This window comes from Oryx dammah, unplaced genomic scaffold, assembly GCF_014754425.2.
Source record: "Oryx dammah isolate SB20612 unplaced genomic scaffold, SCBI_Odam_1.1 HiC_scaffold_27, whole genome shotgun sequence".
In the NCBI taxonomy this organism is placed as follows: Eukaryota; Metazoa; Chordata; class Mammalia; order Artiodactyla; family Bovidae; genus Oryx; species Oryx dammah.
The window spans coordinates 16,178,699-16,250,058 of record NW_024070211.1 but is presented as its reverse complement, the minus strand read 5'-3'; the positions used below and the strand labels follow the sequence as shown (position 1 = coordinate 16,250,058).

At 48.5% G+C, this 71,360-nt stretch overlaps 1 protein-coding gene and 1 pseudogene across 1 annotated transcript; one reads left to right on the top strand and one right to left on the bottom strand.

Moving 5' to 3' along the window:
- The first annotated feature begins 28,650 nt into the window (after positions 1-28,650).
- LOC120854763 lies at positions 28,651-29,072 on the top strand (annotated as a pseudogene).
- A 13,892-nt stretch (positions 29,073-42,964) lies between these two features.
- Positions 42,965-47,177, bottom strand: NPPC (natriuretic peptide C). The gene is made up of 3 exons (XM_040228119.1): positions 47,088-47,177; positions 46,354-46,664; positions 42,965-43,158 (listed from the first exon to the last, which is right to left on the bottom strand). The coding sequence occupies exons 1-2, from the start codon at positions 47,175-47,177 to the stop codon at positions 46,374-46,376; spliced, it is 381 nt and encodes a 126-aa protein (XP_040084053.1). The 3' UTR covers positions 42,965-43,158; positions 46,354-46,373.
- Between the last annotated feature and the right edge of the window lie 24,183 nt (positions 47,178-71,360).

Here is a 71,360-nt window from a genome sequence, read left to right as displayed (position 1 = left end):
TGAGAGTCCTCCTGGTAGTCACTTGGAGTCTCCGGGATGGGTGCCTAAGGAAATCCAAATAGGTAGCTGTCAGTGTGTGGGCAGCCCGGTCAGATCCAGGAACAAAGTCCATGGCCCCCAGCCCGAGGATTCCAACAGGGACCAGCTTGGAACTGGAGGGTGTTGGGAGTCTCCACCTAGACGCTGACACTGGTTTCTCCCTTTGGACCAGTACAAAGTCCAAAGCTGTTCCCTGGGCATTTTCTTCATCTGTTGAGAGGGGGCAGTGGGTATGAAATCCAGGATTTTGAGGCAGCAGTTTTCCTAGAAACCATTAAAAACCTACCATTTTAATACTTTTCCCACACGAAGGGCTTCCCAGGTGGTGCTAGTGGTAAAAACCCTGCCTGCCCATGCAGAAGACATAAGAGACAAGGGTTTGCTCCCTGGGTTGGGAAGATCCCCTGGAGAAGGGCATGGCAACCTACTCGAGTGTTCTTCCTGGAGAATCCTGTGGACAGAGGAGCCTGGTGGGCTACAGTCCATAGGGTTGCAAAGAGTCGGACACAACTGAAATGACTTAACACACACCCAGACAAAAAATTTTTTCTGCAAGAATCTGCCTCTTCATATGAGATCACTAGGGCTTCCCCAGTGGCTCAGTAGTAAAGAATCCACCTGCAGTACAGGAGCTGCAGGACATGCAGCTTCAACCCCTGGGTTGGGAAGATCCCCTGAGTTGGGAGGAGGGCATGGCGACCCACCCCAGTATTCTTGCCTGGAGAATCCCCATGGACAGAGGAGCCTGGTGGGCTACAGTCCATGGGGCCGCAGAGTTGGACACGACTGAAGTGACTCAGCACACACACATCTGATCACTAAATGAAGAGCGTTTCAAAGCAGAAACCTATGTGGGGTTTGAAATTGAGATGTAGCATGATTTCTGAACTTGTCCATTGTTTGCTGAGGACAGTCACTTGTACTGAGACATCAGGGTCCACATGGAGGCCCCTTCCTTGCCCCTCTCTTGACCACGTTCTGCCGTCATCAGCCCTTTTACCTGCAGGAGAGAGAAAAGTGAGGGCAGCTGACTTGAAGGTCCTCCCTCCACTCTGTTCACTCTCAGAATAAGCGAGCGTGAAATTTTGTTGTTGTTCCTGCCAGACTTTCTGCTTTTGGAGCTCTACCCAGGACTTCTTCACCGCTTCTTTTCCCTCCCTGACAGGACTCCCTCTGCAGGTCAGGCAGCTTCTTGAGACTGTTAACAGTGCACAGTGATGAAAGTCACTGCCTCTGGGGAATGCAGAGCTCCAGGTTCAGTATGTGCAGATTGGATGTGAAGTGTTGAGGCAGCCCAAGCACGGGTTGGAAAAGAATTTCCAGACACAGAGCATTTCAGAATGGAGGGAGTTTATTAAGAACAAAGAGCAGAGATAATGTGGGCATTGCGAGCGCAGTGGGCCAACCTCCTGACAAACCAGGGAGAGTTGACAGTTTTTGTGGGTTAGTAGTCAATTTTTATAGCCTCAAAATGAAGAAAATTCCTGCTGGAGGTTGGTGTTAGGTGGTTGGTTGGGTGCTATAGGGTGTTTACTGGAGTGGGCATCTTTGCCAAATGGGGAGTCAGGAAGCTTGTTAGTGATGATCAGGAGGTTTCGGCAAAGGGCCTCAGTCAGCCTCTGAGGTGTCCTTGATTCTGGGCTCTGCCTCTGTGGCCTTGGTGCAAGGTCTCGCACCTGCGGCCTTGGGGCAGGACTCAACACGAAGGAGAGGCACCTCGAATGCTGTAACACAGCCAGAAGACACCACTGCTTCACTCCTTCAGAATCTGATTTGTGTGACAGGAGAGACTAGGAGCTGGCAGTCGGGCTTGATTTATGTTTCAGGAGCAAAACCGAAGTTACCCTTTCGTGGTTTGCAGCTGTGTGTGTTAGTCGCTCAGTTGTGTTTGCCCCTTTGGGACCCCACGGACTTAGCCCCCCAGGCTCCTCTGTCCATGGGATTTTCCAGGTAAGAATACTGGAGTGGGTGGCCATTTCCTTCTCCAGGGGATCTTCCCAACCCAGGGATTGCAGGCGAGTTCTTTACCATTAACGCCACCTGGGAAGCCCCTTGCAGCTGTAGATCATGAAACCATAGGCTAGTTTAAGGAGCACATACTGGGCATGGAGGGTACAGGCCAATAGGCTCTGTTAGACACTGCTGGTATCAACTGGTAAAACCTTCTTCCCTCAAGTGGGGAAGTCCTTTGGCATGAACGTTGGTGTTTTAACTTTCTGACCCACTAATTTCCAGGCATTCTAAGACAATAATTCTATATATAGTGAAAGCTCAGTGTCCAACTATATCTAGTAAAACATTATTATAATAGAAAAAAGCAGAAACAGCCTCATTATACATATGCATGGAGTTAGGTAAATATTTCATTTACTTGTGCTTTACTTTGGTTTTTCCAGCTGCAAGGAAGAGACTCATATGGGGTTTGTTGCAAGGCGGCCAGGGGCCTGGGACAGGCTCTCATCCTTCCTCCGGGGCTTCCTGCGGTCTGCTCCACTTTCCTTGTGCGTCTGCCCTAACCCTCCAGCTGCTCTTGACAGCCTTCATGTGCACCTAAGATCCATCACCCCTTTCCCACTTGCTTACGAATTCTCCTCCCTCCCTCTGCCCCAGCCTCCCAGATCTCCTGTCTATTTTCTCTCCTCTCTTTTGCTCTGAGGTGGAGGCACACTGAACATTCCTTAGAATACCATCGAAGACAAAATCAAAACTGCTTTTGCATCTTGTAAAACGTTCCGTGAAATACAAATTGTCAGCTTTATACACAGTGAGAGGCCATGAATCTGTACATCTGTACATCAGCTAAACTTATCAGATTGGTCACTCAGAGAAATTGGTATGAGAATTCTAACAGTGCTAAATATTGGCAAAACAGAAGATAACTCAAAAGAATTCAAGAGAAATCAGTGTAAACTGAAATTTTCTATATTAATTGTTTTAAATTTGGAATATCTTAATATAAAAAGGAGTACGTCAAGGCTGTATATTGTCACCCTGCTGATTTAACTTATATGCAGAGTACATCATGAGAAACACTGGACTGGAAGAAATACAAGCTGGAATCAAGATTTCCAGGAGAAATATCAATAACCTCAGATATGCAGATGACACCACCCTTATGGCAGAAAGTGAAGAGGAACTAAAAAGCCTCTTGATGAAAGTGAAAGAGGAGCGTGAAAAAGTTGGCTTAAAGCTCAACATTCAGAAAACGAAGATCATGGCATCTGGTCCCATCACTTCATGGCAAATAGATGGGGAAACAGTGGAAATAGTATCAGACTTTATTTTTTTGGGCTCCAAAATCACTGCAGATGGTGATTGCAGCCATGAAATTAAAAGACGCTTACTCCTTGGAAGAAAAGTTATGAGCAACCTAGATAGCATATTCAAAAGCAGAGACATTACTTTGAGCACCGAAGAATTGATGCTTTTGAACTGTGGTATTGGAGAAGACTCTTGAGAGTCCCTTGGACTGCAAGGAGATCCAACCAGTCCATTCTGAAGGAGATCAGCCCTGGGATTTCTTTGGAAGGAATGATGCTAAAGCTGAAACTCAGTACTTTGGCCACCTCATGTGAAGAGTTGACTCATTGGAAAAGACTTTGATGGTGGGAGGGATTGGGGGCAGGAGAAGAAGGGGACGACAGAGGATGTGATGGCTGGATGGCATCACTGACTCGATGGACGCGAATCTGAGTGAACTCCGGGAGTTGGTGATGGACAGGGAGGCCTGGCGTGCTGCGATTCATGGGATCGCAAAGAGTTAGACACGACTGAGTGACTGAACTGAATTGAACTGAACTGAATATAAAGAGTGAAGTCAAAAGGCTAAATTGGGATAGTTTTCGACAATTTGAATGTTTCTTAAAATGATGGTAAGATATTAAAAAAGAATATTAAACATTTAAAAAGCATATTCCCTAAAACAGTGCTTTGAAAATCAATGTACAATCTAATTTGGCGAAGTGATCACTTGGGAACCAACTGATAAAAAAGAATTGTGAGACCCACAAAACTGAGAGTCAGGGGACCCTGGAAGGTCATGGGTGGTTTCTCTGTTTCCTTGTTTCTGTCTCTCTCTTGTCCCTCTGTCTCCACCTGCATCTCTCTTTCTGTCTCTGTCCCTCTCTCTCTCTCTGTCCCTCTGTGTTTTTCTCTGTCTCTCTCTTCTGGGGACAGCCAAGTCCCTGCTTTCCCTTACACAGCTGCTTTCAGCTCCCCACTCCTCAGCTGGCAGGTGGTCCAGCCTGCCCGCTGCCCCTCACTCCCCACCCCCCACTGCTCAGCGCCCCTTTACTCAAGGATTCCGTTCAGTCAATGTGTCTGATTTAAAATTCTCTGAGAGAGACTGCCTGGCTGTCAGGTCCGATGTCTATCTAACTGGGCATGGCCATGCCTTCCAGGGCAGCGAGGCTTCTGTGAAAAGGGAGTGAAGCAGGAGAGAGGGGATCGCCAGCCCAGCCCTCCCCTGCCCAGCTCCTGCCCCTTGCTCTCACGGGTCCAGTTTTGGAGATGCCCTCACCCTGCAGGACCGTGCAGCAATGATCCCACCCCCCATGGGTGCCTTCCTTCCCACTGGCTCTGGCTTGGGTCCTTACAGCACCTTGATGTGCTAGCACAAGTTCCTAGTCCGTGGTCGGCCTCCCCAGCTAACATCAGCTCCTCAGGGCAGGGTTTTGTCTTGTTTAGCACGCCATCCCTGGTTCCTACAGTCATACCCGAAGCTCAGTGAATATTTGCTGAACAACTAAAACAAACTCACACCCTCCTCAGTGGGAAAAACCCAAAGTCTCCTTTGAAAGCTCAGGCACAGCGAGACCTCAAGTGACAGCTAGTCCTCTGTCCCCATTTTTCCCTCCCACCCCTGCCATTAGGCCCCCTCACGCAGCCCAGGAGGAGAGGTAGGGAAAGGCAAGTCTCTTGGTCTCTTTATTTTTCCAGATGAGCTTCAGAATCATTTGGGCATGGTTCCCAAAAGCTTCCACTGAGATTGTGATGGACATTTTAAAAATATATACATCAATTTGAAAAAAAAAATGACATCGTTACAATGTTGAGTCTTACCACGAGTCTCTGTATTTCCTTGTCTTCTTTTATGACCCTCAGTTTTCATATAGTTCCTGCATATTTACTGTTAAAGTCATTTTCAGGGTACTTTACTCTCACAGTTGCTATCGTGGAGGTATCTGCCCCCCTTCCACCCGACTCTTATTTTCTAATTGTTCATATGGAGGAAAGGAATTGATTTGTGAATGTTTACTTTGTATCCATTCACTTCAACTAAAGTTTTATCAATCCTAAGAATTTTTCATTTGATTATCTTAGGAATAAAATCATATTATCAACAAATGACAATTTTATCTCCTTCCTTCCCTTCCTCTAGTTCAACCTCTTTTTCAGCTGTTTTTTATTGCGTTTGGCAGAGCAGATCCTTTCTTAAATAAACCTTTCATTAGGGAAGACATTTAGGACTCTACAGAATATTTAAAGAATAAAAGAATGCAAGTGACATATCTCGATTTCTGGGAAACTGCCAATGCAGTACTTAGGGGAGATTTATTGTTCCCAGGGCTTATATTAGGAAGGGAAAAAAAAAGAGCGAAACAATAAATCAAGTCGATACCTGATGAACTTTGTTCCCTTTAAGTTAGAAACCAAGAGAAAGGAGAAAAAGGAAGTAATAAATTTAGGCAAAATGGAGGAAGAAGAGAGAGAATTGATAAATTTAATCAATAGCACATGGGAAGAAATGGCCCTTCAGCCGAGTGGGGCAAAGAGGGATAGGATGGAGGAAGAGACTTGGGTCCCACCAGGCAGCCTGTGGAGAAGGCAGTGGCACCCCACTCCAGTACTCTTGCCTGGAAAATCCCATGGAGCCAGGTGGGCTGCAGTCCATGGGGTCACTAAAAGTTGGACACGACTGAGTGACTTCACTTTCACTTTTCACTTTCATGCACTGGAGAAGGAAATGGCAGCCCACTCTAGTTTTCTTGCCTGGAGAATTCCAGGGACGGGGTAGCCTGGTGGGCTGCCGTCTCTAGGGTTGTACAGAGTCGGACACGACTGAAGTGACTTAGCAGCAGCAGTAGCAGCAGGCAGCCTGGCTGTTCCTTCTACTCAGATGCTGGGGGGCGGTGGGGGCGGCGGGGAGGTAGGTGGGCTTGAGCCAGGGGGTTCGGTTGACCTTGTGGCCACCCACTGGCCATGAACTCTTGACTGGAGTTATTGCCCCAGCCAGCCTGGAAGTTCGTGGGGCGGGGTAGAGAATGCTCACAGTTAGGACAGCACCTGGTGGACCCAGTATCCAGGAAGAGCAAGGTGCAGAGCTTGTGGTGAGCAGTGTGTGTGCCCTGTGTAACCCCCTCTAGCCTCACGCTGCTTGTTGTGTCTTCCATTCCCTCTGTCTCACTTGGTTTTAGTAACAGTTTAAAAAATTTCACCCTGATGGAGAAAAGGTTTTTCCTGCTCCCCAACCAGAGCAGGTGGGGGTTAGAAACCCTGTGCTGGCTATAGTTGGGGCACAAGTCGGCCAGTGTGGGCTCGCTCAGAGAGGGGAGACTGGTTATGCTGGGCTCACAGGTTCTTTGGGGATTGGTTCTTTTGAGGATTTAACATTGTTTATCTGAAGGGGCCATTTCCCTTACAGTCAGCCTTAAAAAAATTAATAAGTCATTAGCCAAACTCTAAATAGGAGCAAATGCAAATTAATATACTCTGGAAAAAGGAAGGAACTAATACAAAACATGTTTTACAAACAAAATGAGGGGATCAGATTCTCAGCAGCCTGCTTGCATGTTTTTGTAGCAAAATGGAAATTAATCTCTTCCCAGGGGCTCATCATCCATTCCCTCGGCTCAGTGTAATATGCAGGATTTTTTTTTTTAATAGAGAAGAAAAAGCTCCCAGCTGTTTTTTTTTTTTTTTTTTTAAGAAGCCAAGACAGAAGGACATCTTGGAGCTGGGTCTGTGGGGAGTCACTGGGTGGCCCCTTTGTTTTATAATGGAAGGAGAGTGATCTCTCATTTTCCAGGTTGGGGTCAGTGAAGAACAGGCTTAGCAGGTACTGGCTTCCCCTGTGTGCAGAGATCTGGCACAAGCAAACCAAGGGCCTCCTGAGACCCCAGCCCCTTCTCCCTGAGATTTTGAAGTTAGGGAGGCCTGTAGAGCCATCTAACAGACTCTGGCCAAAGTTGCTTGACTGACAGGGCTATGCAGTTCCTGGCACAGTGTGGGCTGAGCCTGGAAGTCCAGCCACCCTGCTGGTGTGGAGGTTTGTGAAGATGGCCTAAGGAAACTGAGGCTTTGGAGCCCCAAAGAGGGGTACCCTTGGGTCAGAACCTGCAGGGGCATCACTGCAGTGGCCCTCGGCATCCTGCAGACTTTGGGACCAGTTTTCAGCAGTGACGCTGGGTGATGGCATCAGTGGCAAAGACAGCATCTGGCTGCCCTCATCTGGTGTATGCTAGAGAGGCCTCAGGTGGAAGCACTGAGTGTCCTGCTGATAGAAGCCTGTAGACGTGCGACTGGAAATTCAGAGAGACGTGAGACTCCTTTTCATGTGCTGAGCTGGTGAGTGAAGTCCTACTGTTCCTCTCAGCACACGTAGTTGCTCAGTCGTGTCTGACTCTGGGACCCCATGCCCTGTAGCTCTCCAGGCTCCTCTGTCCATGGGGATTCTCCAGGCAAGAACACTAGAGTGGGTTGCCATGCCCTCCTCCAGGGGATCTTCCCAACCTAGGGATCAAACCCAGGTCTCCCACCTTGCAGGCGGATTCTTTACTCTCTGAGCCATGAGGGAAGCCCATATACTTAGCACCATAGACTAATTTTCAGTATTTTGCAAAATCGAATTAGTTTGAGCAGCTTTTAGGAAGGAAGCAGATGTTTACCACAAACACATCTAAGTTTCAAAGTTTAGAATAGAACCACATTTTCTCTAATGGTCAAATATATCTTCCAGCTGGCTTTCCTTCCAGCTTTTACTTTACTTTAAAATAGTGCTAGTGGCTGTGACAAACAGACATCAAAATACCTAGGGCTGAAACATCTAGGAAGTCCAGGTGGGTATTGTGCTTGGCTCACTGGCTCTCTTCCAAGCACTGATGCCTGCACCCAGGATTCTGATCTCTGCAGCATGTCGCTTCTGGGGTCATCATGCTTGTCCTGAACTGACCAAGGGGTGAGGAGTATGGAGACCCACACACGGGAGCTTTCCACAGGCCAGGCCTGGGAGCAAGACATGTCATTTCTGCCCACAGCCTACAGACTGGAACTCAGCCACAGGCCCGCACCTCAGCATGAGGAGGCTGGGCAGTGACAACCAGAGATGCCTAGGAGGGAGGGAACACTGTTTGGTGAACAGATCGCAGTTTGTGCCCCAGATGGCACACTGATTATCACAAAACATCTAGAGCACCCCTCATAGAATCTGGACTGGAAATGCCAAGTTCAGTGTAAACCTGGCGGAGTCCTTGGAACAGGTATGTTGGATGAATAAGTGAGCCATTGCTCTGTAGAGGAATGAGCTGATGACTGTGACCCTGGAGCCAACTCACTTGTGGTGTTGAAGCTGGCTTGAGCGCCTTTTCAGTTGGTGGTTCTGACAGCTTGGGTCAAGGAGCAGAATGACCTTCTTTTTTTTTGACCTCACCATGTGGCTTGTGGGATCTTTGTTCCCTGACAAGGGATTGAACCCACACCCCCTGCATTGGAGGCAAAGTCTTTACCTCTGGACTATTAGGGAAGTCCCCAGAATGACATGTTCTTTAAGACTCACATCTGAACCATTGTTCTGGGCATGCTTCATAGCCCTTTGAGTGCCATCTGTCCAGGGGACACTGGTGCAGCTCTGGCCCTTTGAGGCATCCGAAGTATTGGAGGCTCTGCTGAAGGGAGACATCTGTGCTTGCCTGGAACAGATGGGGTGGCTGTCACACACCCCAGGACCTCCTGTGTGGTAACCTCCAGGGGTTCCTAGAGCATGCCTGTGGGGAGCTTTGCAAAGGGGAGCATTCTTGGGAGTAGATGGGGGTTATTCCCCCAGAACACAGATGTAGGGAAAGAGTAAATTAGCCAAGATGACGGTGGTCAGGTTCTCTCGCCCCACGTTTTGTAAATACAAGATTATGTAACAGCTGAGATTACTTATATTACTGTGCATGCATCATGGTGGACCTGCTTGACCATAAGCCACTTTGTTCTATATAAGCATCACCTGAGAAGACCTTGTGGCTGCGTTACAGCTGTGTCCACCGGGTTGTGCACGAGAGGAGAGAATACAGCATTTCTGCTGCTAAGGCCGCCACACCAGCCAGGAGAGAATAAACATGTCTTCAGTTCCTATGGCTCCTCGAGTTTTCTTCCAACTTCCCTGCTCATCCCCTGTCTACCCTGGGTTCAGTGAATGGTGTGCACAGTGAGAAATAGCAAGACAGTTGGCATAGGTTGGCAGGATTCCCAGCAGGTAGAGAAGCCTGAGGCACCAATGGATGGAGGAAGCCAGGGGCTACCACATAGCATGTGGTACCAGTGGCTGTGGCCCTCTCGGCATGGGCCCAGTGGAAGACTGGGAGGTAGTGGACGGGTCACTGGAGAACACTGAAAAGGTGTTATGGGCAGTGAGTTCCCATTTGCCGGACAAAGTGGCATGGACTGCTGCCGGCACTGTGGGGCAGATTTTCCAGACTTCTCTGAAAGTGAATATGGACAGCGCCCTATGTGAAACCATGCAGGCGTGCAGTGTGCAGAGATGCTTGGAAGAACTAGAGCAATGTACGCTGACATTAGAGCAAGAACCCTGTGGCCCTGAAGAACCCAGCATCTCTGAGAGGCGGTAAGGGACAGTGATGATAAGCATTATGAAACTAAGGAACGTTTTGAGACTGCGGGTCCCCACTGGTTAGCGAGGACTGTTCTGCGGCAGGATGGGGCCAAGAAGGCATGGAAGCCCCAGGAGGCCTTGGACACTGAGGAGGCCAGAGGGGATTAGCATCGACTCTGCAGCCAGGATGAAGTCCAGGAAGGCTGACAAGGAGCAAGGAGCAATCCCACTGGAGAGAGAGAAGAAAGGAAAAAGGGAAGGGAAACCACAGGGGAGAGTTTAGAGCTGGATCAGGGCCTGCCGAGCCCATCCCTGCAGAGCCCTGAGGAGGCCACTGCGTCTGCAGACAGAAACGTCACTCAGGACGGCAAGTGAAGTTCAGAAAATACAGTGCGGACCTGGACTTCAGGGTGGTGGACAACCATGGGGGAAACTACTGCGATGCTTGGAGCCAGCTGGAGGTCCACCCTCTCAGCCTCTACACCGGCTGGGCAGGCAGAGGAGCCTCCAGCAGATGGTGGGCGTTTTACAGACATCACACGAGATACCATTTTAAATGATGCCCCGTCCACCTGTTTTTGGTTCCCTAACTGCTACCTCGATAGTGGCAAGCTTGGGGAGAAGTCGAGGGATGGCAGCAGGCAAAGGAGATGAGGAGCGAGATACACCCCGAAGGGGGCCGAGCTGGTAAAGGCCCAATCCGGGTATCACAAATGTGGACCGATTTTCTGGCAGCGGGAGTTGACAGGAATAAAAATGATAGACAGCCCAATGCTCTGCTCCTGGAGCTATGGAGGCAACTGAGGCGGGAGCAGCAGTTTACCAAGTTTGGGAAGCACCCACAGCAAGAGAAACAGGCGGTTCAGTTAGAAGGTTACATGGCACCCAAGGATGTTCCTTTTCTGCTTTGGACAGGCCTGAGACCAAGGCGCCCACCCAAAGAGCCCAAGCCAGGGACTGGAGGCCCCATGTACAACTTGCAATTCACTGGTCACTAGCCAATGTGCAGAGAGTAACAGCCCCGGTTGACGCCAGTGCTGAACACGGCCTTGTTTATGGCAAGCCGAAGCAGTTTCCTGGCCCTAGAGCCTGCATTGCTCGCTGTGGCAGCCAGATGATGTGCATTTAGTAGGCAGTGTGCTGTAAAGGCTGTGTATGGTGTGTTACTAACATCTGTTTTCTCTTGCAGATTTAGGACAGTGTGAAAGCATTTGGAATCACGTGGTGGGCTGTGAACACCACAAAAATCCCCTCCTTGATGGGGTGAGCCTTGTGCCTGTTGGGGGTTTTTCCGTCCTTGGCGGGGGAAAGGAAACGAAAGGTGGAGTTGCCCTTCTGGGGGCTTTCCTGCAATCTCACAAGGACACATGGTGGACTGGCCTTGCCCATGGAAGATAAAGGCACTCCAGTCCTGGTGGGTGGCTCTTCTAGGCCCATGAGGGCAAGGACTGCAACAGGAGTTCCAGGTAATACCTGGCATTGGGTTTGGCTTTGTGTTGGGGGTGTAACTGTTTGTTGTTGTAGCATCTACTGCTGTTGCAGATGGTGGGTTCAAAGGTCAGTGTTACTCGCCAAGAGAATATTGCAGAAGACGGACTGTGCGTAGGTTGTGAGGCGAGAGACCCTGAAGGGGTAGAAAGGAGGGAAAGAGCAAATTAGCCAAGATGGCAGTGGTCAGGCTCTCTTGCCCTGCGTTTTGTAAATACAAGGTCATGTAACAGCTGAGCTCACTTATACTACTGCTCATGCATGTCATAATGGACTTGCTTGACCACCGGCCACTTTTGATCTATATAAACACCACCTGAGAAGCCCTTGGGGCTGTGTTTCAGCTGTATCAACCACGAGAGGTGAGAATACAGCGTGTCTAATGCAATAGCTGCTGTGCCAGCCTGCAGAGAATAAACGTGTCTGCAGTTGCTACGGCACTTTCTTCCAGCTTCCCCACTTGCACCTTGCCTACCCTGGGTCCAGCGAACCGTGTGCACAGTGAGGAACAGTGAGACAACAGGTAACTGCCCCAGGGTCTAGGGAAATGGGCCATGCAAAATCCAGAGCACATTGGTCTTTCAGGTGGCTCAGTGGTCCCTTTGATGCGTCTAGCACCTGGGGAAGATGCTTCGGGGGCATTAAATTTTCTCCTGACAAATGCACCTGCCCTCTCAGTCCCTAGGTCAACAAGGCTCTTGCTTATCTCAGTAAGATCTTTGCATGTTCCTCCCAGTGGATACTGGTTGACTTCTGTGTGGTATGTGTGCTGGGCTCCCGCTCTGGGCCAGGCGCTGTGGGGCACTACTCAGTGGACACTGTTTCCTGGGACCATGCAGCCTGCAGTGGGCAAGGTTCTGCTGTAGACTCTTGGTTCCAGGAGCAAAAGGCTTGCTCTGGCTGTCTCAGGCTGCGGGTGCTCCTTGAGCGATCTGGAAATTTCCAGGTGCTGTCTTCTGCGGTATCTTTTAAATAGCTATTTTGTACTATTTTACTGAAGGTGTTGGATGTGGAAAGGCACAAACTGCTTCACTGTGAATATTTTTATAGTCTTAAGAAGGCTTTCTGTCTCCATCACAAGGAATTTCCCTGAATCCCTCTTAACTGTCTGTAGCCTCCAGAGCGCCAGAGAGGTGCCCCCAACCTAAGCTGATTCTACTTTGCTCCCTTAAAACTCAGCCTTCTCATTATGCTGACCAGTTTAATCCCTCCACACTGGGTCCTGGGCCTCCCTAGGCACCCCAAACCCAATAATATTCTCTGCTAAACAGAGAGCTCCCCTAGTCCATGTTTTGGAAGCACCGAAGAAGTGCCAGAGGCATTACCCTTCCCACTTTTTTTTTAACCTCCCCCACAAGCAGGTTGCCTCTATCACCTCCTCCTCCACCCCAGGCAAAGGTGTTTTCTCTGTATAACAGGACAGAGAAGTGTCCTGCCACTCTCCAAGCACAGGGACCCTGGGGTACCCCTGCTTGAAGATGAGCAGCTGTAGATTTAAGGCAAGTCCAGGACCAGATATTCTGTCATCTGTTCAAAAGAGGAGCTTCACAACGTGGATTGACCTGAGAGTGTCATACCGAGTGAAGTCAGACAGAGGAGAACTATCCTGACATCCCTTAGAGGTGGAATCTAAAAAGAAATGATACAAATAAACTTACTTACAAAACAGAAACAGACTCACAGACTTCAAGAAAGAGCTTAGGGTTGCTGGGGGGAACCACAGGGGCATAGGATACTTAGGGACTTTGGGAAGGTTATGTACACACTGCTATATTTAAAATGGATAACCAACAAGGACCTACTCCTTAGCACAGGGAACTCTGTTCAATGTCATGTGGCAGCCTGGATGAGAGGGAAGCTCAGGGGAGAATGGATACCTGTGTATGTATGGCTGAGTCCCTTTGCTGTTCACCTGAAACTACCACAACATTGTTAATCAGCTATACCTTAGTACAAAATAAAAGTTGTGTTTTTTTTTCTTTTTTATAAAAGAGCTGCAGCTGGCCAGGCTTTCTGGCTGCTCACCGGTGCCTGGTCCCCAGCCCACCCCTTGACCAACTGAACGACTTGCTCCTTGTTTTTCCCAGATAAGATTTCTGAAACGAAATCTGATTGATTCTCCTTTCATGCCAGGCACTCATGGGTCAGAAGCCCTTCTGGCCAATCAGCTGTGGTCAGTGTAACACAGCCCATGGGCTCCCTTACTAGGAACTGCTTCTTTCAGAAAGGACCCAGGGGTAGAGTGTGTTCCCTTTAGAACAGGGTTCCCTGCTGCTCCCAGGACTGACTCTGTAGTACAGCCCCCTACACATACAGTTAAAAGTGTCAGAGGCAAGCTGCAAATCTGGGCGTGCTCATGCAAAAGCCACTTAACCATCAGTCCCTTGGTCTACATTGGGCTTTCAGATGTAGATATGGGAGATACAGGAAGAATAGCCAGAAAGGTAGAAATAAGAAGGTGGTATTTTTTTGATTCCCTCCTTTAGTTTTGGGTTGGCCAAAATGTTCGTTTGAGTTTTTCCATACTTTAACGAACCTTTTGGTCAACCCAATAGATACATTTACAACCCTCCTATCAAGGACAGTTATCAAACAAACCAAAACATCTCACACTGCAGGATAGTTTAAAAAAAGCCAATAAATCATCCCCTGAAGTTTGGAAAAATGATGTGAATTGCATATTGAAAAGTCAAGGGAATGGGGTGAAGTCATCTTAAGATGGTGAAAAAGTGAAGTCACTCAGTCATGTCAGACTCTTTGCGATCCCATGGACTGTAACCTACCAAGCTCCTCTGTCCATGGGATTTTCCAGGCAATAGTACTGGAGTGGATTGCCATTTCCTTCTCCAGGGGATCTTCCTGACCCAGGGATTGAACCCGGGTCTCCCGCATTGGAGATAGACGCTTTACCATCTGACCACCAGGGAAGTCAAGATGGTGGAAGGCCCCTCAGATTAGAGCCAACACATGGACGTCACCAGACGGCCAACACCGAAGTCAGACTGATTATATTCTCTGCAGCCAAAGATGGAGAAGCTCTATACAGTCAACAAAAACAAGACCGGGAGCTGACTGTGGCTCAGAACATGAGCTCCTTATTGCCAAATTCAGACTTAAATTGAAGAAAGTAGGGAAAACCACTAGACCATTCAGGTATGCCCTAAATCAAATCCCTTATGATTATACAGTGGAAGTGAGAAATAAATTTAAGGGCCTAGATCTGATAGATAGAGTGCCTGATGAACTATGGAATGAGGTTTGTGACATTGTACAGAAGACAGGGATCAAGACCATCCCCATGGAAAAGAAATGCAAAAAAGCAAAATGGCTGTCTGAGGAGGCCTTACAAATAGCTGTGAAAAGGAGAGAAATAAAAAGCAAAGGAGAAAAGGAAAGATATAAGCATCTGAATGCAGAGTTCCAAAGAATAGCAAGAAGAGATAAGAAAGCCTTCTTCAGCAATCAATGCAAAGAAATAGAGGAAAACAACAGAATGGGAAAGACTAGAGATCTCTTCAAGAAAATTAGAGATACCAAGGGAACATTTCATGCAAAGATGGGCTCGATAAAGGACAGAAATGGTGTGGACCTAACAGAAGCAGAAGATATTAAGAAGAGGTGGCAAGAATACACAGAAGAACTGTACAAAAAAGATCTTCACGACCCGGATAATTGCGATGGTGTGATCACTCATCTAGAGCCAGACATTCTGGAATGTGAAGTCAAGTGGACCTTAGAAAGCATCACTACGAACAAAGCTAGTGGAGGTGATGGAATTCCAGTTGAGCTATTTCAAATCCTAAAAGATGATGCTGTGAAAGTGCTGCACTCAATATGCCAGCAAATTTGGAAAACTCAGCAGTGGCCACAGGACTGGAAAAGGTCAGTTTTCATTCCAATCCCAAAGAAAGGCAATGCCAAAGAATCCTCAAACTACCGCACAATTGCACTCGTCTCACATGCTAGTAAAGTAATGCTCAAAATTCTCCAAGCCAGGCTTCAGCAATACGTGAACAGTGAACTTCCTGATGTTCAAGCTGATTTTAGAAAAGACAGAGGAACCAGAGATCAAATTGCCAACATCCACTGGATCATGGAAAAAGCAAGAGAGTTCCAGAAAAACATCTATTTCTGCTTTATTGACTATGCCAAAGCCTTTGACTGTGTGGATCACAATAAACTGTGGAATATTCTGAAAGAGATGGGAATACCAGACCACCTGACCTGCCTCTTGAGAAATCTGTATGCAGGTCAGGAAGCAACAGTTAGAACTGGACATGGAACACAGACTGGTTCCAAATAGGAAAAGAAGTACGTCAAGGCTGTATATTGTCACCCTGCTTATTTAACTTCTATGCAGAGTACATCATGAGAAACGCTGGGCTGGAAGAAGCACAAGCTGGAATCAAGATTGCCAGGAGAAATATCAATAACGTCAGATATGCAGATGACACCACCCTAATGGCAGAAAGTGAAGAGGAACTAAAAAGCCTCTTGATGAAAGTGAAAGAGGAGAACGAAAAAGTTGGCTTAAAGCTCAATATTCAGAAAACGAACATCATGGCATCTAGTCCCATCACTTCATGGGAAATAGATGGGGAAACAGTGGAAATAGTCTCAGACTTTATTTTTTTGGGCTCCAAAATCACTGCAGATGGTGATTGCAGCCATGAAATTAAAAGACACTTACTCCTTGGAAGAAAAGTTATGACCAACCTAGATAGCATATTCAAAAGCAGAGATATTACTTTGCTGACTAAGGTCCGTCTAGTCAAGGCTATGGTTTTTCCTGTGGTCATGTATGGATGTGAGAGTTGGACTGTGAAGAAGGCTGAGCGCCAAAGAATTGATGCTTTTGAAGTGTGGTGTTGGAGAAGACTCTTGAGAGTCCCTTGGACTGCAAGGAGATCCAACCAGTCCATTCTGAAGGAGATCAGCCCTGGGATTTCTTTGGAAGGAATGATGCTAAAGCTGAAACTCCAATACTTTGGCCACCTCATGCGAAGAGTTGACTCACTGGAAAAGACTTTGATGCTGGGAGGGATCAGGGGCAGGAGGAGAAGGGGACGACCGAGGATGTGATGGCTGGATGGCATCACTGACTCGATGGACGTGAATCTGAGTGAACTCCGGGAGTTGGTGATGGACAGGGAGGCCTGGCGTGCTGCGATTCATGGGGTCGCAAAGAGTCGGACACGACTGAGCGACTTAACTGAAGGGAACTGTACTGTGCTCAGCTCCACACCTGGCTCCACACATGGGTCTGTCCGCATGAGAGATGAGTCAGGAGCAGAATACAAACCAGCTCGGGAACCCACAGGAAGTGAGAGTCCCTCACCAGGTAGGAGTTGAAGTGGGAATGAAATGATATTAGCAGCTCTTTCAACTCTCCGCAATTCAACACTTCAGAGAAATCCTCAAACGTTTTTGTTTTTAAGCTTTCCATCCTTATATTTTCTGAATTTTAAAAACTGCATTCTCCCAATCTCTGTCTCCTCCTTTGGTCTCACGGTTACTTCCTGTCCCAGGCACCTGCAAAATAGTCCCTGTCTCCTTGATTCAGACTTCTTGAGTACTTGTCCTGAGTTCCAGTGGCAACCTCTTTGAAGAAACATTAAATGATATTCATGGAAATATTAAGTGATTTCAACCAAGACTATCTGGGTTTGAATTCCCATTCAAATTCTCCTCAGCCTAGTGATGCTTTGCTTTTCTCATCTATAAAACAGAGCTAAGTGTAAGAATCTCCTTAACACCCAGCTTTATTCTTCCTTCCTGACACTTTGCAAATCCACTTCCCTCTTTCCATTCCCTGACTGCATTCCTGCACATTCGTCTCATAGGTCTCCCACCTCTGGTCTCTATGCCTCCCGGAGCCATCAGGCTGGTGGCGGATGGAACTCTCTGAGTACTGAAGGCTCATGATGGCCAGAGCTGGGGGAGATCTTGGGAACCCACCCAGACAACCATCGTATGTGGAGGAGGAGGAGAATGGAGGTTGTTGATGAAATGACTTGCAAGCTGGGGTTAGAATCCAGGACCCCAGACCTCTCCCAGCACTCTATTATACCACACAGCCACTCATGAACCAGGAGGTAAAGTTGAAGAAGGTAGGTTGGTGATAGCAGTAAACAAACCTTTGTTTCCAGCCTCTGACCCACGCCCTTTCTGGCGGGATGCTGAGTCACCCCCATTGGAGGAGGCACAGTGTGAGTCTCTGCTCTGTGGCTCTTGGGTTTGGCCATGTGATTTTCTTTGACCATTAAAATATGGGCAGAGGTCAGTTCAAAGAGCGTCTGTGTTGCCACCCACCCCTCTTGCACTTTCTGATGTTTATCATGGAAAGAACAAACTCCAGGTGGCCACGGGTCCCAGAAGGAGAGACATGGAGAACTAAACACCGTCAAGAGCCTGAGGTAGAGCTGCTACAGCTGGCTGCTGCTCTCAGCCACTGAGATTTTTGAGTATGTTTGTTACCCAGCAGGACTCAGCAGGAACCTGCCTGGTAACAATGTTCTCAACCTCAAAGGCTGAGTAGTGTCAATAGCAGAGTTCTGGCTGCAGGCGTTGCCAGGGTCTGTGGAGTGAAATCCACTGTCCTTGGTGAAGGCTCCTCTCGCCTGAAATGCAACCAATTTTTCAATCTGATCTCTTCTTTTCTCTGCCAATACCTAAGCCACCTGAACATTCCTCCCCAAGCCCAGCCTCTCTACTCTACCTAATTCAGCCCCAGACCTCATGCAGACAACCAACCCAGTCCCATTCATCCCTCCTTCCCCTAAACACAGGTCGTCAGACAGCAGGTCGCTCAGCCATGCAGCCAAATTTTCACACTCTCAGCCCGGTGCCAGCCCTTGCCCCTCCATCCTTCTGTGTTAGAAGCAGGGTCTGGCACAGCCCTGCCTGCCTCTCACCCAGATTCCCCTGTTGCATTGTCCTGGCTGCCTTGCGTCACCCCTCTGCCACTCTGTGCCCTGGTCCATCCTCATGTTAGCAGGACCCAGGTGACTCCTCGAATGGAGGAGAGGATGTTGGAAGCTAAGGGGAAAAGCCCTCAAAGTGGTGAACAAGACAAAGCCCATGGGGGCTTTGACCAGGCTGAACCTGGCCAGGCCTTTCCTGCCACCTGAACCTGAAAGCCTGCTGGTGGGGACCCGGGGAAGCCCAACTTTGACACTGGGTGGTGACTTAGAACTCACAAAGACCCTCCTCTTCCTGGCAGGTGAGCATCAAGACTTCAGTTCATTCAGAGGAGAGTGAGTGGGAGGGAGGACCTGCCTGATCATGGCGAAGGAAAAGAGCCCAGTGTTTCACTGGAAATATTTTACTGAGTAAACTTTTTCCTAACTGGCCACAGTGCTCTAGAGGTGGATCGCTCAGATCACAGAGGAAATCCTCTCGAGGTCAGGGGAGCTCCTGATGCCCTGACTCAGAGTGTTGAAACCACCACCGGAAAAGCTGACCCCGTGAGATCCCTGTCTGCAGTACAGTCTAGAGAACCTGCAGGCCTCCACTGCCCAAGGCTGGGGAATGTACCTGAAGAGAGTTTTATTGCAGGAACCAAAATTTAACCAGTGGAAGGTCTTTTTAAACAATATACTTAAATTGTGCCTCCTTTAGCAGGCATTAAAATGGAAGATGGGACAGTGTTCTTGGCTGCGTTGGTCCCAGAGTCCAGGCTCCTCTTCAGGACTCCTCAGCATGTGGTAGAGGGGATTTATTAATGTGCACATGTGTTTCAGGCCTGACAGTCTGGGGGCCCACATGCCTACACAGCAAACAGCTGCCAACCTGCTGAATGGCACGTGGAGAAGCCTTTCTGAAATTATGTCATTGTCTCCTGACCTTCTACCAGATGCCCGGAGTGGGGCAGGGAAGTTAGAAAAGAGGAGTTTTTAAATGCTCAACAGATTTACCAAATCTCTGGGTAAAATACTTTGTAGAGTTATAAAAGTTAAAATAGTGTGAAATGATTTAAAAAAAAAGAGCCAGTTCCAACAGATCAGTTTTTTTTTTCACAATAGACTTTAGTTTGCACATGATGTCAATACAAAATAAAGGGGAAAAGAGGATCACTCTTTGAAAATAACAAATGATGAAACTTACTGGCCAGTTTTACAGAGGAAAAGTCCTCAGAATTAGAAATGAATGTGGAGACCCAGTCCCTGAGGCAGCTTTGATACCAAAACCTGAAAAAACAAACTTTTACCAAGATGGCAAAAAGTTATCAAAGAGGAATTGAATAAATGGAAGTGCTGCACTCAATATGTCAACAAATTTGGAAAACTCAGCAGTGGCCACAGGACTGGAAAAGGTCAGTTTTCATTCCAATCCCTTAGAAAGGTAATGCCAAAGAATGCTCAAACTACCGCACAATTGCACTCATCTCACATGCTAGTAAAGTAATGCTCAAAATTCTCCAAGCCAGGCTTCAGCAATACATGAACCGTGAACTTCCTGATGTTCAAGCTGATTTTAGAAAAGGCAGAGGAACCAGAGATCAAATTGCCAACATCCGCTGGATCATGGAAAAAGCAAGAGAGTTCCAGAAAAACATCTATTTCTGCTTTATTGACTATGCCAAAGCCTTTGATTGTGTGGATAACAATAAACTGTGGAAAATTCTGAAAGAGATGGGAATACCAGACCACCTGACCTGCCTCTTGAGAAATCTGTATGCAGGTCAGGAAGCAACAGTTAGAACTGGACATGGAAAAACAGACTGGTTCCAAATAGGAAAAGGAGTATGTCAAGGCTGTATACTGTCACCCTGCTTATTTAACTTCTATGCAGAGTACATCATGAGAAACGCTGGACTGGAAGAAACACAAGCTGGAATCAAGATTGCCGGGAGAAATATCAATAACGTCAGATATGCAGATGACACCACCCTAATGGCAGAAAGTGAAGAGGAACTAAAAAGCCTCTTGATGAAAGTGAAAGAGGAGAGTGAAAAAGTTGGCTTAAAGCTCAACATTCAGAAAACGAAGATCATGGCATCTGGTCCCATCACTTCATGGGAAATAGATGGGGAAACAGTGAAAACAGTGTCAGACTTTATTTTTTTGGGCTCCAAAATCACTGCAGATGGTGATTGCAGCCATGAAATTAAAAGACGCTTACTCCTTGGAAGAAAAGTTATGACCAACCTAGATAGCATATTCAAAAGCAGAGATATTGCTTTGCCGACTAAGGTCCGTCTAGTCAAGGCTATGGTTTTTCCAGTGGTCATGTATGGATGTGAGAGTTGGACTGTGAAGAAGGCTGAGCACCGAAGAATTGATGCTTTTAAACTGTGGTGTTGGAGAAGACTCTTGAGAGTCCTTTGGACTGCAAGGAGATCCAACCAGTCCATTCTGAAGGAGATCAACCCTGGGATTTCCTTGGAAGGAATGATGCTAAAGCTGAAACTCCAGTACTTTGGCCACCTCATGCGAAGAGTTGACTCACTGGAAAAGACTTTGATGCTGGGAGGGATTGAGGGCAGGAGGAGAAGGAGACGACAGAGGATGAGATGGCTGGATGGCATCACTGACTTGATGGATGTGAATCTGAGTGAACTCCGGGAGTTGGTGATGGACAGGGAGGCCTGGCCTGCTGCGATTCATGGGGTCACAAAGAGTCAGACATGACTGAGCAACTGAACTGAACTGACTGATCCTTTTTCAGGATGGAAAGTCTTTGTGGCTGTTAGTTCTACCCCAAATAAATAAATACATTTAACACAATTCCTATGAGAAAAATTTAACTTTATATAGGTATTGTAAAATTCATCCGGAAGGATAATTATCAGTTTAGTTCAGTCGCTCAGTCGTGTCCAACTCTTTTCAACCCCATGGACTGCAGCACTCCAGGCCTCCCTGTCCATCACCAACTCCCGGAATTTACTCAAACTCATGTCCATTGAGTCGGTGATGCCATCCAAACATCTCATTCTCTGTGGTCTCCTTCTCCTCCTGCCTTCATTGTTTCCCAGCATCAGGAAACATTGTCCAGTGAGTTCCAGGGTCTTTTCCAGTCAGTTCTTCGAATCAGGTGACCAAAGTATTAGAGTTTCAGCTTCAACATCAGTCCCTCCAATGAATATTCAGGACTAAGAATAAAAAAGCATTTTTTTGGAAACAGCAATGAAGTAAGGAGAAGGCTTACCTTGTCATGTATTTTTAATTGAGATAATTTACATATGCTCTAATGAACACATTATAAGTGCACAATTGAATGAATTTTGACAAATGTATACACCAACCCAGTCAGAATATAGAACATTTCTGTTTCCCCAGAAGGCTCCTGTGTGCCCCTTTAGATTAACCTTCGTCCAATACCCCTGGTCCCAACACTAGACTTGACTCAGGTGATCACTGATCTGACATTATAGGTGAGTTTAGTTTCACTTGCTCTGGAATATCATCTGACTAGGAACTTACAGAGTGTTCTCTTTTTCATCTAGTTTCTTTCCCTCAGTGTGATTGATGTCTGTGAGATTCATAGACTATCAGATATAAAAATTTATTGAGCCTATAGAAATCAAAGAACTGACTCATTTGAAAAGACCCTGATGCTGGGAAAGATTGAAGGCAGGAACAAAAGGGAATGACAGAAGATGAGGTGGTTGGATGGCATCACTGATTCAATGGACATGAGTGTGAGTAAACTCCAGGAGTTGGTGATGGACAGGGAGGCCTAGTGCGCTGCAGTCCATGGGGTCACAAAGAGTCAGACACGACTGAGCAACTGAACTGAACTGAATAGAAATCAAAACAGTGTCAGGTTAGCATAGGAATAAACAGGTTGATCCACAGAATAGAAGAGAATCCAGATCTGACTCTAAGTTACAGTGGGAATTCAGTAGATAAAAAGATGGCAATTCAGATTAGTCTGGAAAGTATAGGTGAGTCAATAAATGGCCTTGGCTCATCACTGGGGGAAATGAAATTAGATTCCCTCCTTTCATCTTGGGCTTTCCAGGTGGCTCAGAGGTTAAAGCATGTGCCTGCAATGCGGGAGACCTGGGTTTGATCCCTGGATTGGGAAGATCCCCTGGAGAAGGAAATGGCAACCCACTCCAGTATTCTTGCCTGGAGAATCCCATGGATGGAGGAGCCTGGTGGGCTACAGTCCACGGGGTCGCAAAGAGCCGGACACAACTGAGCGACTTCACTTCCCTTTTCATCTTAGGCTTTCCAGGTGGCTCTAGTGGTAAAGAACCTGCCTGCCAAAGCAGGAGACGTAAGAGATGCAGGTTCGATCTCTGGGTCGGGAAGATCCCCTGGAGGAGGGAATGGCAACCCACTCGAGTATCCTTGCCTGTAGAATCCCATGGACAGAGGAGCCTCCATAGAGTTGCAGAGTCAGACATGACTGAAGCAACTTAGCATACATGCTCTGTTCATCTTATGCTGAAATAAATGACAGATGGATTAAATATTTAAATAAAAACAAATCTGTCAAAGAAAAAATATATAAGTAAAATACTTTATAGCCTTGAAGTTGGAGACGTTTCTTTAAGCATTGATCTAAAGCCTATAAATATATATGTGAGACTGGTAAAGATTCATTGTAAGATTTATCTGGCAAATTAAATCATCTGGGGAATATAATTGCAACATATATGACAGATAAGGAGTAAATATGCTAAACAGCTTAAGAGCTACTGAAATCAATTAGGAGGCAAATACCCAAGAGGAAAATAGGCAAAGGATAAGAACAGGTCCTTCACTGAGGAAGAAATCCAAATGACCAATAAACAAGCAGTGAGGTTCAAAGAAACACAAATGATAGCAATTGTTTAGTACCTGATTATTATTTTTTAATTATCTGATTGACTTCGAAAATATTTCAAACATTTCGCCCCTGGTCCAGTGTCAGGACTTTACCTTCCAGTGCAGGGGGTGAGGGTTCCATTCCTTATTGGGGAGCTAGGATCCCACAGGCTTCATGGCCAAAAAAACAAAACATAAAGCAGAATCAATATTGTAACAAATTCAATAAAGACTTAAAATGGTCCATATCAAAAAAATCTTAGAAAAATAAAAGACATCTGTTTTTGGTATGCAGATTGAGACATCCATACATATTCTTCAGAAGCCTTAGTTCTGAGTGATGTTTTATGAAATGCCCTTGTGTGTGACCCTACTTGATCTTTAGCAGCTCCATACAGTAGGAAGGTGAGGTCTGATGTTATTTTGTAAACAAAGAGCCCTAGGTTCAGTGAAGTTACTTTCCTGATGTCACAGAGATAGTAAGTGGTCAGGGGTTCATTTGTAGTTCTCTGAATGTTTATTATATCATGGCTTCTTCCTGGATATCTCAGTTGGTAAAGAATCCTCCTGTAATGCTGGAGATCCCAATTCAGTTCCTGGGTTGGAGAAGGGATAGGCTACCCACTCTAATATTCTTGGGCTTCCCTTGTGGCTCAGCTGGTAAAGAATCTGCCTGCAATGTGGGAGACCTGGGTTTGATCCCTGGGTTGGGAAGATCCCCTGGAGACTGGAAAGGCTACTCACTCCAGAATTCCATGGACTGTACAGTCCACTGGGTCGCAAAGAGTCGGATGTGACTGAGCGACTTTCACCTTCAGTTTCTTAGAGCCAAGCTGGCTAAATCTTTCTTCAGTGAATTTCCATCAGTTCATAAATTTCAGAATTATTAATGCTAATATACTATGCTCTCATTTCAAGGAAAATAAATTTGATGCCATAAGAATTTCCAAGCTTGTTTCTTCAATGTATGGCAAAACCAATACAGAATTGTAAAGTAAAATAAAAAATAAATAAATACATTAAAAAAACCAATTTTATTTATTTATTTATGGCTGTGCTGGGTCTTTGTTGCTGCGTGGGTTTTCTCTGGTTGTAGTGCCTGGGCTTCATATTGCTCTGGCTTCTCCTGTAGCAGAGCACAGGCTCTAGGCACTCGGGTTTCCATAGCTGCACCATGTGGGCTCTGTAGTTGTGGCTGTCTGGCTCTAGATCACAGGTTCAGTAGTTGTAGTGTTCAGGCTTAGTTGTTCCTTGGCATATGGGATCTTGCCAGATCAGGGATCAAACCCTTGTCTCCTGCATTGGCAGGCAGATTTTTTTACTCCTGAACCACTAGGGAAGCTCCAATCTTGTTTCTTAATAAACATTGCATCCATTTACCATAAGACACAACGGGCAGATTAAACATCTTAAGAAGAATGTGAGGATGACTGTCTTGTATTACTTCTTTAGTATGGCAAAGAAGCTATGAGTTATAGTGCCAAAGGTATTTTAAATTTGTGAAATTGATTAATTGGATAATCCACTCCTTCAGCAAATACATATTGTACACCTGCTCTGTGACAGGGCTCTTTTCCCGACATTTGGGGAAACAGAGATGAGTAAGATAGGCAAAAATCCCTGCCTGTGTGGAGCTGAGGTTCTACATTTATTTTTCAAGTATTACAAAGCAATGTTTGTGCTAGTTTATAAAATACATGACGACTGCAATGTCTTAAATAATCTAAGTAGTATAAAAAGCAGATAATCTAATAAACACGAATTGTAGTGTAAAGTATAAAAAATGTTCACCATTTTTGCCTGAAAATTAAACTCAGAATTATAAGGATGTCAGTGTTCCTTGTTAGGAGTTACGTTTGCATTTTGTTCCTCTTCTCCTTGAGAAGGTATCAGAAAGCCTTCTCGGATTCATCAAGGGCAGCCCTCCCCCACATTAGGAGAGCAGGAAAGGACACGTGGGTCCCTGGACTGAGTCTGTAGGAGAAGAGGGGTCAGGCGAGAGGACTCCAGTCCTGGAGAAGGGACACGACAATGGCCTATGCAAAGGGTAGGGAGCCAGACCCTCTTGTTTCAAAGGTTTAAAAGAAAAAACTCTGACTAACCTCTTGGAGAATCCCTGAGAGACAGAGGACCTTAGTTGTAGAGCTTCTGGGAAACTGGCTTTGGAAAAACTCTGGGCATCCTGAACCAGCTCACCCTGGGGGTGTGGTCAAGTATGTGCTCCAGACTGAGGTCCGCCTGGTGGTGCTCTGCTAGCTGGAGGTGATGCCAGCCAAAGCTCCAGACCCCTATGTGCCCAGTGCCACAGGCAGCCTGAGCCTCTGTATGCCTGGTTGTTGCTGCAGGACATGGTGCCCTGCAGGTTCCTGGAGCAGTGGTGGTCAACCCCCGTCACATCCCAGAGCTTGACAGTCTCAGGGGCCACATGGAGGGGAACAAATGTTAGGGGTGCAGGGACCCGGACATCTGTCCATGGGGCAGAAACACAGAAGGGAGCCAGGAGGACGCTGGTTACTTGGTGATTCAAAACACTGACTATTTTGACATGGACACATTGGCTCAAGAAAGCTAAACAGCTGTATGATGCATCTAGAATGTTGCAGTCCTTTCCCAACTGGTGTACATGTGCCTGTGAGCTCGGCTGGTGTGCATGTCAGCTGGCGGTGTCCTTTGCCCCTTGGACTTGATAGAAACTCAGCTTGGGTCCCATTACACATGCTGAAGACCTTCCCAGGAGACTGGCTAGATTCCTGCAGAACCTGGTGGGGCCTGCTTTCCCCAGGTCACTGCGAAGAGACCCTGCATTGCAAGCAAAGTTCATGGCTGGGGCTCAGGCCTTCATCCCTCATCCCCTCAAAAGCTGAGCCATGGGAGGAGGATTTATGTCTCAGCAAAACATCTTCAAAGGTTTTGCATCAGTGTCCTTCCTCATCGCGCCCCATCCCCTCCCCGCCCCGAAACCACCACAAACGGAACAACTCAGGCAGCTCAGCCTCCCAGACGCCTGTCACCTTCTATGTTCTAAAATCTCACCTTTCTCTCAAAATATCAAAGTGTTTTTCTCTACAAAGACAGCGCCTCTCCCGTGGGGGTCTCTGCTGCCAGCTGTTAAACTGAGAACAAGTTCATTCCCTTTCACTTGACATTGAACCTCTGAATCAGGAAGCACGACTGGACAAGGATGAGCTGTTTGATATCAACTGTTAATTTAAAAACCAGCTATAGTTATGAAAATATTTTATGTAAGCCTCTGGCGATATACTTGGAGTTTGTTAATGATGGATATTTCAAAGGTTAAAAGGTGCATGCCAGGGACTTCCTAGGTGGTCCAATGGTTAAGACTCTGAACTTCCAGTGCAGGGGGCGTCGGTTCGATCCCTGGTCCGGGAACTAAGATCCCACATGCAATGCAGTGTGGCCAAAAAGCAAACAAAAGGTGGAGGCTGTGTCCAGAGGTGGTAACGTAACCTTTAACATTCTATGATGAATTGTACACTTTAAATGGCAAATTGTACGATAGCTCAATAAAACTGTTACAAAAGATCTTTAATTCCGGGGCGGCTCCTGGTGAAGAAGGACCTGAGGCCCTCCGAGAGCTCTGTCCTCCTGGGGGATTGTTCACTTGCTCCGGCACCACAGGTGGAGGGGCCACTCCACTCTGCTGAGGTGGCATAGAGCCCTCCGGAGGCACTCCATTCTGGAGCACCCACCTGCTTCAGGAAGGGGCAGTGCCGCCCTGTGCAGAGCCCAGCCGGGAGGAGAGCAGACACGAAGGAGGGGGCTTACATCTTGGCAGGGGTGCTGCCTTGGCACTGGACTTGAACTCCAACCCCTGGGAGCCTGGGGAATTGTGTGTGCCCCCACCCAGCTGCTGGGACCTTTGCTTTGTCTGCCCCACCCCTCGGGAGGGTGAATCTGGTCCCAAGCCAAACTGTCCTCATGGGCAGGGGTGGCTCTCACGAGACCTCTGAACTCTGGCCACAACTAATTGGCCCCAGGTAGGCCTTTGACCCCTGCTAGGCCAGCTGGGGTCCAACTCTTGGACTTTTCTTTCCAGAGTGACCCCTGCCCAAGCCACCAGACCCTCTCTGATGGTAGAGCTGGGAGGGGGAAGGTGTGGGAACGGCAGTGCTCATTGTAGAACTGAGAGCAGCCCAAGCCTGACATCAGCGAACAAGTGGGACAGGGACTGGGGGTGGAGGGAGGACAGGGATGTGGAGTCCTGGCAGGAGGTGAGAGATGGCTCAGAGGAAGGGGTGGCTCCTCCGGGGGCCCAGCCCACATTTGGGGTGTCAGCCCCACAGCGTTGGGGTACAGTCCTCATCTACCCTTTGGGCCTTTGCAAGCACAGCGCCTTAGAAAGAAGGCTTAGAGTGGCCAAGAAGGGCCAGACCGAAGTGCCCAGTCCATCTTCATAAAAGTAGTCTGTGCTCGTCTCTTGGAAGGGCACTATTTTAACAGTTCTTCAACAAGAGTGATGTGCTTTGGGTCTTCTTGGTTTTGCTAAAATTTTTATTTTAGAGTCATGACCATGTTACAAAATTTAGAAAAATCAACAAAAGCGTCACCCATAAACTACTACTGAGATGTTGAAAACTGCTGTTTTAATTAATTTCCTAGCGTTCTTTAGTCACTAAATCGTGTCTGACTCTTCTGTGATGCCATGGACTGTAGCCCTCCAGGCTCCTCTGTCCATGAGATTCTCCAGGCAAGAATACTGGAGTGGGTTGCCATTTCCTTTTCCAGGGGATCTTCCCAACCCAGGGATGGAACCCGCATCTCCAGCATTGTAAACAAATTCTTTACCACTGAGCCACCAGTGAAGCCCAGTTTCTTAGCATGCAGTTTAGTATTACACAAACAAGGCGTTGGGATGGATAAACCTAAACCAGTGGTTCTCAAAGTGTGGCCTCAGGAACAGCAGCAACAGTAGCCGTGTCACCTGGGGCCTTGTCAGAAATGCTGATTCTCAGGCCTCACCTTCCAAAATAGAAACTGGGGCAGGGCCCAGCCAGCTCTGCTTGAATAGATTTGATGAACTCCAATTGGGGAACCTTGAGTTTGAGCAAACTCCAGGAGATAGTGAAAGACAGGGACGCTGGGCGTGCTGCAGTCCATGGGGTGGCAAAGAGTCCTGCACGACTTAGCCACTGAACAACAGTTGGGAAACCGTTGGTTGGCACCTTTGTAATCCCAACGCAGCCCTTCTATGTTACCACCAGAGGGCACCAGCAGGCTGTGATTTTCCCCTGCCATTGCCAACTTTTTCATTCTCTAAGGACCCGTGACAGACAGAGACCTCGCAACACTTTATTCCTTTTTAAAAATTGGAATAAAGATTGACTGACGATATTTTGGTAATTATTGACAGACTTTAAATGCCGCCGTGTTGGGGCCAAACTGAGCTGTCATTCTGGTCCTTGCTTGACTGTGGACCCAGTGTTTTGGCGGTGGTAGAACATGCTTGACAGCACTTGTTTTGTTTGGAGCATTAAGAAATGCAAAAGCATTATGGGTCAGTAGTAGAGACGATCACTCAAGCTTTTCATGAGGATGGCGCTGACGGTGAAGAAGGAAGTCCCTGCCCCTCCTAAAGTCGAAGCCAAAGCAAAGGCTTTGAAGGCCAAGAAAGCAGTGTCCACAGCCACACACACAAAAATAAGATCCAGACGTCACCAACCTGCTGGTGGCCCAAAACACTGCAACTCAGGAGGCAGCCCAAATATCCTCGGAAGAGCGCCCCTAGGAGAAACAAACTGAGAAAAATAGAAGACAACACCACGCTGGTGTCCATTGTGGACGTCAGGGCCAACAAGCACCAGATGAAACAGGCTGTGAAGAAGCCCTATGACATTGTTGTGGCTAAGGTCAGTACCCTGATCAGGCCTGATGGAGAGAAGGAGGCATATGTTTGATTGGCTCCTGACTATGATGCTTTGGATATTGCCAACAAAATTGGGATCACCTAAGCTGAGTCCAGCTGGCTAATTCCAAATATAAAAGTTTTCATTATGTTAAAAAAAAGATGATTGTTTAAGAAATGTTTGTACTCTATAAAAAGCAGGAGACAGCTCTTCCTTTTTGTTTCTCTGCATTTCCCAACTTTTTATAACCATGGCTGGGGGAATACACCCTGGGCCGAGAGCCTGGCTCTCATCAGTGTCCCTTCCTCCCTCTGGTTCCCTCTTTTTTCCCTTGTTGTTGTTTTCCAATCAAATGCACTGAGGTGTAATTTACATATGTGAGTGTACCCACTGGAAGTGTACAATGAATTAAATTCAATATACTTTGAAAAATGTAGTCACTGCCCCCATGGGTTTTTTTAAAAAGTGAAACTTACAGTTCAGTTCAGTTCAGTTGCTCAGTCATGTCTGACTTTTTGCGACCCTGTGGACTGCAGAACGCCAGAGCTCCCTGTCCATCACCAACTCCCGGAGTTTACTCAAACTCATGTGCATTGAGTCGGTGATCTTCCAACCATCTCATCCTCTGTTGTCCCCTTCTCCTCCTGCCTTCAACCTTTCCCAGCATCAGGGTCTTTCCAGTGAGTCAGTTCTTCAGATCAGATGGCCAAAGAATTGGAGTTTCAGCTTCAGCATCAATCCTTTCAGTGAATATTCAGGACTAATTTCCTTTAGGATGGACCCAGTTATTTGCCTTTTTCCATCTTCCTTCAAATACGGTGTTTGGTGGCTATTATGTCACCTGACAGGTCTTCCCTGATATCAGGGCTTCCCTGGTAGCTCAGACAGTAAAGAATCTGCCTGCAGTGCAAGAGACTCCAGTTCGATTCCTGGGTTGGGAAGATCCCCTGGAGAAGGGAACAGCCATCCACTCCAGTATTCTGGCCTGGGGAATTCCATGGACTCTATAGTTCATGGGGTTGCAAAGAGTCAGACACAACTGAGTGACTTTCACTTTCAAGGCACCTGAGGACCTCCAAGCACAACTTCAGAACTCACACCAGTGGGGCTCGGGCAGGAAATCCCTTCTTGGAAGTCCCAATAGAAGGACAGGGTCCAGCAGTGACTCGGTAGATCCAACTTGGTGACACCTCGCAGGAGCGTTTGGCTCTCTGCCTCATGTGTTTGCTGACATCCCTTTTCTGAGAACAATTCAGACCTCAGCAGTTTCTCTGAGTAGTTTGCAAAGCCCCTAGACACCTCCCTCGGGTACCCAGGTGCTCTTCCAGGTCACAGGGCTTTGCAGGGTTTTGAACAAGATGCAAACGTAAAAGAGAAGTCTAGATTTTCAGAACTGGACCTTTCTTGTCAAAGTAATGTTTCTGCTTTTTAATATGCTGTCTAGGTTGGTCATAACTTTTCTTCCAAGGAGTAAGCGTCTTTTAATTTCATGGCTGCAATCACCATCTGCCGTGATTTGGAGCCCAGAAAAATAAAGTCTGACACTGTTTCCACTGTTTCCCCATCTATTTCCCATGAAGTGATGGGACCAGATGCCATGATCTTCGTTTTCTGAATGTTGAGCTTTAAGCCAACTTTTTCACTCTCCTCTTTCACTTTCATCAAGAGGCTTTTTAGTTCCTCTTCACTTTCTGCCATAAGGGTGGTGTCGTCTGCATATCTGACGTTATTGATATTTCTCCCGGCAATCTTGATTCCAGCTTGTGATTCATCCAGCCCAGCGTTTCTCGTGATGTACTCTGCATAGAAGTTAAATAAGCAGGGTGACAATATACAGCCTTGACGTACTCTTTTTCCTATTTGGAACCAGTCTGTTCCATGTCCAGTTCTAACTGTTGCTTCCTGACCTGCATACAGATTTCTCAAGAGGCAGGTTAGGTGGTCTGGTATTCCCATCTCTTTCAGAATTTTCCACAGTTTATTGTGATCCACACAGTCAAAGGCTTTAGAATAGTCAATAAAGCAGAAATAAATGTTTTTCTGGAACTCTTCTGGAATTTACAGAATATAGTGTCAGAAGAAAAATAAAGCAGGGTGAGGGCATAACCACCGTGTGGGTGGTAAGATGGGAAGGTATTCCAAATAAGATGGTTCAGGAGATTACAGATAAGACAGTTGGGAAGGTCTGGGTGAGAGGTTGGCATTTGAGCAAAGACCTGAATAATATTAATAAGTGAATCTATCATGAGAATATCAGCCCTGAGTATTCACTGGAAGGACTGATGCTAAGGCTGAAGCTCCTATACTTTGGCCACCTGATTCAAAGAGCCAACTCTTTGGAAAAGACCGTAATGCTGGGAAAGACTGAGATCAGGAGGAGAAGGGGAGCGACAGGGGATGAGATGGTTAGATAACACCATTGACTCGATGGACATGAATCTGAGCAAAGGCCAGGAGATAGTACAGGACAGGGGAGCCTGGTGTGCTGCAGTCCATGAGGTCTCAAAGAGTCAGACACAAATGAATGACTAAGACTCACACACATGCCAATAGCTGAGGCATTATTCGGACATCTAGCTCTCTCACAGCACTCTAAATTAGGTCTTATCCCAATTTTACAGATTAAGAAACTGAGACTCAAACAGGCAAAGATATTTGTTTGACCACATGTCTCCTAAGTTGTTTGTCATAAGTCCAAAGGGTCAGAGAGACTTAGCATAGGAAAAGACCACAGAGTGGGGACATTGTCAGAAGACAGATGGAAGCCATGAGCCAGGGAAAATGGGCTTCGCAGAAATTAGCCCTGAATATTCACTGGAAGGACTGATGCTGAAGCTGGAGCTCCAATATTTTGGCCATCTGATCTTAAGAACTGACTCATTGGAAAGACCCTGATGCTAGGAAAGGTTGAGGGCAGGAGGAGAGAGGGATGACAGAGGATGAAATGGTTAGATAACACCACTGACTCAATGGACATGAGTTTGAGCAAACTCCGGGAAATAGTGAAGGACAGGGAGGCCTGGCATGCTGCAGTCCATGGGGTCACAAACAGCCGGACACGACTGAGCAACTGAACAACGACAACAGGGGTCATAAAGGAAGTCTTGAAACTTTGGTGGTGGCCAGGATGGAGACTGCGGAGAAGGCGATGGCACCTCTCTCTAGTACTCTTGCCTGGAAAATCCCAGGGACGGAGGAGCCTGGTAGGCTGCAGCCCATGGGGTCGCTAGGAGTTGGACACAACTGAGAGACTTCACTTTCACTTTTCACTTTCATACATTGGAGAAGGAAATGGCAACCCACTCCAGTGTTCTTGCCTGGAGAATCCCAGGGACGGGGGAGCCTGGTGGGCTGCCATCTCTGGGGTCGCACAGAGTCGGACACGACTGAAGTGACTTAGCAGCAGCAGCAGCAGGACAGAGGCTGAGCAGCCATTTCTGTTGCTCTTGAGTGGCGATGTGCAGGGAGTAGGCCCAGTTCTGATTGGGGCTTTTCCTAGAGGCCTCTCTCCTTTACCACGTGACTTGGATGAGACCTGTCCTGAGCACTCTGATTCTGGGACCATCTCAAGGGACAGACGCTCACATCCCCAGGCCAGCCACTTTGCCTTCGCTTACTGGAAATAAGAGTGTGATCTGCTCACAGCTCCCTGACCCTTCTGTGAGACCCCAGGGGTTTCACCCATGAGAGTCACTCATCTTCCCATCAGCAGGGATCAGCGCTGGAATCTTCAGCCTGCTCTTTGCTGCCACAAACTTTCACTGAGCACCTGTGATGTGCCAGTCACTGGGCTGGATGCTGGGAACATCAGGCTGAGAAGACCTCAACCTTGCCCTTGAAGAACTTGCAGCCACTCTCGGGGAGCATCTTGGTTCTGCCCAAATGGGATTGTTCTCACTGGGAGCTAATGACTCCATCTGACTACCTGTTAGTCGGTGTCAATAGGCACAAAGACCTTTACCGCTTAGCTGAAGGAGAAAGGAGTCTGGGAGGGGGGTAGTGCTAGGAGGTGTTGGATGGCCTGTAAGGACAAAGCAAAGGACAAACACAACAGTGTGATGAGGGGAGACGGGAGAACCTGGGGTCACTGGCCACCCTCCGCCCCTGCCCCTCTCCCTATGGATTGACTTCAAGACCCAAAGACCAGAGCGGCTGGTAGGGGCAGCTGAAGGAGGGGTTCATGAGATCTGACCCAGCAGCACCGCTTAGGGACCAGAGCCTCCCACACCCCAGCCCCAGACAGGAGCGCCCAGCAAGCCTCAGGGTGGCCTCAGGGGGCAGTTTCCGTGTCCAGCAAGGTGGCCTTCCTGGGGGCGGGGGCCTTGACAGTGTGAGATGGCCAGTGTCCCCTTCGAGGGCTGTGAGCCATCGACAGTCCATCTGGAGGACGGGGAACAAAAGTGTTTAGGGATCTCCCTGAAACGACTGGAGTGACTGTGAGGGAAGGCTCCGTCCTACGGGCTGTGGTAATGCAGGTCGACGAGGCCTGGCTTTCGTCTGCAGGTTGGGAAGCCTGGGCGCTCACGTGCTAGAGTGTGCCTGCACCTTGTCCTGTACTGGACTGGCCGAGAAGTTCTTCAGGTTTTCCCAGAAGATGCTACAGAAAGACCCGAACGACCTTTTGGGCCAGCCCAGTCCTTTCTGCTTCTAGAGGTTCGCCTGTTCTGGACCTTTCGTGTACATGGAACCATTCAATACGTGATCTTTGTGCCTGACTTCTTTCACATGATGTTTCTAAGGTTCACCTATGTTGTGGCATGAATCAGAACTCCATTTCTTTTTATTTCCAAATAATATTCTGCTGTGTGAATAGACCAGGGCTTCCCAGATGGTGCTAGTGGTGAAGAACCTGCCTGCCAATGCAGGAGACATAAGAGACATGGGTTCAATCCCTGGGTCGGGAGGATTCCCTGGAGTAGGAAGTGGCAGCTCCAGTATTCTTGCTTGGGGAGTCCCATGGACAGAGGAGCCTGGCGGAATACGGTCCACAGGGTTGCATAGAGTCAGACACCACTGAAGCAACTTAGCACGCACGCACACACATGTGGCTAGACCACATTTTACTTATCTATACACTAACTGATGGACATTTGGGTTGTGATGGACTTAAAATTTTTTTAATTATTAATTTATTTATTACTCAAATAATTAAATGTTAGATAGATCAAAACATTTCCTTTTACTCATAGAGTGGTTCCAAAATCTATTAATCAAAATAGTTTTTACTAAATGGCAAACTTAAAATATAATAATGGCTTTCATACTATAAATTAACATATGAAAAATATGAAGCTAGACTATTAATTATTTAATATTAATACTATAATTATATATTAGAGTATTTATTATAGTAATTATTCATATATGTGGATAAGATGCTAAGCTTGATATTAGAGCTAAATTTGATTAATTCCTTAGTTTTAAATTTTTCACAAGCTTTAAAAACGCTAGTAGTATATCAGAACAACGCTAGTAGTATATCAGAACAAACTGAAGAAACTCATTTGAGTTTTTTTTGGTTATTACGAATAATGTGGCTGTGGACACCTGTGTGTATCTATATACTTGTGTCTGTGTGCGTGCTCAGTAGTGTCTGACTCTTTTTGATCCTATGGACTGTAGCCCGCCAGATTCTTCTGTCCATGGGATTGTCCCGGGAAGAATACTGGAGTGGGTTGTTATTTCCTCCCCTAGGGAGTTTTCCTGACCCAGGAATTGAACCCGCATCTCCTACATTGCAGGTGGATTCTTTACTACTGAGCCACCAAGAAAGCCCCTATATACATGTACATACAAATAACATATATATGTGTATATATACATACACACACATACATATATATATTTTTTTTCATTGCAAACAAGTACAACTAAAAAGTACAAGAAATAAAAGCAGCCACCTGAAATCCCTCATCTAGAGGTAATAGCTGTCATCACTGGCAAACGTCCTACCAGATGTTATCCCATTTCTAGTCTCAGAAATTATCTAAAAGGTTTCTTTGAGTTTGGGCCCTGCTTCCTCCCCGTTCATGGGTCATGGATCACACAGGAGAGGGACACCTTCCCCCTAACAGGCCATGGTTGCAAAGTTGCTGAAGGTTCTTGGGGCCAGTGCTCTCCAAAAGGAGTGTGAGTGCATCCTACGGCCTGGGAAGAAAGTATGTGTGTATACAATACTATCATACTTTTATTAACACAGAAATGCTTGTATTTATTTGAGCCCTCAGTGGTAAAGAATCTGCCTGCAATGCAGGAGATGCAGGTTGGAGCCTTGGGTCAGAAAGATCCCCTGGGGGAGGAAATGGCAACCCACTCCAGTATTCTTGCTGGGACAATCCCACGCACAGAGGAGCCTGGAGGGCTACAGTCCATAGGGTCGCAAAGAGTCAGACGTGACTGAACACGCACATGCTTGCATTTAATGTTCAGGTAAATAATTATACTCAACCTTTTAACTGATGGGGTATGTTCAGTGATGAAAAAGAGGTAGATTCTAGTGGATTCGGCAGCTGTTCTGCAGACGGCCGTTTAAAGGCTCCCAGTCCTTCTCCGAGCTGCCTGAGCCCTGGCGGCACTGCAGCTTGCCTGCCTCTCTTCTCTTTGCTCACATTCACAATTCACACCAGCACTGGTGTCCACAGACCCTCCAAGTGACCTGAGCCCTAAGCCAGGAGAGGGAGCCCCGCAGTGCTTCTTGGGTCTCAAAACCCACCTGGGGTCCCCTACCCCAGCCTGCACACTCAAGCCTGGGGTCCAGCTGTCCCCATCCATGGCTGCTTCATGTAGTATCCTGATGCCCTGTCTTTCTCCCAACACCCTCAGGCTTGTCTGACTTTGTCCCAGGAGAGCCCTTGTTCCTCCCAGTGCTGTCACGCTCCCTGGTGTTCATCCAGGTGGAGCACCTTTTCTGACCCTCTTGTTTAGTCTCTAGGTCATGTCTGCCTCTTTGTGACCCCATGGACTGTAGCCTGCCAGGCCCCTCTGTTCGTGGGATTTTACCAGGCAAGAATACTGGAGTGGGTTGCCATTTTCTACCCCAGGGGATCTTCCTGACCCAGGGATTGAACTCATTTCTTCTGCATTGGCAGGTGGACTCTACACCACTGAGCCACTAGGGCAGCCTCTGACTCTCTTAGTTCTAACAAATAGGACACCTGGAACCCTGTTTCTGTCCTGCTCCTAGCTGAAGCCTTAAGGCCCCAGCAGATGAGACACAGTGATAGAAGAGATGCCTTGGAGAGCCGGACAGCCCCGGAGATGACAGGTCTGTCCATTCTCCAGCTCCGGACCTGCTATTCCTTGGCCAGAGGAGGACGCGCTGCAGCTGTGAATTCCTCTCGGGAACGCAGTGCAGAGCTCGTGTCTGAACAGCCACTGGAGAAATGAAAGGTTTGGCTGACTCTAGTGGGGAAGCACACCTGTGCTGCCCAGTGTAATGCACAGCACTTGTACTGCCCTGAGACGCACACACACGTACACACTCACACCCCATACACTGAACCTGAAATTTAAACCTCACACACACACACACACACACACACGCTCACACCCCATACACTGAACCTGAAATTCAAACCTCTCTCTCTCTCACACACACACACACACACACACACACACACTCACCCTGTACACTGAACCTGAAAATCAAGCCTCTGACACACACACACACACACACACACCCCATATACTGAACCTGAAATTCAAACCTCACACTCGTGGGATGGGCCCGAGCTGCCGTGGAGAACAAGCAGTGGACCGAGAAGCTAGCCCAGACTAAGATGTGTACAATGGGGCCCTGTCTGGAGAAGTGGGTTTGGGTGGAAAAATTAGAATCTCTGATAAACCTGGGGGAACAAAAAGAAAGGTGAAGGTGTTTTGGAGAGAGGGTGTTTGGTAGCTGTAACATCCAGTGAAGGAGCTTGTCCTCAGATTATGTTAATAGAGACCCAGAGATGGCAGAGGAAGCAGGGGACGGAGCAAATGGGCTGAATTCTTGTCCCTTGTGTGAAGGAGCTCAGTGTTTGTTTGTGATTTTGATTTTGATAATAATATAAATGTGGGTTTAATAATTTTCATGAAAAACTAAATGGAACTGCTAACAGATTTAAAAACAGGATATCTACTTTCCAAATCATTGCAGAAGATAAAAGCAAGCACCAGAGTCTACAGAAGACAAAAAATTAAATTAAAAGGATCAAAAAACTTTAAAGAACTTAAAAATACAAAGTCAAAATTCAGATGAAAAAGTTGGGCCAAGCGTAAGCAATAATGACAATAACTGTGAACAATCCAGTTTCCTTATTAAAAGGCAGAATGTCTCGGATTACATATTTTTAATCTAGTACATTATAAACACACCTAAATTTTAAAAAAATACCAGAAAGGGAAAGAATCAAAGCTTGGGCAAAGATATCAAGCACAAATAAAAATTAAGTAGGGCTGTTACCATTCACATCAGATAAAGCAGAATCTGCTAGGAAGTGGACAGCTCACAGTGAAGGAAGGATTTAAGTGGTGCCTACATGTGGGTGCAGGCACTCGCTCCTGTTCCCTGAAGTGCAGGTCTCCTCCAATTCTGGGCACAAGGGAGAGCTGTGCTTCCTCAGCTCCGAAAAATAGGTTATGGGCCACGTGACTTGTTTTGGCCAGTTAAATGTGACATCCTGGGTAGAAGACTTCGGTTCTTGAACTCCCAGCAGGCTCTCTTCCATGTCCCATCAACTGAGGAAAAATTCCTTGGCTTGGAGTTGCCACACTGAGCCATTGAATGGTAAGGAGCTGCCCTGGAGGGTTGCCCAGCCCCACGATAGACTGTGCAAGCAGGAAATAAATATTTTAACCCACTGCAATTTTGTGGTTGTTTGTTACCACAGCAAAACCTCACATTGCCTATCTAATACATATATTAAAATTGAACCTTAATGTACTGAATAAATAACACCTATATGACTATTAGAATATAAGGACAAATAAACACTGTATCATTTCACTTATATGTGGAATCTAAAAAAATAAAACAAGTATAACAAAACAGAAACAGACTCATAGATATAGAGAACAGCCTGGTTGAGGGGGGCGGTGCTGAGTAAAGGGTGTGGGGCTGCTGAGTGAAACAGGAGAGGGCGATAAAGAGGTACAAACTTCCAGTTATGGAATAAATAATTCACAGGGATATGATGTACAACTTGGGAATGTGGTTGATGATATTGTAATCATTTTGTGTGGTGACAGACGGTAACTAGACTTATTGTGGTGATCATTTTGTAATATATAAAAATACTGAAACACTATGTTGTACAGGGCTTCTGTGATGACTCAGACAGTAAAGAATCTGCCTGCAATGTAGGAGACCCAGGTTTGATCCCTGAATTGGGAAGATCCCCTGGAGAAGGGCATGGCTACCCACTCCAGTATTCTTGCCTGGAGAATTTCATGGGCGGAGGAGCCTGGCGGGCTACACCCCATGCGGTGGCAAAGAGTCAGACATGACTGAGCAACTAACATTTTCATTTGCATGTTGTAACACCTTGTAAATCAATTATAAATAATAATAATAAAAGAAAAAATAAGGATAAATAGAAAAAAACCACAGTGAATTTTTCTAACACCATTATCAGTCTTCAGTGGGGCAGGAGGGATGTGAAGGGTGTAGACGGTGTGGCGAGAGCCCCAGTGAGCCTCCAGACAAGCTCAGTAAAGATACGAATGGGGAACCACTCCTAGAACGGAAACTGCTGGTCACACAGTGCCCACGCTTTGTTTTGTTGTTTTTAAAATGGGGCCGGGAGAGAAGCTGGGGTATTTCTGCCTCATTCTGCCCTGCACTGACACAACTCCGACTCCAGGACAGTCCCTCCCTTTGCCCCCAGGGAGAACCTGGCTTCCCACTGGCTCCTCCATCACACCTGCCCACGTCTCTATCGCTTCAGTTAAACTTCCTCATGTGAACCATCTGAGTCGAATCCCTTTTCAGAGGGGACCCTGACTTGCTCTCTCCCTTCTTACATCATCCCTGTCTGGGGGTGGGCTTCCTTAGTCTGCCCCTTGCCACCTGCCTGGACTAAGAGCTTTTCCTACGAAAGAGCAGGACTCTGACTGGGTCCTGATATTGTCCCCCCCCAACCCCGATCACCCCCAGACTGGCCTGCTTGTGTGCAGCCCAACTTTGGACCACCTGTTTGGCATTAGGGGAGGACCTCCCATGTTTCAGGCAGAGGTGGGGAGGCTCCTGGAACCTGCCTGGCTGAGGACCTGGAGGCTCTGCCTCCCCAGCCACCATCACCTCTATGGTAGGGGTAGGGTGGTACCTCTTGGGAAAACACAGGCTTGAGAGATGGGGCCTGTCCTCCAGGTGTATTTGGGAGCCCAAGGTAGGTTCCTGGGCCCCACCTGCCAAACAGAGCTCCTATGTGTTACCAGCCACAGCATCAGGGAGTTTCAACCAGGCAGACGCCCCATTCCTCACCCTGACTCCCCAACAACTGAGAGCTTCAGGGAAGGGAATGTCTTCCTCCAGGACATCCTGAGTCCTGAGGCCTTCCAGGGCCTGAAATTCTTTTAGCTTCTGCTCAACCGGCCCCATCCTGGAAGACCAGGACTCCATGGGACCCATCCCTGGAGCTGGTACGACCAGCTGGTGGCCATCCTGGTGGGAGAGAAGCTGCAGGTGCCCCAGGCAGCTCTGATGGTGAGATCCTCCGTGGAGAGGAACGAGGCCGAAAGTTGGCCTGGAGGACCGGAAGCCTTGGACAATACCACTCGGAAAACCTCTGCAGGTCTCAAAACTTTTCCTGGGGTTGATGGACTACCTGTTAATCCTTCCCAGCTTTCCAGCCGAAACTCATGGCTGGGCTGACAAGGAAGCAGTCGGAGGACTTCAGGTTTAGATGTCAAAGGAGGACTTGCCTTCTGGCAGCATCCTCAGACAACAGGTGAGGGGCTGGCCTCCACTGGCGGGAGGCTGGATGGCAACAGAGAGTCATGCGTGTTGTGTGTGTATGTGTTAGTCGCTCAGTGGTATCTGACTCTGCGACCCCATGGACTGTAGCCGGCCTGGCTCCTCTGTCCACAGAATTCTCCAGGCAAGAACACTGGAGTGGGTTGCCATTCCCTCCTCCAGGGGATCTTCCTGACCCAGGAATAGAACCCAGGTCTTCTGCATTGCAGGGAGATTCTTTACAGTCTGAGCCACCAGGAGAAGTCCATCATGCATGTTGTTTGCAGCTGATTCAGGGATGAGAGCTACTTAGGAGGAGACTCTGTGGTGTTGGGCCCCAGGATCCTGGGTGTCCAGATACCATCCACGGAGAAAACCTTTTACTTCTGGTGGCAGCTCCTTGAATCCCAGAATTCTCCATTCCTTGTATCTGGGCTTTGGAAGATATGCCTGCCTCCCTACCAGTGAAGCCCACAGTAGACCCACTGCCTTCCTGCTCCTCCTACTCTGGCAGCACCCCTCAGCATCCTCTGGCAAGGAGTCTGCAGACAGCACAGCAAACTGAGGCACTGGCGAGCCCTGGGTATGGCAGCCCCTCACCCTCATTGACCTGGCATCCGAGTTCTGAGCCACGGAAGCGGGGTGAGACCAAGGAAGAGAGCCAGCCCCTAGTGAACTCAGCTTAAAGAAGGGCCCCCGGACAGTGGCGGAAATCAAGGGGTGGGAAGAAGGTCCCTTGTCTCCCCAGCTGGAACAAGACTTCAATGCTGTTTCCTTACCTGGGTGAGGTCACTGTGTTGGCTGTCTGCCTACCCGAGAACCCACTGCTCAGGGAAGAGAGGTCAGGGGCTCAGATGTCCGTGGAAAAGCCAGGTGCCACAGGCCACTTCCCTACCCTCAGCAGTAGCAGCATGGGGCTTCTTGGGTGGCTCAGACCGTAAAGAATCTGCCTGCAATGCAGGGTACCTGGGTTCGATCCCTGGGTCGGGAAGATCTCTTGGAGAAGGGACTGGCAACCCACTCCAATCTTCTTGCCTGGAGAATTCCATGGACAGAGGATCCTGGCTCCACTGGCCACTTCGCAACACCCATCCTCAGCCAATTTTCCTCTGGAGACACTTGGACAGGCCTGCTGACCCCATGATCTTGGGGCTACAACCACTCTGGATACCCCTGAGAGGAGTCATGCCTGCCTGGCAGAACCAGCCCCAGAGGCTCTATTTGTCCTTGTTTTCACCAAAGGACAGAAGGCAGATGGGGGAGCTGCCCAGGAGAGGCATGTACCAAGGATAGAGTGAGATTAGCTTGAAATGATTTAAATTTCCTGATGGCTTCAGGAGAAGAGATTTTAAATATTCATAATTTCTCATGCAAGACTCCATAGGGCATATGAACCAAAATTGTGAACAGCTTCAGGTGAAAAGAAAACCCACATCCCCCTCAAAAAGCACATCACACGAAGTAAATAGGAAACCAACCACAGAATATGTTCTTTCTGAGATCCTTGGCCTCACCCCGCCAAGCCTGGAGAAAACCAACCACCCCATAATTCCCTGAGGTGAGATTCATAAGGTAACCGGACCCACTCCACAAGTTACACAGTTCAGTTCAGTTCAGTTGCTCAGTCGTGTCCGACTCTTTGCGACCCCATGAATCACAGCACGCCATGTCTCCCTGTCCATCACCAACTCCTGGAGTTCACTCAGACTCACATCCATCGAGTCAGTGATGCCATCCAGCCATCTCATCCTCTGTCGTCCCCTTCTCCTCCTGCCCCCAATCCCTCCCAGCATCAGAGTCTTTTCCAATGAGTCAACTCTTCACATGAGGTGGCCAAAGTACTGGAGTTTCAGCTTTAGCATCATTCCTTCCAAGGAAATCCCAGGGCTGATCTCCTTCAGAATGGACTGGTTGAATCTCCTTGCAGTCCAAGGGACTCTCAAGAGTCTTCTTCAACGCCACAGTTCAAAAGCATCAATTCTTCGGTGTTCAGCCTTCTTCACAGTCCAACTCTCACATCCATACATGACCACAGGAAAAACCACAGCCTTGACTAGACGGACCTTAGTCGGCAAAGTAATGTCTCTGCTTTTGAATATACAGTCTAGGTTGGTCATAACTTTTCTTCCAAGGAGTAAGCATCTTTTAATTTCATGGCTGCAGTCACCATCTACAGTGTTTTGGAGCCCCCCCAAAATGAAGTCTGACATTGTTTCCACTGTTTCCCCATCTATTTCCCATGAAGTGATGGGACCAGATGCCATGATCTTCGTTTTCTGAATGTTGAGCTTTAAGCCAAATTTTTCACTCTCCACTTTCACTGGAACCTTCTAAATCTCCCCAAAGCAGAAAGGAAAATTTCAGTTATTTGTTTCCTCTAATAACAGAGAGAAGATGGAGTAGAATTAGAGGGCCCTCCGTTAGCTAAATTTAATTTTAATTTAATTCACCACATCTGACTTCTGAGCTGTCCAGTGTCCTGAGAAGAGCTTCCTGACATGGCCGAGATGATCAGAATCACGGGACAAAAGCCGCATGGCCAGTCCTATCCTGGGAGACACGGATTCAGTGGATTGGGGGGTGGGTGGGAGAAGGAGTCTGTATTTTTAACAAGATTCCTGGAGGATTTGGATACAAATCAATCCAGAATTGGGAACATGGCTGCTAGATCCATTCAGAGGCAAAATCCTTGTCTCCACCTCTTCCCTCCTCCTCAGACTAATTACTAAAAAAGAAGTGCCATGAGTAAATAAAGACAGCTTTCAAGATGTTCATGGAATGAGTTTTTTTTTTTTTACATTTTTCAACTAGTTAAGACAAAAACATTACAATGATTGACTTCTTTCATTTAGTTACATAAATAAAATTTTTATAAATATCTCTTTATAAACAATATAAATAGCTTTACAACATAAATACATTTATGCATGACATGAATTTACAAACAGCAATGTTTTACAGCTCGTTTTGTCAGTCTCTTAATAACTGTCCCTTGTCATCGCGTTGGTGTAGGTGTGTGTGTTTCATGTATATAATATATATATAATATATAACTTTTTATTTTTCAGTAAAAAAAAACAAATGATAAAGTCATACCCCCCTCCCTAAATAATCATAAAACAGCTGGTGTTGTGTATTCCCAGTACCAGGAAAAAAAAAAGAAATGTAAAAGCCACATTGCGCTGGAGGTGCTTCCAGATGCGAGGAGGCTGATGACCAAGGGTGACCTCAGCAAAACGCAGCAAGTCCCCAGTCCTGAAACACAGAGGGCCAGGGGAACTCAGCTGAGAAAGCCCAGCCTGTAGGGCACATCTAGAACCTTCTTCCCACTCCAGCTGTAGCAGGAGGCGTAGTCCCTCCACCTCTGCCCTACAGGCCCTGACGGAGGCCTTGCTGCAGAGGGATAAGGCCCTTCTACTCAGGTCCTCCCCAGGCCCTCAGCTGTCACCTGCTGTGTCCTGGGCACCTCCTGTTCAAGCACAGGTGGAACCAGAAAGTCAGCCAGCCCTCCAACCCCTCTGTCTAAGCGTAGGCCTTGCCCTGGGTGCTCAGTGGGACACAGTGAGGGAAGGGGAAGGGAAAACTCCCCCGCCTTCCCTTCATTTTAGCTACAATACAAACCTCGGTCAGGTGCTTGCCTTGGCTTTATAAGTCTGGGGGACAATGGAGGGAAGGGGGAGAGAAGCGCCTGAAGAGTGGGGAATTCTGGGCCCAAATCCCGACTCGGACAAGTACTTCTGGGATGGCTCTGGAAAGCTTTTTAGGCTCGCTTTCCTCACCCATAAAATGGGATAATAGCCACCTCAAGGGCTGCCACACGGGGCACCGGCAGAATGTCTGGCTCACAGCGGCCCAGTAAATAGCACTTCCTTCCCCGGCTGGCTGCTTCTCAGAAAGGGTCCCTTTCAGAAGCAGAGGAAAGGGCATCTTGCACCTGCTCTGGGGAGACGAGTGGTCATGCTGGGTTAGCAGAGGCATTTGATGGGGGCTGCACCCAGTCTCTGCTAGTGGATGTGAGGGTGAATGGGTGTGAGGGTCCCCCGGGACTGGAGGGGCCACCTCGGAGGCAGGGTGGCGGACAGCATGAGCAGAGGGACCCTGGGCCTCAAGGCCTTGGTGAACTCTCCCCCAGCCCCCTTCTCTGGGTGTCCCATGTGTTTAAACAGATGATAGGTGTGTGTGAGGTGTTCATTCAGGCACCCTCCACATCTCATCTCTGTCATTAGCATTTTATAGTCAAGGCTATAACCATCAGCGATAGTCATTATGGCGGCTGGTTAGAGCCAAAGTCAACTCCTGAGTGGAGACATGGCCACTGCTTTGGAAGAGCTTTCGTCAATAGGGAACCCTAAGCTGTCTTTCTTTTTTTAGCCCAGACAGTGAGATAACCGGGGCATCTCCACTAGGAGGCTGCTGGCAGCAGGAAGGATGGATGCTCTGCCTTCTCACGGCGATAGGGGTGAGGGTGGGGCTGAGACGGTTGTGGATGTTGTAGGTTAGCGTTCAACTAAAAGAGAACTTCCAGGAAGCTGGCAAACCTCCTCAGTAGAAGGGGTCAAGAAGTCTTAGCAACCCCGATTCCTCCTTCAGGGTCCTTCTCCACATGCCCACCTGGCACCCACAGACAACCACATCTGAGAACAAGGAACCTATGGGGATGTGCTTGGCAGGCTCTCGACCTGATGCCAGGACCTTATCCCATCCTCTGCTAACTCATAATACCATTTGTTTGGATTCTCAAGTTGGAACTTGATGCTTAAATCACAAGTTGAAAGTCTAAGGCCTGTGGCTCCATCTCTTCGTTGCTGAGATAGGAGAGAATAGAACAAACCCATCACAACAGTAGCTTCTAAAGACTGGGGCACACGTGCTAGAATCACAGCAAGTCAAGATCTCAGATGAACGAAGCCCTTGCAGGAGGAACATACAGCCTGGCCATGTCTGGCTGCAGAGAGGAAAGACACCGGCTAAATGCTAGGGCAGGTGGGTGAGGAGTGCCCCTAAGTTGAGTGAGGCAAGTTTTGTGGGTCATTGACAGACATTTTTCAGAGCCCCTTTGGGCATCTTACAGACCCCAGATCATCTTTGGCTAGCATCTGGCCCTTAATGTGCTCATGAGTTCATTTGGGGAGGTTCACAGACAACTATAGCTCAGGTGAGATTTTCTGTATCGAAGCCTCAGGCGTTGTGCTGGAGAACTTCAGAGAGGGGAGCTCTTGTCCTCTGGGGGGAAGACAGCGTGGACACTGATATGGCTTCTGGGATGAGAGAACAGCTTGATCTGGAGTGGGACAGAAAGGCTGTGGGACAGGGAATGACAGCAGCTGGCCGCAGGCAAGGCTGGATACCGGGAGGGGTCAGATTCTAAAGCAGCTGAATGTCAGTTCCAGAGGTTGGATGTTGTTTGTCCACGGACACTGATGGGCAGCGGGGATGGAGAGGATGGGGAAAGGAGGGAAGGACCTTGGCCCAGCACCTTGCCAGGATGCAGTGCTCGGCAGGGGCAGAAGGTAGCACAGGGGTTTCCAGCCTGGTGGAGGGGGAGAAGGCTATGCCAGAAACCCAGGTGTGGAGCCAGGCATGGTGGGGGTGGTGGGTAGGGGGTGGGGAGGAGCTCAGTTTGGGATATGTTTGAGTTTGCGGTTGGGGCAAAAAAAGATTTATTTTAGTTTCTGTTTCCTTGCCCTGAAATAGTGCCACGAACACTGAGGTTGGATCCTGAAGTCACATGGATTGCAGCAGCGTCAGGACCCTGGACAGGCCAGCTTGCCCACAGCCACGGTTTAGAGACCCAGACAAGAATCAGAATGCTCTGGGGCTGAAATGCCCCCTGGTGATGCTAACAAGTGGCTATTCTGTCTATTGGGAGGGGCAGGTGTCACCCCAAGTCTGTCGCATCACAGGGACAACAGACCCAGGGAGCTGTCCTGACCCCTGGGCTGCTTACTACGCAGCACCATGATGCAGTGGCTGGCAAACGAACTTACCCTTGACTTGTATGTATGCCCTTCCTCCTTTGCTCCCACAAACCGAGGATCACCCCTCAAACTCGTGCCTCCCCCGCCCCCAGTTGGAGAACTGGGGCCAATGCTGCTGGTTGCTTTGTGGTCCTGGGGTGGCTGGGACCCCACCAAGCTGTCTCTGATTCTCCAGAGGAAGTCAGATGGGTTCATCCATGCTGAGCCATTTCTGACCTTGCCAAAGATCCCCGACTACTTTTCCCTCACTTTCTCCATCTGTAAAATGGGATGATAAATGTCCCTGGGGCAAAACTCAAGCACACACACAGTCCTATGTCCGGATGGGCTGGTCGTGAGGAGGAAAGGTCCCAGGACCACGGGATCAGAGGGGAACTGGCCTGCGGGAGCGGGTACAGGCTTGGTTCTGGGGGCTTCGCGGGGGGTGCTGGGTGTGCAAGAGCGCCCAGAGGCCAGGGTTGGTGGTACTCACCGCCGCCAGGGGTCGCCGCACTAACATCCCAGGCCGCTCATGGAGCCGATCCTGTCCAGCTTGAGGCCGAAGCAGCCCTTAGACAAACCCTTCTTGTTGCCTCCTTTGTATTTGCGCGCGTTGGGGTGCTCGTGCAGCAGGCGGGTCCACGCCGCCCGGGACTTGGTGTCCACGCGCAGGTCCCGAAGCAGTCGCGACCGGTCGTCCTTGAGATTGGCGCCGCCGCCCCCGGGAGTCTTGTCGCCCTTCTTCTGACCGCCGCCCGCAGCCTGGGACTCGGCCACCTCCTCGCCGGGCGGAGTTCGCGGGACCTTCCAAGGGAAAGGACGAGCAGGTCAAGGCACGCGCCGCGGCAGCGCGGGGGACTCTGCGGGGCCGCCGATGGTCCGGCGCAGAGTCCTGAGAACGCCCGTCACAGGTGTCCGGCAGCTCGGCCCTGCGTCCACCTGCCTCGGGGCCGCCGTGGTTCGCTCCCTCGGGGAGCCCTTTGCCCTCCTCTCCTTTGCCCCTTGCGGGGCTGACCACTCTGTGGTCGGGGCTGCGCATTTGTAGACGCTATCCCGAGTCCAGGCTTCGAGGGCCCCCAACTGTCCCCCGCGCGCATCTCAAGGGAGGGAGCCGTCTTTCCGCCCCCACTGCTCTCAACCCCCCACCCCGGTGCGCCACACCCTCCTAGACACCTCAGCCCTCCCATTGCCCCTCACAGGTTCTGACGTCCCCGCGACAGTACCCACCTTTGGCGGCGCCCCGGGCTTGGCTTCGGAGGGCCGGAGCGAGAGGAGCGCGAGCAGCAGGGCGCAGGCCAGCAGCTGGGAGAGGTGCATGGTGCCCGTGGGGTGCCTGGGCGCAGATGGGCGGCAGCGAGGGTGCGCGGGGTCGGCGGGCCGACCGGCAGGGGAGCGCGGAGCAGGCTGGCCGGGCTGCGATGCGGGCGCGGGTCCCAGTGCTGCGCGGCGCCGGCTGGGTGCGCTCTGAGTCCGCGGCTCCGCTCGCGCCTTTATAATCCAACCTGCCGCTGATGTCATCCTCCCGCCCACAGGGCCGTCCGGGCCAATGGTACGCGCGCCGAGGGCCGGGAGGGGGCTGCGAGGGCTCTCCCTCGGCCCCCACCCTCACCCCACCCTGGAGGGATCCCGCGGCTCGGCGGGCTCTCTCCGGACTGCGCTCCAAGCTGCAAAGCGGCGCGCACAAGGGACCACGGATTGCAGGGAGCGCGCCCTAGCATGCCAAGCGTCCATGCACCCGGTGCCCTGCGCACAAGCTTGGCCCTCAACCCACACGCTCGTCCTGGAAAGGATCAGTTTCCCTCTTTGCAGGTGCAAAGATGGGCTCAGAGGAATTAAATCACTTGACCAAAAGCACACAGCCAGAAAGTTGGCACAGTCCGAAATCCACTCAGAGCTGCCTTGTTGCCAATCTCTTCCCCGGGGCACCTGACGGGCGAGAGGCACGGATGCCTTGAGACTGAGGAGGCGGATGGTGGAGCGGGAGGTCAGGGAGGGAGGCGCAAGAAGAGAGGGATTTGCCCGGGGCCGCGGGGGGGAGCGCAAGCCCTACACCAGAGAATGCAAGCTTTTCGCCTGCGGATGAGAGCAAAACCCAGAAAACTGCGCGTGTGTTTGAGATGCGAGTGTTCCTGCGTGTGTACCGAAGCCCCGTGTGCTGGACGCGGTGACTCTAAGTGCGTCCTCAGCCCGGGTCGGCTGCACAGACCGTCCCCGGGTCTGACCCGCCAGATGGCTCCCGTCTGCACCGGCGGGGGCGCGCCTGACCCAGTCTGCACCCACACGAGGATCCGCAGCGTGGGGCTGTCGCTCCAGCGTCCTGTGCACCTGCACAGTCTGAGGAGCGAGCTTCACCCGACCCCGAGCCAGGTCTGGCTTCTGTGAGCCGTAACAGGTGGTCGCGTTCGCGTTCTCTGCCGCTGAGTGGTCCCTGTCGTAGTTGTCGGTACACGCCCAAGTATCCCTGCCACCCACGACTCCTTCTCCTGGAAAGGGCGTCTCCGCAGGCTGAGGAGTCATTTGGGATGGGCAGCGGAGACAGAGGATCCTAAGAACTGAGTGAGGTGTGGGAATCTCTGACTCCGTGACTGCCTCCGAACAAGACTCAGCTGGAGAGCAGAGACCAGCGGGGGGCGCGCTGGAGAACCCCTTTGGCCAAGATGACCCGGAGGGTTGGAAGCACCCGGATGACCTCTTTTTCGGGGGAAGGAAGCTGCTCCCCAGGCCTGAAGGCTACTGGAGTCAAGAGGGACCGGGAGAACCAGGTGTCTCCTGCTGGATCCCATAGCAGAGGCTGATGCAAAACGATATGCTTTCTCTTCCCACCCTGGCATTCTGTGCTGGAAAGTGCAGGTCCCTTTGTTTAGGAAATAACCTACGTGTGAGGCCTGAGCATGGGGTAGCAGATCTCCTGAACTCCAAGATGACCATCAGCAGTGTGTCCTTTCTGTTTGGCTCACCACCTCCAGGCAGCCACCCTGATTGCCTGTCTATAGTTACACGGGTACAGTGGCACCACTCTTTTCATTTGAAGAGAAAAGAAGAGATATTGAAGAGGAAGAATGAGAGATCTCCGGGTGGAGGATGGAAGTTCCCTCTCCTTTTTGTCTATTGGACAATCAGGATTGTTACCAACCTGGAACTTCTTTGAGATTTGCTTTGTTTACACAGGTTTAAGGAGTCAGGCAGATTGGGCCAGGCACGGGGTTGGTTTCCAGGGAGCAGCAGCTACATCCTCTGAAACTCCTTATTAAGGACAGGTTGGGAGCTTCATGGGCACCTCCTTCTGTCTGAATATCTGTAGGCTGGTTCTTCCTGTCTTCTGTGTCCCTTGTTTGTACTTGGTGACAGCTGGGTAACCATCTAGGTAGGTCTCCTCTCTCTTTGAGCTTTGAGATTGCACGCAGTAAATCAACCCTGCCCCACCCCCATCCCAGGGTGGACAGAATCAACACCTTGGGCTCTACCTGCCCCCGTCTGTGGAAGAATTTTCTGGTGAGCCCTCACTTCTGAACACTGGCCTGTGGTCCTTTGGGGCAGGTCAGATCCTGGAAGAATTGTGGCATGAGGCTTCCCTGGGACAGATCAGGGTGCAGTTCCTGCTTCCCTGGGGCCTGAGAGGTGGGATGGATAGAAGTGGGAGGACGGTGCTGGAGGGACCTTCAGGAAAGGAGGTAGTCAGCACCTGACTGCCTTGGCGATGGAAGTTCCCCACCCCTCCTCCCCGTTTTCTTGCTCAGAAAGCTACAGAGAAGGCTCTCTCTGCTTCCTGGGCTAGACCTGGGACTCAGATTCCTTCTTCCTGTTTTTTCCTCCATAAGGTCTGCTCCTTCTTGGTCTGGCCCCAGAGGCCAGACCTGGGAAAGCTGGAACCACTGAGCGGCTGAACGTGAGCTGTTTGTGGCCCTTTATTGAATGCCCAGTGTGATAACTCCTCTTGACGGCAAAGGAGAGAGAAAAGGTCACTGGGCCTCAGGAGCCTGGCTGTTTTGTAGGGAGTCTTGTCATTTATCACTTCTCCGTCCACTGATTCCCCCAAGTATTCACTGAACATCCATGCAACCTGTAGGGTTCCATCCTGGCAGGGCCCCCTCTTCCCAATCCCCAGGCAACAGACACTAGCTTTGTGGGCTGAAAAGGACAATGGCGGGGAGACAGGCAGTTTCCCCAGCTTGGCTAGGAGGGCAAGCTTCCCAGAGAAGGAAAACTGTGTTCTGAGCTGGGAAAGGAGACCTGGCAGGCAGGAGGAGAGGAAGGAGAGGAGGGAGACATAGATGGAAAATAGAGTGACTCCCTTTGGGTTAATGGAAGGGGTGTGCACCCAGGCTTAGAGGGGGCAATGAAAGAAAAACATGAGTACTCAGACTTAGGGAAAGAAAGTGGAGGAGGTCTTTGGGTAGGAGTCCCCAGAGGAGGGCAGAGTTAGGAGAGAGGCAGGTAGAGACAAGGAGCTGGGATAAAGAGGGGGAGGGGCTTGTCTTCCAAGGGTTGGGGGTGTTGTGCTCCTGAGGATAAGGAGGGCAAGCAAGCTTGGGGGGTGGGGCTTGATCGATGGGGCCAAAGGAGAGTGATCAGTTGTGGAGGAGGCATAGAGAGGGAGTAGGAAAAGCCAGGCTGAATTGTGCCAAGCTCCAGGCACACCAAAGTAGCATGCCTGGGACCTCTTTTTCCTCCTGAACCTCTGAAAGGTGGGGACATGGAGAGAAAAGACTCCATTCTTATTGGCCCCTCTTCCTTTTTTTTCCTTCCTCCACAAGGGCAAGGTTAGATCCTTAGGCCTACCATGGGTCGGCCCTTCCAGGGGGCAGTTGATGTTCAGTCCTTTATGAGGACCCTGTAGAAATGGGTGGCTCAGTGGTAAAGAATCCGCCTGTGATGCAGAAGATGCAGGAGACTCTGGGGTTCAGTCCCTGGGTGGGAAGACTCCCTGGAGGAGGGCATGGCAATCCATTCCAGTATTCTTGCCTGGAGAATCCCCATGGACAGAGGAGCCTGGTGGGCTACAGTCCAATCCACTCCAGTATTCTTGCCTAAAGAATCCCATGGACAGAGAAGCCTGGCAGGCTACAGTTCATAGGGTCGCAAAGAGTCGGTCGCGACTGAGCACCCACGCGCAGAGATGAGAAGGGGCCTTGATGAGGTAAGAAATGTGTGTATAACCTTTTAGGAGGCTGGGGAACGTGTGGCTGAGAGGATTGTCCAGCCCCTTCCCCAGGATGGGGGAACAAGCGTTCCGTGTAACAGCGCCCCCTCCTGGTCCTGCGGAGGATTCTCAGGCACACAGAGGAGGGAAAGATCGCTCCAGAGGCCCATCTGTTTTTCTCTGCCATTATTTCATCCCGAGGGGGCCCCCTTCCAGTTGCATAACTTCCCAGAGAGGACACTGAACAGGCGGTGAGCAGATCTCAAGGAGGCCGGGCCGGGAAATTGCAGTGGGACCCTCGCCAATCCCATCACGGCATGGGGCCTTCAGTTTCACCACCTGAATCAGGGGGAAGAGCTTTCCTTGCCTCCTGGATGGGGGCAGATGAGTCTGGAGGCCCTGTCAAGAAGTTTCAGAATCCTAGACGAAGGCAAGAGGAAGCAGCCAGGGCAGAAGAGGGTTCTCAATGTCAGTGCACCAGACACACCTCCCAGGTGGGAGGGCCCTGCAACCCTGAGACTCCCAGATCTGTTGGTGATGGGGACCATGGAGGGTGCAAGGGCACCACCTGGCCAGGTCTCCTTGAGCTTGGACCTCTTCCAGGAGTCCTGCACCTATAGGGCCTGGCTTTAGGAGAGGAGCCAGAGGCCAAGGAAGCATCATCCATCCTTCCCAGGCCAGAAATTCCAGAAAAGCTTAACTTCATCATGCCGTGAGGTCTTTCTTTGACCCCAGGACACCCCCCACCCAGTGAACCAGCTGCCCTCTCTCTCCTTTCCCAGGGGCCCTGCCAGCACCTGCTCCAGATGGCCTCCAACCCCCATGTCCGACACCGGCCCATGACGTCAGAGTTTATCCCTTGCAACCCCTCCTTTTTTTTCCTTTTCAAAAATAAAAGACAGACAGGCCCTGCAGATAGGCTCAGTTCCCTGGGGGTAGTGGGTGGTGGAGAGGGGGACAACTGCTCCCTCTGTGGCTATCAATGGGCAGGTGAGGGAGGAGAGGCTGAGGCCTAAACCCTGAGAAAGTGAACGGGGTGGTGAGGGAGAGGGACCTTCCCAGCAGAAGACAGTTCAGCATCCTGACCTCAGCGTGGTGCGTGCACCAGATGTTTGCAGAGGGAATGGATTTGCTCCCAGGCTCCGTGCCCTGGGGACTGAGCTTGCCTTGGCTGGGTTTCTGCTATAATATTGGTCATATGGAGCTTTTCCAAGCAGAGAGCTACTTCTTGCTGGCCTGGGGGTCCGTGAGTGCAGTAAGCCCACCCTCTTGGTGGGTACAAGAAAGAGGCTGTCTACCATGTGGTCTTGGAGACAGGGTTTCAGATTTGTTGGAGGCCACAGTCTTCAAGGAAGGGAGCTTCTCCCAGGAAGAGAAGGGGCCCCAGGTGACTTCCAGAAGCCTCTTAATTTTGCCCTTTGGCAGAAGGCACTCTAGGATGGGGCTGCCAGGACCCAGGGCCACCAGGCAACTCAAGGAGTCACCTCTCTGGATTTTCCAAGCCAGAAACTCCTCTGCAGATTTCTGCTCTCAGAGTGTGTGATCACCAACTACTTTCTGGTGAACAGTCAATTTATGAAATGAAAATGACCAGAAAACCCTAGCAACAGAGGGTCATGACCAAGCCAGATGCTAACAAGGCTTGGAGGAACATACTTTTTTGCAATCTGGTCTCCACAGGGATTAGAAAACACTTTTAAGCCCAAGGTCCATAAATTGTTTGAAAACCACCCCAGTGCCTGTGTGAATTCTTTCTTGAGCTTCATGTACAATAATACCATACAACAAACCTTTCCTCTTGGATCGTCCGGGAAGGCCCCTGTGTCCCAGTTCAGGCTGGGCAAGGAGAAGAAGGGTCTTGCCCTGCAAATGACAACCTCTTTTCCTTGTGGGTAAAGTAATTTAAGAGAGCAGGCCCCCGCTTTGAGTTGAGCAGGGTTTAGAACTTCATATTAAGCAATTGATTTGGGGGCTTGGGGTGCTTGGAGATGGTGAGGAGGGGAGAGAGTCTGTGTGTAGTCGACGCAAGTCAGTGGGTGTTTGCTGCCTGGCTCTCGGCCTGTTGAAGAAGCTGAGATGCCAAATGCTTGTCCCCAAGCCCCCACCCCCACAGATTGCACTGGTGTGTGACCTGGAGTCCCCCAGCCAGATGGGCCAGCCCTAGTTTTTAAACAAGGAGCCATTCCTGAAGCCAGGGCCGTGCAGAACACTCTTCAATGCTGCAGGAGCACTTCCTAGGGCGCCTGGGTCGCACCCCCACTGTCCTGTGTCAGGGCTGTCGTTGTTACAGTGCTATTATGCATGCTGCTGGCAGTGGCAGCCTCGCCAGACCCATTCTGTAGCTGGATTAGTCCTGGATAGGTTGTTTCCAAGCCTGATACCCACCTGCCCGCCCGCCCCCCCCAACTTTCTATGTGCTCTGTAGCATGTGGAATCTTAATTCCCCGAACAGGGATCGAACCTGTGCTCCTTGCATTGGGAGCAAGGAGTCTTAACCCTGCACAATCAGAGAAGTCTCTACACAATACCCTTTAAGTAGATTCTTTTCCTACTTGACCTACAGCCAGAGTCAGGATTCTTTCCTTGTAAGTAAGTACCCTGAAAGGCTTCCCAGGTGGTCCTGGTGATAAAGATCCTGCCTGCCAAATGCAGGAGACAAAGGAGATTTGGTTTCAGTCCCTGGGTGGGGAAGATCCCCTGGAGGAGGGTGTGGCGACCCACTCTAGTATTCCTGCCTGGAGAATTCCATGGACAGAGGAACCTGGCAGGCTACAGTCTAAAGGGTTGCAAAGAGTCGGACACGACTGAAGCGACTTAGCATGCACACACAAGTACCCTGAATGATCCTCAGGGTTACCCAGGTGCTGGTGCCCACAGCCCGACCTCTCCAACATTTCATTCCTGGAATAACTAGTCTGCCAGAACTGCGCCCCCCCGACCCCCACCCCCTCGACAGCGCCTAACATGAAGGTAAGGACATCTGGGGACATTGGCCTTCTTCCTGCACCTTCAGTGATGGATACAAGAGTGAAGGGACAATATGGAGAGAAGCACGAGGAGGAGGGATGGAGTGGTTCCCCTATGGAGACAGAAAGCAAATAGTCAGGACAACATTTGATGCTCGGGTCCAAGCTGCCTGTGCTGGCTGGGTTGTCCTGAAAAGTCTGTTTTAAATTATTTTATAAGATGACTAAAAATATCACCCTGATTCTGTGGGAGTAGACAGCCTCTGACCTGTGCTCACAGCCCGGTGGGGGAGAGTTAACTTCGGGAGAATGGATGTGACATAGCACATACATATTACTAAATTAAGCAAATATTTTTAACTTCAGCACCTTCTTACCCCATTAGATCCAAATGTGTTTCTCAAGCAGAAAAGTCTTCATGGAGCTAAAAGCAACATGGGGTGGTGAGTGATGTGTTATGAGAAAATCCAGGAAGCTGGGTGGTGGCTGAGTCAGGAAAGCGGGGGGTGGAGGGCTGAGAGTCTGCACTCTGGGCTGGGAGAAGGGGCACCGGGCTTCAGAGAACAGGGCCCAGGTCAAGGAGCCCAGAGGCTGGGGTCTTGCCCCTTCTTTTTACTGGAGGATCTTGACTCAGAGGGATTAAGCATCGTACGCTGTCCATCCTGGCCCCAGGACCACCCCAGGTGCTAGGCCCTGCATGGACAGTGGGCATGCCACCTCCTGTTCGTCCTCTTCAAGTTTTCATATGGTGCGGCCTGCAGGGCAGCAGAGAAGCTGTCAGACCGGGATGGCCTGGCCAGGGCTGATCACCCTGTCACAGAGTGGGCACTCCATAAATGCTCAGAGACGAGCGGCCAGCACTGTCCTAGGCCAGGGCAGGGGGGCAGCCTGGGCAGACACAGCCTCTGTCCTCGTGGCGGGGAAGGTGCTGGCAAAATGACCAGTTGCCTCCACTTTGCAAATGGGGTCGTGGAGGCACTGACCAGCCACCCGCTCTGCCCTCAAGCCATACTACTCGGGGCTCTTCAGGCTGCTCCAGTCTAATGGGTGAGCTGGCTGGACTCCACGAGTCATGGGGATGGGCTGGGAGCAGGCACCCCCTCCCCGCGAGCATCTGCTGAGAGGAACAGCTGTCTCCACGCTGCGCTCGGGCTCCCGTGGGAACGTGGTGAGCGGCTTGGCAGAGGCGCGGACACGGCTCCCCGGCCACTCTGGGGCCATCCATGGGGTGGGAGTGGGACTTTGAATCCTGGGGCCTTTGACTTATCTGTCAGCAGCTGGTTCTCCAGGACAGTACTGTCCCTCTCCTCATTCTTTCCTATTTAATTTCTGGGAGGTCTGGATGGGACAGGCCTGGATCGCTTGGAAACCCTGGGGTCGTAAGGTCTGGGGAAACAGAGCTCTAATGTCAGGAAAGCAGCTTCGGTGTGTGTGTGGGGGGTGGGGCGGGGCAGGGAGTCGCGTGCAATTAGGTGGTCTGAGACTATAGCCGGCCAGCATGGGAGATGGGTTCTGAAACTGCAAAGCAAGGAGCCACCTACACAGGAAAAGAGCCAGGCCAGGGAGACCCTAAGGAGATGATGCTGGCAGGCAGCCTGGCAGGGGGTGGGGGCGGGGTGGGGAGTGTGGCTGGGGGAGCAGAAGACCCACCCTGGATTTCCAGCAGCGGGGGTCTTGGCCCAGAGTGAGTCCCTCACACCCGAGATACATGAGTGAGCTAGCTTTGACCCATCTGGAGAAGGAATCTGGCTGCACCCCCTAGCCATGCTCCCCTCCCTGCAGGCTGCCAGGGAAACCACCCTTTCTGCCTCCAGCAGGGATTCTCCTAGCCTCTGACCCCCTCCCCCAGCATCTTCTCTGGCTGACACCCACCTGGGAGGCTGGGGCTCAGGGCTGCTGCGGAGTCTGGGACTGAGATGGAAACAAAGACGGTGGCGTGGGGGTGGGCAGGGGTCTGTCTGGTCACAGAGGCTGAGCAGTTCTCAGAACAGGCAAGGCCATGACAGGGGTGTGGGGCAGACTGGGAGGGCCCGTTCACCTCCGGGACCTTGACCGCACTCACACACAGGTCTCTGTTCTTTTGCGGAATCATGGAGTGGGCGTCAGGGCAGCCCTGTGTCTCCCGGGGGCACGGGGCAAGGAGCGGGAGGCTGGGAAAAGAGCTGCCCCTGGCCGTTATCTGACCTCAGGAGGACTTGCCCAGCAGCGATGAGCTCATGGCACAGGGGCAGAGCTGGGTGGTGACAGGAAAAGGATGGCAAGTGTTCGCTGAAGACCTGGAGGCGTGGGGCTTTCACATGAGCTCATGAGATAAGACACGCCCCAGGCCAGGAGCCGGCGGGCAGCTGTGTCCTGCAGAAGGAGCCCCTGCTGCCTGCCCTGCCAGCCCTCTACCCTTCGTACACCTGCTCTCACTTGCTTGGAAATCTCGGGCTGAGACCTAAGAATCCAGTCTGGAGATGACTTGGGCAGCATCCAGCTTACGTGGGTAGAATGCTGAAGGTTCTTCCTAGTTTTCGTTTCTTAATTTTTATGGCGTATAATTGATTTACAAAGTTGTGTTAGTTTCTGCGGTACAGCAATGTGAATCAGTTATATGGTACATATACACAGATCCACTCTTTTTTTAAGATTCGTTTCCCATATAGTTCATTACAGAGCAGTGGGTAGAGTTCTCTGTTATACAGTAGGTTCTTATTAGTTGTCCATTTCCTATCTGAGGGAATATTCCTGACCCAGGGATCAAATCCGCATCTCCTGTGTCTCCTGCATCGATAGGTGTATTCTTTACCACTGCACCACCTGGAAAGCCATTTTATATATGTGTATGTCAATCCCAATCTCCCAATTTATTCCTCTCCCCCACTTTCTTCCTTGATAACCATAAGCTTGTTTTCTACATCTGTGACTCTATTTCTGTTTTGCAAATAAGTTCATTTGTGAAAGTTCTTTTGTGAAATCAATCCTTTAAAAAAATAGAATATTTACCCAATGATACAGTATGAGTTCACCAAAAATGTCAAACCTACAGCAAATGGGCAAATACTTCTACTATTCTCCTAGACTTTCAGATATTTCTGGCAAAGTTTATGCTTAGTTAGAATCGATGTGCACTTATTATCTTGTGATCAACTTTTTCATGCAGTGTTATTTTGTATAATTTTTTCCATAAGTTTTTCTGATGCAAAGAGTGACTCACTCATTGGAAAAGACCCTAATGCTGGGAAAGATCGACGGCAGGAGGAGAAGGGGGCGACAGAGGATGAGATGGTTGGATGGTATCACCAGCTCAATGGACATGAGCTTGAGCAAACTCCAGGAGATAGTGAAGGACAGTCAAGTCTGGTGTGTTGCAGTCCATGGGGTCACAAAGAGTCAGACATGGCTTAGTGACTAAACAACAACAAGTAGTCTGAAATAGTAATGGTTCACAGTCAGGGTTTGGGCTGTCTTAAGTGTTGTGTGCTTGCAAATCATATAGGTAAACATCTTGATACGAATAGGGTTTTTCTTTTTTCCCCTTTCCTCCCTTCCTTCTTTCCTTCCCTCCCTCTCCCTTCCTCTCTCTCTTTCTTCCTTCAGTCAGGGGAACTGCTGGTTGAAAGGTTTGATGATGTCAGTGTGCTGTGGTTTGGTAGCTCTTCATCAGCTCTGGGCCGATGGGCATGGTCTGGTACATGTGCAGTATATTCTTTCTTAAGTCCTCTGCTAATGCCACTTCTGTATTTGTACTTGCCAGAGAACAGGCTTTCTTAAACTTTTAAAAATCAGTTTCATATATATTTTGATATTATTTTTCATATTTATCATGAAGTGTTCTTCCACTCCATTGCTTTTCTTTATGTTTATATAGAGATGTTTGCAAATTTAAAAAATGTGTTCTATTCTTATAGCCTCTCATACTTTCTTTAATTACATACTTATATGGTTACTTGACTCAAATCTTTCTCCCCAAGGGCATCTGTTCTCGAAGATGCCCCATTGCAATCCCAGTACCCAGTCTGAGGAAGTCCACTACAGAGGTTAAAGTGGGGGCCAGAGGTGGCTTTGATTCTTGTGAACTGGGTATTTTTACCTACATTGTGGAGCTTCCCCGGTGGTGCTAGTAGTAAAGAACCCACTTGCCAGTGCAAGAGACATGAGACATGGGTTTGATCCCTGGGTTGGGAAGACCTCCTGGAGGAGGGCATGGCAAGCCACTCTGGTATTGCTGCCTGGAGAATCGCTTGGACAGAGGAGCCTGATGGGCTACAGTCTATGAGGTCACAAAGAGTCAGACATGACTGAAGTGACTTAGCACGCACGCTCACATGCACTTACACTGTACAGATAGGAAACTGAGCTCACCGCTGTTCAGAGGTCTGTTTCCTCTGAAACCCACCCTTCGTCCTGACACCAGTGTCTCAGTAGACAGGGTGGGAAAACACTTTTATATTCTTCTGCTGTGGGTTTATTTTTTTAATGGTTGTGTATGTGTATACATGTGTGGATTTAACTTTAACCTGTCTGGAATGTTTTGTTTTAAATGGTCTGAGTAAGCATTTGCTATTCACATGCCATTATTATCCATTTCCCTTATGAATGTAGTGATAGTTATTTCTTTCACCATTCTATTTTCACCTGATTTGTTACATATTAAATACAGATAAGTGTGTTTACATCCTCTACCATAAAGTTTTGACAACTGCCACATATGTTCTGTAGACTGGTATGTATTTCCCTGGTTTTGCCTTCGAATTAAAAAAATTCCTGTACAGTTGCTTTTCCATATAAATGTTCTTCAGTTCAGTTCAGTCACTCAGTCGTGTCTGACTCTTTGTGACCCCATGAATCACAGCACGCCAGACCTCCCTGTCCATCACCAACTCCCAGAATTCACCCAGACTCACGTCCATCGAGTCCGTGATGCCATCCAGCCATCTCATCCTTTGTCGACCCCTTCTCCTCCTGCCCCCAATCCCTCCCAGCATCAGAGTCTTTTCCAATGAGTCAACTCTTCGAATGAGGTGGCCAAAGTACTGGAGTTTCAGCTTTAGCATCATTCCCTCCAAAGAAATCCCAGGGCTGATCTCCTTCAGAATGGACTGGTTGGATCTCCTTGCAGTCCAAGGCACTCTCAAGAGTCTTCTCCAGCACCACAGTTCAAAAGCATCAATTCTTCGGCGCTCAGCCTTCTTCACAGTCCAACTCTCGCATCCATACATGACTACTGGAAAAACCATAGCCTTGACTAGACGGACCTTAGTCGGCAAAGTAATGTCTCTGCTTTTGAATATGCTATCTAGGTTGTTCATAACTTTTCTTCTAAGGAGTAAGCGTCTTTTAATTTCATGGCTGCAGTCACCATCTGCAGTGATTTTGGAGCCCAAAAAGATAAAGTCTGACACTGTTTCTACTGTTTCCCCATCTATTTCCCATGAAGTGATGGGACCGGATGCCATGATCTTCGTTTTCTGAATGTTGAGCTTTAAGCCAACTTTTTCACTCTCCTCTTTCACTTTCATCAAGAGGCTTTTTAGTTCCTCTTCACTTTCTGCCATAAGGGTGGTGTCGTCTGCATATCTGAGGTTATTGATATTTCTCCTGGCAATCTTGATTCCAGCTTGTGTTTCTTCCAGTCCAGTGTTTCTCATGATGTACTCTGCATAAAAGTTAAATAAGCAGGGTGACAGTATACAGCCTTGACGTACTCCTTTTCCTATTTGGAACCAGTCTGTTTTCCCATGTCCAGTTCTAACTGTTGCTTCCTGACCTGCATATAGGTTTCTCAAGAGGCAGGTCAGGTGGCCTGGTATTCCCATCTCTTTCAGAATTTTCCACAGTTTATTGTGATCTACACAGTCAAAGGCTTTGGCACAGTCAATAAAGCAGAAGTAGATGTTTTTCTGGAACTCTCTTGCTTTTTCTATGATCAAGCGGATGTTGGCAATTTGATCTCTGGCTCCTCTGCCTTTTCTAAAACCAGCTTGAACATCTGGAAGTTCACGGTTCACGTATAGCTGAAGCCTGGCTTGGAGAATTTTGAGCATTTTAAATATAAATTTTAAAAAATTAAATTTAATTAGTTGTATTTTATTTCCATTTAAACTTTTCTTCCCAGGTGGCTCAGATGGTAAAGAAACTGCCTGCAATGCAGAAAACTCGGGTTTGATCCCTGGGTCGGGAAGATCCCCTGGAAAAGGGAAAGGCTATCCACTCTAGTATTCTCGCCTGGAGAATTCCACGGTCAGAGGAGCCATGGGGTCACAAAAGGTCAGACACGACTGAGTGGCTAACACTCTCACTTTCAAACTTTTCTTATGGATTTTTAATTTTACTGCATGGTGGTCAGAGACTAGTTTTCATTCCAATCCCAAAGAAAGGCAATGCCAAAGAATGCTCAAACTACTGCACAGTTGCACTCATCTCACATTCTAGTAAAGTAATGCTTAAAATTCTCCAAGCCAGGCTTCAGCAATAGGTGAACCATGAACTTCCAGATGTTCAAGCTGGTTTTAGAAAAGGCAGAGGAGCCAGAGATCAAATTGTCAACATCCACTTGATCATGGAAAAAGCAAGAGAGTTCCAGAAAAACATCTACTTCTGCTTTATTGACTATGCCAAAGCCTTTGACTGTGTAGATCACAATAAACTGTGGAAAATTCTGAAAGAGATGGGAATACCAGGCCACCTGACCTGCCTCTTGAGAAACCTATATGCAGGTCAGGAAGCAACAGTTAGAACTGGACATGGGAAAACAGACTGGTTCCAAATAGGAAAAGGAGTACGTCAAGGCTGTATACTGTCACCCTGCTTATTTAACTTTTATGCAGAGTACATCATGAGAAACACTGGACTGGAAGAAACACAAGCTGGAATCAAGATTGCCAGGAGAAATATCAATAACCTCAGATATGCAGACGACACCACCCTTATGGCAGAAAGTGAAGAGGAACTAAAAAGCCTCTTGATGAAAGTGAAAGAGGAGAGTGAAAAAGTTGGCTTAAAGCTCAACATTCAGAAAACGAAGATCATGGCATCCGGTCCCATCACTTCATGGGAAATAGATGGGGAAACAGTAGAAACAGTGTCAGACTTTATCTTTTTGGGCTCCAAAATCACTGCAGATGGTGACTGCAGCCATGAAATTAAAAGACGCTTACTCCTTAGAAGGAAAGTTATGAACAACCTAGATAGCATATTCAAAAGCAGAGACATTACTTTTCCAACAAAGGTCCATCTAGTCAAGGCTATGGTTTTTCCAGTAGTCATGTATGGATGCGAGAGTTGGACTGTGAAGAAAGCTGAGCGCCGAAGAATTGATGCTTTTGAACTGTGGTGCTGGAGAAGACTCTTGAGAGTGCCTTGGACTGCAAGGAGATCCAACCAGTCCATTCTGAAGGAGATCAGCCCTGGGATTTCTTTGGAGGGAATGATGCTAAAGCTGAAACTCCAGTACTTTGGCCACCTCATGCGAAGAGTTGACTCATTGGAAAAGACTCTGATGCTGGGAGGGATCGGGGGCAGGAGGAGAAGGGGACGACCGAGGATGAGATGGCTGGATGGCATCACCGACTCGATGGATGTGAGTTTGAGTGTACTCTGGGAGATGGTAATGGACAGGGAGGCCTGGCGTGCTGTGATTCATGGGGTCGCAAAGAGTCGGCCCGACTGAGCGACTGAACTGAAGTGACAGAGACTAGAATGCACAATATTTCAAAAATTTGACATTTTCTTTATATTTGAATACATGTTATTTTTATAACTATTTCTTGGGCACTTAAAAATAGGACTGTTTTCTGTAGAGTACAAAACTTAATATATGCAACTTAATTAAAATTTCTATGTTCTTTTTCTTTTTTGTCAACTGATTTGTGATAGAGTACTAGGACTGGATAAAATCCCCATTTATTTGATCAATGACATTTCCATACTTGACTGGCCATTACTGTTGGCTGTGCCCCTCTGAAGCACGTCCTCCTTTGGAGAAATCTTCCTCTACTCCCACCTTGTGGTTTTATTAGGGTCTACTAATCTCAGTGAGGAGAAGGAAATGGCAACCCACTCCAGTATTCTTGCCTGGAGAATCCTGTGGACGGAGGAGCCTGGTGGGCTGCTGTCCATGCGGGTCGCACAGAGCTGGACATGACTGAAGTGACTTAGAATGTATGCATGCATTGGAGAAGGAAATGGCAACCCACTCTAGTATTCTTGCCTGGAGAATCCCAGGGACAGAGGAGCCTGGTGGGCTGCCTTCTATGGGGCTGCACAGAGTCAGACACGACTGAAGCGACTTGGCATGCATGCATGCAATCTCAGTGACCTGTCTGTTTGATCAGAGATATGGGCACATGGTTTAGATCTCACCAGGCTTGCGTCTCTAAATTGGCCAATGACAGAAACCCAGCTCAAGCTGGAAAGGACTTTCTTGTTTGCATAGCTGGGAAGCCCAGGGAGGGTGGCTGTTAGCTAATCCCAACCAGGTCAGGTCAGTTCAGTCGCTCAGTTGTGTCTGACTCTTTTCGACCCCATGGACTGCAGCACACCAGGCCTCCCTGTCCATCACCAACTCCTAGAGCTTACTCAAACTCATGTCCATTGAGTCAGTGATGCCATCAAACCATCTCATCCTCTGTCGTCTCTTTCTCCTCCTGCCTTCAATCTTTCCTAGCATCAGGGTCTTTTTCAGTGAGTCAGTTCTTTGCATCAGGTGGCCAAAGTATTGGAGTGTCAGCTTCAGCATCAGTCCTTCCAATGAATATTCAGGACTGATTTCCTTTAGGATGGACTGATTGGATCTCCTTGCTGTTCAAGGGACTCTCAAGAGACTTCTCCAACACCACAGTTCAAAAGCATCATCTTCAGTGCTCAGCTTTCTTTATAGCCCAACTATCACAACCATACATGGCTACTGGAAAAACCATAGCTTTGACTAATGGACCTTTGTTGGCAAAGTAATGTCCCAACCAGGTACAGAGGTTCAAATAGTGTCTCTTTCTCCCCCTACCTCTCTTCTGCATCTGTGGAATGACTATTCTCTCCCACCACGGGGGACCTTTCTTCATATGCTGGGAGATACCCTCAGGTATCTTCCTCCACTCTATAGATAGAATATTATAGAAGGACCACCTGGTCCCATTTGACTTGAGCCTCCAATCACTGTGGGCAAGAAGATGGTTTTTCATAGACTGGCAAGTTTTAGCTCAAGTGCCCATTTCTGGGGCTAAGAGGTGGGGTTTGGAGATTGCCAGCCCCAACAGAAACCTGCAAAATGAGGAAAGAATGAGTCTCCAAAGGAAGTCTGATACTGTTACCAGAAGAGGGAGGGAAAGGGGTGGTGAGAATTGAAGAACAACAGTGTCTACCGCAAGTTACCTCCCCCTGGCTATATGATTGACTCAGTGGCGGGCACATGACTCAAGCTAGGCCCTTTCAGAGAACTTGCAGGGATTTTCCCTCTCTGGAGCTGGCGGGGAAGAAACCTCTTTCCTGTAGTGCATAAGGTGGTCAGCCTAGAGCTGCTCGTGGGTGTTCAGTTTTGGGGGTTCCCATTGTACTGAAGCTGGGCGAACTTGGGGAAATAGCTGAGGGCACTGGAACTTTCTATAGAAAGGAATTTGGTCCCCTCCAGCCCAGAGGGGTGGTGGTGGGGTTGATGTCCCATAGTCACAGTCCCCCAAGTGAGCCTCAAACATTGTAATGTTTTAAAAATTATGAAGGTTTTTCATTATATTCTAACTTTTGAAAAATGAAAATAGTTTTTTTTTTTCCTGATTAATATGTGACTGGTATTGCGTCACCAAGTTCACATGTCAAGATTTTTTATGTTAAGGTTGACCAGAAAATTCTGGAAATCTTTTTTCTTGTCCATTTCCTGCGCCAGTCTGAGAAGATAAAGTCTTAAGTGATCACTGTAACACGAAGAACACAATGATGCCGATGGATGTGTGAGCCACCACCTCAAAACAGGCACTGTTCACAGTTTAGTTGATATCCTTCCACATGGTTTTCTACATACATACATATCAAGAAGCATATATATATATATTATTATTTTAAACATTTTTTTCTGCTATTTCTTAATTGGAGGATGCTTGCTTTACAATACTGTGTGGGCCTCTGCCATACATCAACATGAGGAACAGCATGGAAATATATACATTACCCTATGTAAAATAGATAGCCAGTGGGAATTTGCTGTGTGACCCAGGGGGCTCAACCCAGGGCTCTGTGACAACCTAGAGGGGCGGGGGAGGGGAGGGGAGGTGGGAGGGGGTCAAGGGTGGGAGGGGGCATCAGTGACTGATACCAGTGACTGGTTGATGTTGATGGATTTTAAACTATTTACTTTGTGTTGGGGTATAACCGATTACAGTGTTGTGATAATTTCAGGGGAACAGGGAAGGGACTCAGCCATACATACCCATGTATCCATGTATCCCCCAAACTCCCCTCCCATCCAGGCTGCCACATAACACGAAGCAGAGTTCCCGGTGCTATACAGTAGGTCCCTGTTGGTTATCCATTTTAAATATAGCAGTGTGTACAAGTCCATCCCAAACTCCCTAACTATCCCTTCCCCTTCCCTCCAGCCCCCTGCCCAGAACCATAAGTTTGTTCTCTAAGTCTGTGAGTCTCTTTCTGTTTCGTAAGCAAGTTCATTTGTAAAAGGTGCATATATTTTAATAACGAAGTGCTTCTGAACCATAACACTGTTTTGTAGTTTCCTTTCCCGCTTAACCACAAACTCTTGAGCACTCTCTATGTGGTGGGTCCTGTGCTGAGCACTTGGATCGACTCAAGTCACCTTCCCATCCTTTTCATTTCGCATGACTATGTATAGGTGTGTCTCATCATTCTCTATGCACTCTATGTGAGGGGGTCTCAGCTTACTTAGTCACTTTCTTAGTGATGAATGTGTACTTTGTTTTCGTATTTTTACTCTCATAAATGTAAGAACATGACCACAGTTGAGCTTAGATCTTGCTGTATATGTGATTATCTTAACGGGATCAGAGACTCAGACCCCAACCCGGGAGAAGCTGGAGAGGAGAGGTCCCTGCAGTGAGTGGGTATTTCCTGGGGCAGGAAGTGAAGAATAGGGAGGGTAGTGGAAAAACATCCTTTCTCTGAACTCATGGTTGCGTCAGTGGGGCCTGGCTCTGCCTAAATGAGAGGGCCCGAGCCCAGTTCTGAGGAGAGTGATGACTACCCCTGGCTGAATGGAAGCAGGGGCTTCCGGTGAGTGACCCTGGCCTGGGGCTGGGCCCGCACCGGTCATTATGTTGCTGTCTGTACTGTGCTTGCTGTCCAGTTACCGGCACCTTCAGGCAACCTGACCTCTGCTCTCTGGGGGAAGTTAGGAGGAGTGGGTCCCATGTTCTGGATGGCCTGAGTGGCCTAAGGGGACTGTGTCCCTGCTCTCAAGGCCAGATCAAGAGTAACAGGAGCATTATTAGGTTACAATATATCCATTTAAAAAGGCTTCTGATACATATTGAGCAATTGCTTTCCAAAAAGTTCGAGTATACTTAACACTCCTCGCACCAGCAGGGTGAGAAGCCCCTTTCAGAACCCTCACCAGCACTGGGTGTTACATCTTTTTTCACCTTTGTTCTTCTGGGGTGTGAGGAAGGACCATCCCACGAGCTTTGTTGTGGTGGCAGCATGAGTGGTTTTCTCTTTTTCTTCTTTTTAAAATATTCCCTCGCCTACGGGGAGGCTGAACATCCTCTCGTGAAGTCACTGGCCATTTGCAAAGCTTGGTCAATTTCCACTTCATACTCATTGCTCATCTTCCTATTCAGTTCTATTCAGGTCAGTCGCTCTGTCATGTCCGACTCTTTGCGACCCCATGGACTGCAGCACACCAGGTTTCCCTGTCCATCACCAACTCCAGAGCTTGTTCAAACAGTATTCTTTTACTCCTAATTGATCTGCAATGGCTCTGCGCGTGTGTGTGTGTGTGTGTGTGTGTGTGTGTGCTCAGTCGCTCAGTAGTGTCTGACTTTTTGGGACCCCATGCACTGTAGCCTGCCAGGCTCCTCTGTCCATGGGATTTTCCAGGCAAGAGTACTGGAGCAGGTTGCCATTTCCTCCTCCAGGGGATCTTCCGAACCCAGGGACTGAACCTGGGTCTCCCGCATCTCCTGCATCGGCAGGCAGATTCTTTACCATTGAGCCACCTGGCTCTTCAGATATCAGGAACATCGTGCCTTTGCTTCTCACATGTAAAAATGCTGCTTTTCAGTTTCTGCTTTGACTTTTAAACATTTTGTGAATACCATATGGAAGTCTCAAATTTTCATATAGTCAACTCCGTCATATTTTGTCATGGTTTCTAGCTTTGGTGTCATTTTTAGAAAGGCCTACCTTTTCACCTCCCAGGATTAAATAAACATAGCCTTCCCTAGAACTTTTATGGAGTTTTGTTATGTGTTGGTGTATGCGTACATTTTTACTTCTAATCCATCTGGAATTTATTAGGGTGTGAGGTAGGGATCCAGCTTTACTTTTTAATATGGAAAAATTTAACACAGGTGTTACCAATCACCTACCACAATCATTTAAAAAATCCAAATAAAGCATAAAACATCTAACTTTAGACAATTATTATTTCTTGATGAAAACTCCAGGCTAGCGTTATTTACAGAACACACTGCCAGATCCAGTAATTAAATTTTTTGAATTCCTTTATTAAGTTGTTTAGCTACAAGCCTGTCATCAGTTGAGAAAGTTTTGTCCAGAAAGCACTATTTTTAAGAAAAAAATTACTGATACTTAGCCATCTTTTCCTGGCAGTACTTAGGTAGCAGCCCTAGCCATTAACTGGGTCCACACTAGCTCATGGCAGTCAGTCCATGTCACAGGAGTGTGTGTAACTTTTCACTCTCTCTACTGCAGTATTCTGTGGGGCACTGTTGGGAGAGGTGAGTATCCAGCTTATCCAAAGAAGACATCAGTTTGGCAGAAACCAACACAGTATTGTAAAGGAGTCATCCGTCAATTAGAAATAAATAAATTTGAAAAATGACGTCAAGTCATTAAAATACAACTGAAGAAGCTTCATTGATGGGCCAGTGGTTAAGACTCTGCCCTTCCACTGCAGAGGGCATTGGTTCAATCCCTGGTCAGGGAATTGGGATCCTGCATGCTGTGCATAGCCCTGCAAAATTAGATATATAATATAAAATTATATAATTTAATTTATTATATATATTTGATATAAATATTGTAATATTTTATAATATACTATGTGCTGTGCTGTGCTTAATCCGACTCTTTGTGACTGCATGGACTGTAAGCCCACCAGGCTCCTCTGTCCATAGGATTCTCCAGGCAAGAACACTGAAGTGGGTTGCCATGCCCTCCTCCAGGGGATCTTCTCAACCCAGGGACTGAACCCAGGTCAACTGCATTGCAGGCAGATTCTTCACTGTTTGAGACAGCAGGGAAGCCCAATATACTATAAAATACAGTATAAAATATTTATTTTATATATATGTACACACATACACAAAACTTAGAGAGAAAGGAGAGCCGTATCCAACCATTTTACTTTGCTTGAGATTCTATCCGATCAGTGTTTCTCTTTGTAACCAAAGTAGTCTGGTCCAGGGCCTTGGATGGTTAAACTCTAGATCTGTGTGAGGAGCTGGGCTCCTTCTGAGCACCTTGGGCTCAGATCCACACTGATTCTGCCCCTGGAGCTGAAGCTAAGGAGAGAGCTTTAGACAAGGTGATAAATGGTCAAAGCCACCTAAAATCCCTTCATGAAGTGATGAAGAATACTAGAGGACTCTGAGTGGCAAAGTGACCGAGAGCCCAACTGCTCCCAGAGGCCCAACGTTGGGTCACAGTGTGGATTTGCTCTGCAACACTAACATGCAAGAAATGCTACATTTTTGTATTTTTTCTGGATCAGACTAAACATGGTTCAGCCTGCAGCTCTTCTAGTGATAGGATGGTCAGTTTCATCATTGTTGGGAGTCACTTGTCTACCCTAGGACTCCTCAAGCATCCTGGGGTGGGAGCTATTGGAGTCAGGCTCATGGCAACTCAGAGGGTTAAACTGGGAGAATTTAGTGAAGGGATTATTCACATGATAAAGGAAGTAATGGGGGATAGTGACAGAGAGCTGGTATGTGAAAGAGGAGCCTTTCAACACTACTTTTAAACAAAGAAAGTAGCTACTGCCAGAATCATGGCCAAGCGGGGCAGAGAGTGGAGAGGACGGATTTGGGAGGTGAATGGGTGAGTGGAGAATAACCAGCATGAGGACCTGTGGGATTGCTGAAAGAAACCCTCCCAGCCTGTGGTCACTCAGGGTTCCCGTGCCCTGGTGTAGGGAATCGAGTCCTCCCAGGGAGGACTCACTCCCATCTCTGGTCATCCAGGTCAAATGGCACCTTGCCTAGGCCCCCGGGGCTTAGCTGTGTGTGCACAGGAAAGGCTGCACTGCCTTGGGGTGCTGGTGCTCTCCCTGGACACTCTGGCAACATGGGGAGGCAGCCCCCTGCTTCCCCTCTCACCCAGGGACCCCTGTGGGAGAGCTCACCTCCAACGTGGCAGCAGAGGCAGCAGAAAGTTTGCACTAGCATCACAAGGACTGTGTTTCGGAGCCACTGCTGGGGCTCCCCTGGTGTCAGGAGCTGCAGTTGCACCATGGCCTGCAGGGCCAAGGGCTGGGTCCACCTTGGCATGGGGGCTACAGGGTGGGAGGCACCAAGGCCCATGAGTGAGGCTGAAAGTGGGAGCAGAAGTGGGGTGGAAATCTAAAGTGGTTAAGGATTCTGGTCCTGGGGGACTGTCTGTATTTCTGCTTCCCCAGCAGGTTGCCAGAGGGGAACCAGGAGGACAGATTCAAGACATAGGCAAGCACCCCAGGAGGCCCTGACAGATTAGGGGAGGCTTCACCTTCAAATCGACTGGCCTTCCTGCTGGCAAGGTGGGGAGGCCCCAAAGGCAGGGTGATGTGGCCCTGAATGAATGTGGCATATTCCTTGTCTGCCAAGCAGGCCATGTCTATGGCTTTCCCATTACCTTGGTTTTGATATTGTGAAAATAATCAGTGTTTCTTGGGAAAACAGAAATGGATGCATGAAGTCCATGAACTTGCCTATATAAACCTGAAACTGAGCAAAACCTGGAGCTGTAATTGCCTTTTGAAAAGTCACCTTATCTGGCGGAGAGCTTTGAGTTTGGCCAATCACAAGGAAAGCTCCTTTTTATGATATTGTCCCTGTGAAAAACAGAGTGCCAAATTTTTATCATAAGTCTATGCTTTGGACAAGTTTACATCTCTGGAAGGAGAAATTCACTTGACATTTTGAAAAGTTGTCCCAGAGGCAAAAAACCTTCTCATTTTTCAGTGACTCAATACAAGTTTATAGAAATATTACAGGCATGCTTCAGAGATATTGTGGGTTTGGTTCCAGAACACTACAATAAAGCCATATCATAATAAAGCAAGTCAAATGAATTTTTTGATTTTCCACTGCACATAAAAGTTACATTTATACTATACTGTAGTCTATTCAGTGTGCAATAGCATTATCTGTTAAAAAAAAAAAGTACATACCTACCTTAATGTAAAAATACTCTATTGCTAAAAAGTGCTAACCATCATCCGAACCTTCAGTGAGTCACAGTAGTAGCATCAAAGATCCCTAATCACCGATGCCTAGACTACAGCAATAATGAGAAAGTCAGTGGTATCATGACACCAGAATGTGGCCCAGAAACATGCATCTGTACTGTGTCTGGAGAGAAGTGAGGTAGTGTGGTCCCTCCCAAGCCTGGCTGCCTGTACCTGCAGACCTTGAGCTGGCTAGGGTGAGGGGGGAGAAGACCTTAGTTTCCTCCAGAGGCTGACTGATTTGGGGACAGCATGGTCACCTCTCAGGTGGCAGCTCCCTGGTGGCAGAAGGAACCAAAGGCAGGAATGGAAGAGAGACTGGCCTCCAGGATGCAACTCCCCCAGATGTGGGAGTTTCTTTGTCTTGGTCTCTCTCAAGAATCCCTCCACTCGCCAAAGGTGCCCCTCCCCAGAGTGTGTTTTCTTAATATGTTCAGTGGCAAAGTGAGAACACTTTGTTAAAAAAAATAAACCCACTGGCAGTTTCTTGGCAGTCCAGTGGTTATGGCCGGAACTCTCACTGCTAAGGGACTGGGTTCAATCCCTGGTCAGGGAACTAAGATCCCGCAAGCCATACAACATGGCCAACAAACACCACACATGCTAAGTTGCATTAGTTGTATCCAACTTTTTGTGACCCTATGATCTGTAGCCCGCCAGGCTCCTCTGTCCACGGGAATTCCCCAGGCAAGAATACTGCAGTGGGTTGCCACGCCCTCCTCCAGGGGATCTTCCCAACCTTGGGATTGAACCTATGTCTCTTATGTCTTCTGAATTGGCAGGCGGATTCTTTACCACTGGCCCTGTCGGGGAAATCCAAACAAAAACCCCATGTTTGGAAATAGGTATTTTCAGACTGAAAACTTGCTCTTCTCTGCAGATAGATGGCCTGGCTGGTAGGGGAGATGTTGGCCAATATTTTCGAACAGAGTCTAGGGATGATTTTTCTTCAAGAAGAACAAAACTATGACACTGAACCAGGTGAGTGAGTTCACTGTCTATCTTTTCTCCCCATGGTTGGATACTTGCCATCCATAATATTTAGACAAAAGTGTAAATGCTTTTTACAGCTTCTGACAAGATAACACTGATGAATATGATGCTTGATATTTAGTCAAAAATTCTCAGGGACAGAATCAGGCAGTGGGAAGCCCCAGGCTTCCACCTCATGCCTGTCTGCAGGGCCCAGCCCTATGGATGGACTCCTTGCAGTGGCAGGAGAGATTCTAAGCTGGTAGCCAGAAAAATAGCCTGATCCAAAGAGGGGAAAACAGGAAGGGGGAGCTAAGATGCAGTTCAGAGAGGGGTGCTTGAACAGAGCTCTTGAGGACAGATCACATCTGGCTTCACGGTGGTATCCATAGCACCCAGGCCTCTGGTGGGTACCTTGTAATATATCCTCTGGATAATGTATAAGGTAATTGTCTTTATCCTCATCTTACAGATGAGGAAACAGAGACTTTGACCAAGTGGTCTGCTCAAGGCCATAGGATGTCAGTGGTAGATGTGGGATTCAAATCTTCCTGATCTACTGTACCTGGTTGTCTTCACACAGAGCAGACACCATGAAAATGTTAGTTGGATGGATGGATGGATGATGGATGTTGGGATGGAGGAAACTGGTAACAGAGAGAGGAGCTGGGTGCTGTTGGAAGACTTATTCACCAGCTACTCTTTAGTATCTCTTAAATTTTGCACTAGATGAATGTATTGCTTTACAAAATGAATATATGAAATAACAAGGATTTATATCTTCCAGGTAGAATGAAGATGGCACT

Excerpts from the sequence above, each read along its gene's own strand:
- NPPC (XM_040228119.1), bottom strand. The coding sequence starts at position 47,177 with ATGCACCTCTCCCAGCTGCTGGCCTGCGCCCTGCTGCTCGCGCTCCTC. Across the intron at positions 46,665-47,087 it reads AGCCCGGGGCGCCGCCAAAG|GTCCCGCGAACTCCGCCCGG; the intron begins GTGGGTACTGTC and ends TTCCCTTGGAAG.